At 43.4% G+C, this 72089-nt stretch overlaps 1 protein-coding gene across 1 annotated transcript; it reads right to left on the bottom strand.

Moving 5' to 3' along the window:
- Nucleotides 1-23126: 23126 nt before the first annotated feature.
- Nucleotides 23127-60025, bottom strand: MINDY4B (MINDY family member 4B; the record flags this gene model as incomplete). The annotated part of the gene is made up of 12 exons (XM_080801878.1): nt 23127-23269; nt 27164-27344; nt 38147-38308; nt 38895-38967; nt 40750-40820; nt 45776-45841; nt 46604-46769; nt 49474-49565; nt 50313-50432; nt 57881-58048; nt 59676-59703; nt 59919-60025. The coding sequence occupies 12 exons, from the start codon at nt 60023-60025 to the stop codon at nt 23127-23129; spliced, it is 1377 nt and encodes a 458-aa protein (XP_080658004.1).
- Nucleotides 60026-72089: the final 12064 nt, after the last annotated feature.

Below are 72089 nucleotides of genomic sequence, written 5' to 3' on the forward strand. Positions count from 1 at the left end.
CTGGATGAAAATTGTTTAGTTCTAGAATGAGACAAGGTTTATCATCAATTATTTCCTAGTTTTATTTTTATCAGTATAAGAAGTGAGAACATTCATTCACGTATATAAGTGGATGGGAGAGGAAGGAGTCTTGCGAGAGCAATGGCATTCCATTCGTTGAACTTGGCGTATTTTGAGAGGTATTATGACAACCGCTGAGCAATAACTTGTGAGCTAAATAATGAAAGCAGAGAGGTTATTGTTTAAATCACGAGGACCTGATAGAACTGACTTACCCACCCCACTTGGCAAGGAACCATGACTAACCAAGGAATTTGTTAAAGACAACTGGAACGTGAGAGGTAGGAAGTACAGCTCATGCCCAGTTACAAAAATCTAATACCTATGGGTAGAGCAGTCAGTTAAATATCCAACTCTTAGTTTCAGCTCAGTTCTGATCTCAGGGTCATGGAGTGAGCCCCCCCACCCCAACTGGCTCAATGCTGAGCACGGAATCTGCTTGGGTTTCTCTCTCCCTCCTCCTCTACCCCTCCCTACTGCATGCACACTTTCTCTCTGAAATAAATAAATAAATAAATCTTTAAAAAAAAAGAGAGAGAGAAAGAAATGAAATTTTACATTAAATAAATTAATTTTAATAAATTAAAATAAATATTTCATGGTATATAATAAAATATGTTTTAACTGGACTGTTAACAATATACACTGAATCTAAGAAAATGTTGTCTGGGAGTGCCTTGGTGGCACAGTTGGTTAGGCCTCCAATTCTTGGTTTCAGCTCAGGTCTGATCTCAGGGTGGTGAGATCGAGCCCCATGTGGGGCTTCATGCTCGGCACAGAGTCTGTTTAAGGCTTTCTCTCCCTCTACCCCCACCCCCTGCATGCTCTTTCTAAAATCAATCAATCTTAAAAAAAGAAGAAGAAAATGTTATCTAAAGGTTAATTCCAGTATGTCTTAAAAACCTGACTAAACTAGAAAATATTCTTGATTTATTAAAAAGAATAAGCACCACTAAACTTCACCACTTTGGCTGCTCACAGTTGCTTTTTTTTTTCCAGCTAATGACATGTTCTAGGGATGAGTATTGAGAATAGCAGAAAATATTTGCTTGTGTTTAAATACATGAGGAAAAGTTATTTTTAGCATCCAGAAGTTCTAATTGATGATCTCTTTGCTTTGCTTTCATGAAATTCTCCCTTAGATGATTCATTCCTTGAAAATAGACCGGCTCCTTTAAAAGAGGGGTGGGGGGAAGGACAAAAGATACAAAGAGTCCACAGAAAAAGAATTACAAATTGCCTATAATCTTAAGAAAAAAAGTGTTTCGCTTCATTCAAAACAAAAATGGAGATACAAGTAAAACCTGAGGGATGTGAAAATCTTGGAGAGGGGAGAGGCTGAGTCCTGGGGCTCAGCAGGTGATGAGAAGGGGTCCTGAATTCAGAACTGGGGTTCAGAGAAGAGAGAGGGGTGCCGGCTTCACAGTGGCTATGATGAATTAAGAGGACACACATGCCAAGTGCTAGTGGTGTGGGAGAGTGGTCACCCCTTGAGACAGATAGCTAAAAACAAAGCAGAGAGACAAGAAAAAATAATAATAATAACCGCTCTCCTGAGAAGTAAAACTGTAAAAAATCAAGTGTTGGACAGCTCCGTTGACAGGTCTCTGGGGAAACAAATTCTTTTTCATTGCTGAGGGGGAATGTGAAGTGGTTACAACCCCTATGGAGGGGATTTGACAAGATCTAGCAATATTCCATATGCCATTACCTACTATCCTTGTTCTCCTCCTTCTAGAAATCCATTTTAAAGATTTACTGGCAAAAATAAGAAATTACACACACACACACACACACACACACACACAAACACACAAAGATCCTTCATTGCGGCATTAAACTGTAAGTGTAAATGGAAAGAATGCACGTCAACAAATGTAGGGACTGGTTGATTAACTCTGGCACACGCTTACGAGGGAACACAACGTAGCTGTAAATATGAAAGAAATTCCATAGGATGAATGGTGCCTTTCTTTCAATAAATAAATGGCAGGGATGAAAAACAGGAAAGGGAAATTGTTATAGGTTAAATGAGATTTAATGCAAATACAATTTGTGGACTTTGTTTGGATGCCAATTCCAACAAACCAACTGGAAAAAAAAAGATATTTTTGAGACAATTAGGAAAATTTAAATATGATCTTTGGTGTGATAATGACATTATGAGTCTATTTATAGAAAGGCATAGAAAGATGTATCTGTTGAGCTCTGTGCAGAAATCATTATAGGCAAGATGATATATAAGGTATGGTATTTGCTTCAAAATATTTCTCCCACACTAACAAAAAAGTGTGTGTGCATGCCTCTGTGTACTGAGTGCAGGGAAACCGGTGAGACAAGGTTGGCAAGATGCTGGTTATTGTTGAAGCTGGGTGATGGGTGCCAGAGGGTTTGTTATGCTGTGCTCTCTATTTTTGAATCTGTTTGGAAATTTCCATAATAAGAAGTTGAACGTTTTAAAATTAAAACAGAAGTTCGGGCGCCTGGGTGGCTTAGATGGTTAAGCGTGGGACTCCTGCTTTCGGTGCAGGTCTTGATCTCGGGGTCATGAGGTTGAGTCCCATGTCAGGCTCTGCGCTCAGTGGGGGGTATGCTCAAGATTCTCTCCTCTACCTCCCACCCCACACTCTCTCTCTCTCAAAATAAAAATAAAATCAAACTTAAAAGAGATAGAGGCTTGTTATTTTATTATTTCCCATCCACTTTACCAGATATAGATTCCCCCCACCCCCCCATCTGAAAGTAGAGCATTCCAGTGAAACCTTTCCTAAGCTGAAATGGCATGAATTGAAGACCAATTACCATTAATTTATGTGGAAAATTTCTTGAGCATACCCAAACCCCCAAAATAAGCTCTCGGGCTTTTCTGATACCGTAGGACACACCTTGCTGACGGCTGCACAAAATCAATTGAGATAAAACACAGATGTTCAGAGATGCAGTTCAGAGCTATGGTGGCTTGATGCTGAGATGCTGAGTGTGGGTCCCAGGAAGGAGCTTGATGGGGCCACTCCCGCGGCTTGGGGTGCACACTGCCTCTGAGACCGCTTCCACTAAACAAACACTGAACGCAATTTTTAGCTTACTGCCTTTTTTTCGTAGAAGTGAAATCCAATTCAAATTTCTTTTTAGCGAACACAAGTACTAATGGGGGACCTTTCATAAAAGTGAAGTGGTGTAGTTCAAGCTTTTGAAAAGTGGGGAATACCTGTATTTTAATTTGTAGCATCTCAACACAAGCCAAAGTACCCAGCTCAACTTGAAAATTACAATTACATTGAACAGAATCCTTGAACCACTGGCTTTCTCTGTTCTGAATTTAGAACACCCAGCATCAGCCTGGTTTATTTCAGGATGAGCATCACCTTTAACAGAACGATGTACAAAACAGAGAGAGATGGGATGGGTTATAGGTTCCTAGCCGATTCATTAAAAAGACATCCCTTTGATATCAGTCTTCCAGGATTTTTATACCCTGGGGCAACACAACCACTCTATGTGGGATGGCCGAGGTGTAGCGTGAGAGAGAGTTGTGAGCGCAGCCCCTTTCCTTGGTGGATAGGTGTTCGCAGAGTACATAAGCCAGCCCAGGGCCTGGAAATCAGGGGCCTTAAATCGATCTGTGCCTGCTCTGTGCTTCTGGACAAGTCTTTGTTTCCCCGCAAAGGCTTACACACTCGGGCGAAGACTGCTCACCTACAGCTTGGCGTGGGCTCTCAGCATTTCCAGATAGATGTCCTGTGTCTTTGGCTGCTGCCACGATGATCTCTGGCCGGGGTGGCACTTTGTGCCCTGTACCAAGGGGCCAGAGGGCAGCAGGGGGCATTCCGTCTAGCCCCAGGCTCGCCAAAGCCTGGAGCCTGGCAGGGAAGGGGGCCTTCATGCAACTCAGCTGCTGGGTGGATTTCTGTGATTGGCACGGGATCCGTCGGTGCCAGTGGAGGTTCTGGCCCCTGGACGTCCTTACTTTAGATTTGTCTTCCCGTCTCATCACGTGACCAGTCAGGACGCTCGCTAGGCTTCTGTCAGTAGGAACCCAGAATCCTCTACAGTTTGGGGCTTTTGTAACTTTCTGTTGATTGTAGGAGTTGGTGAAGGGAGGTCTTCCTCATATAGTCTATCCGGTCATGTTAAGAAGGCAGCAAAATTTGGAGTCTCAGGGAGCCACGGAATGGAATGTATCTTCATCTGATTCTCCTTTCTCCTTTAAGCTCATATGCCCGTGCTGCAGACTTACACGCCTTCTGCATCTTGAAAATCATACATGGATCCAGTTAACACTTTAGATATATGATGTTTGTGACAGAAATATTTTTAGAATGAAATTTTTCTGATTACAAAAATAAAAGGTATTCTTTACACACATATACACACAAACCCACAAAACACAACACAACACCTTGGACATTTTGTGAATGAAAACAAAAAAATTCTACCACTCAGAATAAGTGTTGTTAACACTTTGGTGTTTTCTAACGATCTCGTTTTGATGCATAGTTCTCCATGTAGCCGTGTTTGCTAATATTAGGAACAACCAGCATTGGCAATCTGACATCTTGCTTTTGTCATTAAGTCTTTGAGCTCATTTTTGTTTGTTTTTAATAGTTGAAGAATGTAATAGGAAAGGCACTGTGCTGGGCCTTGAGGTACATAGTGTACGTGTGTTTGTGCACTTGTGTGTGTGTGTGAATTTCTGTATGCATGATTATATTTTTCAGCTTGTTTCTAAAAGTAAAGAAGCAATAGATGTTATCTCTGCCCTCCCAGCCTTTCCAGTCTAGTAGAAGAAATAATACATGTACATAATTAACTTCAATATAGTGGCAACGTATAATAAATCACGAACTCCTCTGAGATAACTTGGAAGAGGGATGAATCTCCATATGCATATTCTGGGCACTTTCCTGTTCTAGTAGCTGACATTGAAGAACTATAACAATAATCTTGAAGCTTCCCCCAATCTGTGAATGAACAATTTCTGCTTTCAAATGCAGAAATCATTGAAGGGTTCGGTAAGCCTGTGACAAAGGGATGTTGGAAGCAACCGAATTTGTGTCATTTTCTTTGTTCGCCACCTCTGAAAGGTCACACTGCCAATGCTTTGTTTTGTCAAAGGCAATTAGAGTCCTGGGTAGCTGTGCCACCTGTGTCTGGAATGTTTGGAGGGTGAGGAATAGATGAGACATGCGAAGAGTGAGAAGAGGTTTTGCTCCTCCCTTCTTGGTGTGCCATGGGAAAACACTAATTTAGAATAATTAAAGCCAAGTAATGGAGCAGTCATAATGGGACGTTAGCCATGCATGCGACACAACAGGAGACTGCCCCTGCTAATGGGGAGACAAGACCCGGTCTCTAGTCTTTCAGAGACTAACTGTGAATTCTTGTAGAAAAAAGTGAGTTTCAGATAGGAGGGGGCTGGGAGATCAGGAGTGAACCTACAAAGGATGAATGTGCCCTTCCAGAGGCGGAGAATTCCCAGGTTGTGTGTGCCTCCCCGTGTATTTCACATCACCTTGTGTATTTCACATCATTGCCTTCTTCTTTAGGGCCGGATCACGGATTTACACTATGTGTGAAATGCATCATCCAAAGACCAGAGGGTTGCCTGTGGAGCCGAGGCTCCTCAAGACTTACCTTATTCCCCTTCTAGAAAATGGAGGTGGTATTTAGGGTCTTTCCTGGGAAGCTTTCAGGATTTTGGTGAGTTTGCTGGTACTCCCTACCCATGGGAAAGCCTATTAAATCTTGATTCATGGGGATTTCATCTAGGGAAGAAACCACTTCCCCCACCATCCAGCAAGGATTTGCATGTGTTCTTTCTTCTCCCCTAGTGCAGATATGCAGATATGTTACAGGAAAGTGTACAGATCCTTATTTGGCATGCTTTATCTAAGGAAGAGTCACGATTTTATTAGTATTCACCATTTCTGAAGGGAGGAAAATCACGATATAACAGGGTCTGGGTGACCCAACACTAGGTAGAGACAGTTCAGGGAATTCCCCCAACAGGAGCTCTCTGCTCCCGGGGCTCTGCTCAATCCACTTGGGTCTTCCGAAGGATGTAAACAAATGGGCAAGTCCTGAGTATCTTTCTCATTTGCTTGCATGGAAAAATCAGACTCCTAAGTAAGTCAGATTTCATCTTAAGAAGAGCTTCTGTGAATTTACCCTTGAACATGAGGGAGTCTTCTGTAATGGCTTAATCCCATTCAGGTGGAAAATGATATTCTTGGTCATCTGACCATGGATATGTTTCTTAGCAAGACAGGTGGTGGGAATTTAGGCTGTTACAGAATAACAATGGCAAAAGCAGTAATAAGTTTTCCTTTTAAGCTGACACAAGGCAGTGAGCCCCCTTCAGACCGGGTTGTGAATTGTCATTACTGGGTAGGTAATCTGTCTTTACAACCCAGGCTGCCCGTTTTCACCATCTACAGTTCACAAAAATGTTTGTCTAGGGGGTGCACTGTGTGGAATAATGCTTTCCTTTGTGCAAAGTTGAGATTCACTTAGAAGGAAGGCTTGACCTGTTCTGACCTATGTGTCACTCTGCCGTCAAATTGAGCCTCAAAGGCAGAAAGCTATCTGAACAGGACAGCCTCCTACTTAAAATCCCTTGGGCTTCAGGATGAAATCCAAACTCTTTAATGGTCTGGTCACAAACTATCCCTCTAGCCTCCTCTCTGACTGTTCTTCATTTTGTCCTCTGGGTTCCAGTCATACCTAAGTACATTTTTCTTTTTTTTTTTAAGCTACTGTTTGCTGGGCCTGTTCCACACCATAAGTCAAATATTGTGCTATGGATTTTTACATGAGTAACCTCATTTAATCCTGATGGCAGCTCCAGGAGGCAGACACACAGAGGTTCAGTAATTCACCTAAGGTTATGTAGCTAATAGGTGCTAAACTAGAATTTGAACTCACCACAGACCCCATCCCCCAAGTGCTCGGACCCACTGCCGTCTTCCCGGATAGCACCAAGCTCTCTCTGGCCTTGCTGTCTCTGTTTATGCTGTTCCCTTCCTTCCTCAGAGCTTGTCAACTCCTTTATGTTGTTTAGAAGTCCTTACAGACAACACCTCTTTCAGGAAGCCCAGTACGTGACCTCCCACAGCACCTGCAGTTCTTGTCACACTTCATGTGTGTGTGTGTGTAATTTTTTTTATAGTCTCCCTCCTCACTAGGCTAACACCTCCTTTAAATTGGGATTACATCTCTTATTTCCATATCCCTACTCTGAGTTCCTCAAACTTAGGGAATCCTAAGTACATGGTAAGACAGTCAGTACAATTTTTTCTTGTAGGCAATGAAAACATGATATGGACATCTTTCTCACGGAAGAGTCTGGATGTAAGCTTTCAGGACTGGGATCGTGGTACCAGGGTGAAGGGTCCCAGGCTCCTTCTATCTTTTTCTTCTCCCATCCCAAAGGAGCTGCTCACAGTATCCATGTGGGCCTAGATGAACCACCACCACCAGGTTCATCCTCTTTCAAACGAGTGCAAAGAAAGAAACGAATAAGGCGCCCCCTCCCTCTTTCCTTTTAAGGACCCAACCTGGCATTTTTACTACTCTCTTCTGCTCACATTCCATTGGTCAGAACTGGGTGACACATGGTGGTTCCTTGCTGCCAGCGAGCCTGAGAAATGTATTCCGGGAGGCCACGTGCCCCTGTAAAAACTATTAGTCTTGCGATTTTCCCGGAGAAGAAAGGGAACGGATATTTGGGAATAACTATCCATTTCTGCCACGGTGAACAAGAATTTTAAAATCACTGTATCTTAGGTGTGTATTTATGCTGTGTTGAGTTAAATCACCATGTGGACTGTTGAATTTTAGTTCACTGAACAGTCCTTTATTTTTCTAGAATCTAAAGCCTTTAAATGAAGCGTTTCCTGGCTGGGATCATCTGTCAGTGTATGTATTATTAAGTGAATCGATTTGGCAGAGTGATGGAGGAGAGGCTTGTCAGAGAAGGGCTTCCTGGAGGAGGAGGAGGATCTGATGGATTCTTAAAACACACGTAGGAGTTAGCCAGCTCAAGGCAAGCCCATGTCTCCAGGTCCAGCGGCTGCCGTGGTGGCCCGCTCCGTGTGGACTCCTGTCCACTTCACACACTTGCCATATGACAGCACCCAGCCTCACGCCCGCACCTCAGACCTCCCGCCTTCTGTTTGGGGGCTTCCTTGTTAACGTCGAGGCATGGGAAGTTGTGGAAGCCCACTGGGTGCCCACCCTCGCACAGCCGAAAGTGCAGGGTCTTCAACCTGAGCTGAGAAGTGACGGGTAATTTTCCTGCCTTTCTTTCCCAGGTGAATGATCCTGAAGTGCATTTTAAATGACCTCACAGAGGGTCGTTGGAGTGAGGTCGAGCAGTCAGGTGCACTCCACGGGTTATATCCTCACGTGGCTCTCCCTCCTTCCTTGCTTTACCCCCACCCCTCATCCCTCACTCCTGCTCCACCGACTTGCCCCCCTTAATGAAGGAGGAATACAGAAGCCTTTGCTTCTCAGACTCTGCTTTCTGGAGAACCCCTTGTTCCTCTACGTTCTATTTCCCATTCCGTCAATGACATAAATCCATTCCCTTCTTTGTTATCTCTGAAAAGGGTAAGGTGCTTAGGAGCCAGCCACACAAGTACTTTCTTTCCTCCTTTCCCTGAAGGAGATTTTAACTCCTGCAAAGACTTAGAAGCTCGGGACATTTTCAGAAAGCCATTCAACCACACATTTCAATTTAGATCTCATTGATCCCATGTTAGCATGTAGAGAGAAAGTTATTAAAGTCTGTGGTTGAGTGGTTCCTGCCCTTGCCTCTGTCGCGGAGGAGCTTGTCATCAGCCTGGGGGAGCCAGGTCAGGAGGGGGAGGGGCAGATATCAGGCATCCCGGGGCCCTAGGGGAGTTGGAGACGCCTCTCTTGAGTCAAGTTGATCTTAGGAGAACGATCCCCCTTCCCCACCTCAGACCCACAAAAAACTTTCCCTCAGAGATTCAGTAGAGGAAAACAACACAAAAGTCTCATCTGGACTCTAGAGTTGCTACTTTAAATGACACTCAGAGGAAATCGTATTACCAATTGGCCAATCTTACTTTTGCCTTTTTTTTTTTTTAATACAAGAACATGACATGAAAGAAATTTAAGAAAAAGGATAAAAGAGAGCCACAGTCTCCCCTCACTTAACAGTGCCAGGCACTTGCTGGCAGCAGATGGGATAGGTGACCTTCATGGTGTTGCCTGGGTCTAGGAGTCTGGATCTTGGCTGTGACTGTACTTCTCTTCTCTGTCCTGCTGAGGCTGGTGACAGCCCATTACCTTTCCAAGCCCTACTGTCAGCCCCCAGCGGAGCCCCAGTGTTGCCATTCTCCCCTGTGTTTTGAGTGGTGTGGATCCTGGAATGGTCTAAACCAGAGGGTGCCACCTAGGCGATTCCAACATTAACCCTAAAAAGGCAACCTTATGGGTCTGGGAGCAACTTCCTGCCATGGGGGAACACGAATGTTTTTGATACAGTAACGAAATATGTGAGCTTAGGTTTCACTTTTCTTCAGTAACTGTAGAAAGTCAAGTGTAAAGAAGAAAATCATCAGCAATAATTGTCATATCTCATAATTGTCAGCAATCTCATAATTATCATTCTTCCTACTTGAATATATTTCCCTCTGTCTATACATATAAAATGTTCTCTGCTTACTATGTGATTGCCGGAGTACCCATACTGCCTCATTAGCGTGAAGCCCAGTCTCTTCCTCTTGAATTCTGTCCTATTGGAGCGCACCTCCCCCCCCCACCAACCACCACTTTTTGTTGAAAAGCTTCAAGAACTTCCTTAGGTAGAGTGGTTTAATCCTGCTTGCAGATGCCAGGCATGAGTAGCACCAAAACTGTGATCATTCCTCCGTCACTCAATGCATGACAGTCTTGTTCTTGAAGACCAGCCAATTCTGTGCTTTGGGACAGAAGACTTGGGTGCTCTTGAAAGTGTTACGGAGGTGATTCACATGTTAGCTTCAAGTTCACAGTCATGGGTTTTCAGAGCATGAAACAGCTGAGGAATGCCACAGTTGGGGAATCTATAGTCCCCCACCAAACCCTGAAGGCCTTTGTGTTGAGTCTGGACCAGATTTCAACTAGCCCCTTCCCTCAAAGTAATTTATATCATGCCCTTTGTCAGCTTCTGCCAATACTGGGGCTTGCTTGGGATCATGCCATGATTCTCCTAACAAATGCCCCTAACTTGAATTTCAATAAGCAAGGTGGGGCATCACAGTTCCTTCTCACCCAGAGGAGTTTGGACACTTTATGAATATGATCTCTGTGTCCCCACAACCCTCTGGTCTTACAGGGGTGGGGAGTCTTCACTAAGCTCTGCAGAGGATAAAGAGCAGTTACACCCTTTCTTCAGGAGCATGGAGGGTCACCACCCTGTGTTTCTGTTATTAAAAGGACCTCTCAAGCAGTGACACATTGACAAATGTTAAACCACTGGATCTCTGAAAAAAAAATTTTTTTTTGCCAATTTTTTTGTTTGTCAGTTTGTGTGATGTAAATACTCTTAGGATGGTCAATTTCAACCTACCCAGTGATGCCACTGGCCTTGGACCTGAGACCAGACGCCCACCGTCGGCTCCCTTTGCCCTTGGGTGTGTAGCTACCTCCAGGACTCCGCTGCCTCCAGTGACCAGCAAGACAGACGTCTGCTCTGAGGACACCTCGTTTCTGTTACGAGAGAACCGCTGGAGGCATTTTCTCAGTAAGTAAATAAATAAAGTACACTCTATTATATACTTAAAAACGGGGACTAAACCAGACAGTATAATCTCTAAACATGACGAAAATAAAGCTCCAGATACCCAGGTTTTCTGTACTTATCAAATCCCTTAAAGAATCAGGTTTATTTTTTGTGTCTTTCGTTACTAGGTTAAAACACGTTGTTCCCACACTTAAAGCACCTCCTTGCTAACCAGCACCGTGACCTCTGTCCTGTCTCCCTCCCTTTGTCCTTCTCTCCTTCCTTCCCACCTTCCTTTGCAACTGCTGGGGAAAACAGGACATCGAGAAGCCAAGTCTGCTGTGTAGGCAGCTCTGGACTCCATCCCTAGACCATGAAGACTCAGGATTTATATGTTATTTAAAGCTGTGTGATATTTCAATGAAGGGCCTCTTGTTAAGCACTGGGGCCAGAGGTTGTAATCAGTATCTGGTGACATCAGTTTCCTTTAGAGATCTCAACTTGTAAATTATGATATACATTTGTTTTAATATCAAACTTGAGAGTTTTGCCTCAAAAGAGTATCTAGGGATTGGGAAAAAAAAACAAACAAACAGAGAAATGTCAAGTTATACTATAATCAGCAGCTCCCCACTTTTCAGTGGTTATTTTGAAAAATGACTGTTGGTGCTAAGCTACAGTCTTCCCCCCCAGACCCCCAGACCCCGGCACAGAGGGCGCCCCCTTCTGGGGTAGCTTCCTCCCATCACGTTTCTCTTGTCTTCTGGGGACTTTTTGCCTATGGCCTTCAACATGTGTGCTGGTGAGATATAATTTAGTCAAAATAGGGGAAGCTTGTAGGTTCTGTGTTTTTATCCAACATATTTTTATTCTGAGCTTACAATGTGCACTGTATTAAGTACTGAGATTTATCAGTGAACAAAAGAGACAAAAATTCCCGTGCTCGTGGAGTTTACATCCTAGGGAGAAAGGGCAGACAATAAATGAGTGAGTGAGTGAATGAATGAGTGAGTGAATGAAGGAGTGAATGAATGAGGGAGTGAGGGAGTGAATGAGTGAGGGAGGGAGTGAGTGAATGAGTGAATGAGTGTGGCACAAACAAGGACCAATGGCCTGCGGGGGCAGCATTCACTTTTTGCTAGAGGAAGCAGAAGTGTCCTGAGTCTCACAGAAAGGCTCTGAAACTCAGATATCCTGCCACAGACTCCGGAAGGGCACAGTCTGGGTTTTCAGAGATGTCAGAGCAGTGCTCAGCTTTGATGTCACCCCCTCCTTTGCCCCTCAAGACTCCAGCTCGGAGGTCGGGAACATTGCCAGGCTCCCTGGTCCGAGGGCCCTTAGAAAAGGTGGCTGACCGCCCTTCCTCTCCCCCACCAAGCCGCCTATCTCCCATTAAGGCAGCGTACACAGGTGTCAGTGGAACAAAGAGGGGAAGGAGCCCCAGACAAAATCAGAAGGCCCAGCTTCGAGCCCTGGCCTTGCAACTTACTCAGCATAAGACTTCGAACAGCTTGCTCACCTTCTCTGAATCTCTTTCCTCACCTGGAAAACACCTACTAAATCCAATTTCAACCTGTACCAATAGCTGCTACAACACTATTTAAATACAATTTTTAAAAGATTATTTTGATTATGAGCTAAAACATAAAGTGAGGGAGGTGGGTCAGTCTGGAAATTTGTCGTGTGTTTCTCTCTCTTGCTATGTAAACAGCATTTCCAGTACAATATTAGACACTGAAGCTATTCCCAAGTGGGGATTTAAATCAAATATTAAAGAAGCATGTGTGACGGGGCGCCTGGGTGGCTCAGTGGGTTAAAGTCTCTGCCTTTGGCTCAGATCATGATCCCAGGGTCCTGGGATCGAGCCCCGCATCGGGCTCTCTTCTCAGCGGGGAGCCTGCTTCCTCCTCTCTCTCTGCCTGCCTCTCTGCCTACTTGTGATCTGTCTGTTGAATAAATAAATAAAATCTTTAAAAAAAAAAAAAAAAGAAGAAGAAGCATGTGTGATAGATAGCTGGTGGTAGGAAGGTGAGACTTCAGCCTGAGTGTGAATCTCTTCTGTTGTAGCAGAGGGCTCTTGGGGTTTGACCGAGGAGAAAGGTCACAGTGGGTGCTTCCTTGTGCCAGGTTGCTGAAAGGAATGAGAGGTTCCCAGGATGCTGTAGGGCTCAGGGGTAGGTGGGGTGGGCGGGTGACAGAATGGTCGGGTTCAGGAAGGAGCACTGGGGAAAAGACTGCTTTAGTCAATGTGGATAGTGGCCTTGTACAAGTCTGAACCTCCCTGCCATCTTGCATTAAATTCTGTTTTCTGGGGGCGCCTGGCTGACTCAGTCAGTGTGACATGTGACTCTCAATCTCAGGGTTGTGAGTTTGAGCTTCATGCTTGGTGTAGAGATTACTTAAAAAAATAAAATAAAATCTTAAATAATTCTGCCCTATGGAATTTTTTTTGAAGATTTTATTTATTTGAGAGAGAGGGAAACAGAACACAAGTGGGGGTAGAGGGGTGGTAGGGAGGGAGATGCAGACTCCTTGCGGAGCAGGGATCCTGATATGGGACTTGATCCCGGGACCCTGAGATCATGATCAGAGCCGAAGGCAGACGCTTAACCGGTTCAGCCAATCACGTGCCCCAACAACAACTATTTGAACAACTAGGAATATGATTTGAAGATTAAGGAAACATTACCTATTATGTTCTTTAGTACCATATCCTTAAAATGTTGTAGACACATTGTGTTTAAAAATTTATCCCCAGTTCTTACCTATTAAAGTTCACTAAAGTTTGAGTCATTTTTTTCTTTCCTTGTTTCACTACAGTCTGAAGGAGCCTAAAGTTGTTCATGGAATTCCTGTCTTCCTAATAGTTTTGGAAATAGTTTGTGGGTTGTAGTTATTTCAAAATGAGAAAACTGAGGGGTGCCTGGGTGGCTCAGTGTGTTGAACCTCTGCCTTCGGCTTGGGTCGTGATCTCAGGGTCCTGGGATGGAGCCCTGCGTCAGGCTCTGCTCAGCGGGGAGGCTGCTTCCCCCTCCCTCTCTGCCTACTTGTGATCTCTCTCTCTCTCTGTGTCAAATGGATAAATAAAATCTTTTTAAAAAACGAGAAAACTGAAGCTTGGGGCAGGAATACAGTTTCCTTCTGAAACAAAATGACAAGCCAAACTTAACACAAGGAGTCAGCTATTCTGACTGAACGGGTATCTGTTACAGCTTTACTATGAAACGTATACAATTACTAGGCTGTACTGTTTTCTGTCCTCTCTGAGAAGCTTGCCCCTTATCAGTCTGTCTTGAGGTACCCTGGAGGGTCCTTCTGTCCTCCCTCGTATTGTCATCCTCCTCTTCTCCTCCCTCCCTTCTTCCCCCCTCCCCACTCCCATCAGCATCACCCCTGCTTTGTTCTCTATCCTTTCTCATAAAAAACGGGAGCTGTTTGAGTAGATAACCAAAAGATACCTTTCCGTCAACACCAAAGGACCGATTAAATCTATTTTTCTAAGGCAAAAGATGACTCACAGGCAAGTTTGTGTAAAGAAGGTGCAGAGAAAAATGGAAGGGACTGGATTTTATGATTTTAAGAGTTGTTTACTTAGTAACAGACTCCATGTAAACAAAACTGTCCAAAAGCTCCCTGATGATTTCTGGGGAGAAGAAGCTAGAAAAAAACAACCCAGATGTGGCCTGTTGGTTGGAACATACATTTCCTTGGTGGGTCCTGGAAAGGGGTACCACACTGAGGGCAGAACAAGGAGATCCATCATACTTTATGTCCTGGGATCTGTTAAATTCTTGGATAACGATTTCATCCTTTTCCATACGCTAGCAGCCTCAACCTGAGTGTGCAGGGCAAAGTGACCCAGACCATGATAAGGAGCAAAGTGTTTTCTGTGCTACCATTCCTGTTTCAAAATAGGAAATCTCATTCTGTGGACGAAATTTCAAATTGGCTTTTCATTTTACATGCCGGTAGCTTCGGGCAGCTGTAACTAACTTCGAGCCGTGATTACAGCCTTGTGCATGTAACAACGTTCTGCATTTTGATTAAATTTATTAAATTCGGGCTCTGGAGTCTCTTATGGATGATGTTATTCTGAACCGGATTCAGTTAGGAAATGACTCCGTGTACACGTGCGCACACACCTCGTCATGAGCTTGGCATTGCCTGCTGCGTTCTGAGCGTCCCATGAACCGACGGCAACTATGTCCAGTCATGGTGATGGTTGGGTTCACTTCGCCAGCTCATTTGCACACCTCTTCCCCCCACGCCCCCATCCCTGTGGTTTTAAATTGCTTAGTTAGTGCATCTGTCTTACTTTTAAGTAGCGGCCAAGCAGGTTGCTCACCTGCCACTTTTGTTTTGCCCATCAGGGCTCCCCTGTCTTTCTGCCTGGTCAAGTCTGATTAACTCCTACAGTGCGATTAACTTGGGTGTCCCTGGGACTCCCCGAGGGAGAGGAAGGAGCCAGCTGTCTCCCTCTTGCGGGGTTATAATCGCATGCAAAAGAAAAGATAATTCAAGGTCAAAGGACTTAATTGGGTTGGGGAAGAGTCTGAGTTCAGGGTATGAAACAAATCAAATGCCAGTGTCTTTGTAGGGAGCTGTGTTGGTTATGTTGGGGGTGGGGGATGGTGATGAAACATTTACCACTTCCCAACCCCAGAAACAGTTACGCCTCTCAAAACATGCTGGTTAGAGGCAGAGATGTTTTGTCTCTGCAGACCTGTCAGATCCTTATTATTTTACTATGGTCCCTTTCACCAGAATGGTTTTAGTTCCCCTTATATAATATATAATTTATATTCTGATATATATATATAATTTATATTCTGATATATTCTGATATATAATTTATATTCCATAAAGTTTACTTGTTTAAATGTTCTTTATTATATGTACAGAGTGTGTAACCATCACCATAATCTCATTTTAGAACACTTCTTCATCCCCCAAAAGGAACCTAGTACCCCTTAGCAGTCGCTATCCATCCCCACTCCCCACCTACCCACTTCTCCTCCTTCCCCCATCCCCCACCTTAGACAACCATTAATCTACTTTATGCCTCTATAGATTTGACTGTTCTGGTCACTTTATATAAATGGAAACATACAATAAGTGGTCTTTTGTGACTAACTTCTTTCCCTTAGCATAATTTTTTGAAATTCACCTATGTAATAGTCAACTATGATATAGTTGTCTATTCTTTTTATGGCTGAGTAATATCCCATTATAGCAATATACGATTTTTTGTTTATTCATTTATCAGGTGATGGACCTTTGAGCTGTTTCTACTTTTTTGACTACTATAAATCATGCTGATATAAACATTTGTGTGCAAGTTTTTTATGTGGACATATGTTTTTGTTTTTCTGGTGGTACATACCTGGGAATAGAATTGCTAGGTAATAGGGTAACTTTTTATTTAACATTTTGAGGAACTGCCAAACTGTTTTCTAATGTGGCTGCACTATTTTATATTTCCACCAGTAATGTATGAGTGTTCTAACTTCTTAGTATACTCAGCAACACTTGTCTTTTTTATTATAACCATCCTAGTGAGTGTAAAGTGATATCTCATTATTCTAATAGCTAATAATGTTGAAAATCATTTTGCGTGCCTATTGAGTCATTTGTAGATCTTCTTTAGAAAAATGTCTATTCAAATCACTTGCATGTTTAAAACTGAGTTGTCTTATTAGTGAATTATGCAAGTTCTTTATATATTCTGGATACAAGTCTCTTATCAGACACATGATTTATAAATATTTTCTCCCAATCTGTGGATTGCCTTTCCATGATGGTTGTCCTTTGGAGTACAAAAGTTTTAATGAGAAAGTCCAGGTTATCAATCTTGTCTTTTGTTGCTTATGTTTTTGGTATTGCACCTAAGATATCACTACCTAAAACAAAATCACAAGGATTTCTTCCTATGCTTTCTTCTAAAAGTGGTATATTTTTAGATTTTACGCTTAAATCTATGGCCCACTTTGAATTAAATTTTTGTATATGGTGTGAGGTTGGGGTCCAAAAGCATTTATTGCATGTGGATAACCAGTTGTCCCAGCGTTTGTTGAAAAGACCATTCTTTCTCCCATTGAATTGTCTTGGCCTCTTTGTAAAAAATCAATTAACTATGAAATTTAGGGCTCATTTCTGGGTTCATAACTCCATTCCATTGATCTATATGTCTATCCTCAAATATCTTCTTTGGAAAAATCTTTTTATTAACTATAACATATACAGAAAAAAGCCTAAATTTAAGTGCATATTTTTGAAAAAATTTCACAAGTGAATGCAACTGTGTAGCCAGCACCCAGACTTAGAAATAAAACGTTATTACTTCCCCACTAAACTCCTTACTCCTCTTTAGTCACTGCCCCCCAAAGGTATGTACTCTCCTGACCTTTATCACCACAGATCAGTTTTATCTGTTTTTGAACTACATATAAATGGATCCTTATAGAACGGGCTATTTCCCGTTTGGTTTTTTTCCCTTCATCGTTATGTTTGTGAGCTCCATCCGTGTTTTTTCATGTACAAGTATTTCATTAGTAACTAATGTGATTTTTGGATATTGTATTATAAAATGTCATTTAAGGATATTTGCAATTCAAGAAACCAGTACTTTCTCTTTTTAAAAAAAGATGTATTTACTTATTTGAGAGAGAGAGAGAGAGTGAGCAAGTGAATGCTCATGCCGGTGGAGAGACAGAATCCCAAGTAGACTCCCTGTTGAACATGGAGCTCAAGGTTGGGCTCAGTCTTATGATCTTGAGATCAAGACCTGAAATCAAGAGTCAGAGGCACAACTGACTGAGCCACTTGGGTGCCCCTACAAACCAATATTTTTCAAATGACAAATGCATGAGAAAGATCCACTTATGGTGCAATATACACGAATGGATTTTGATGTAACAGCGTTTGAAGAATTCATTGATATGATTCCAGTTTCTACGCTGTAACTAATGTTTAAAACATGACCACTTGTAGAGTTTTGGTGTAGTATCAAAGGAGAATAGCCACAAGCTGTTAAATTTCTCCTTCCTTTTCCTGTTATATGTCATGCATTTTAACTTAAAAACATATCACAACAAATTAAATGCAGAGACAAATGTGAGACTATAACTATCTTCTATTAAGTTGGCCATTAAACAGATTTACAGAAATGTAAAATAATGACACTCTTTTCACTATTTTTTTCTTTGGAAAATATTGTTGTTTTTCATAAAATACTGTCTTGGGTTAATATGTGAGAAGTTTCACCACTGCTATCTTAAGTGAATTAATATTTAAATAATTTTTAGTTTTGATTTCTAATAGGACAAGTATTAATTGATATTACTCAGATAAACAAAACTCTTTGGGGGGGGGTCACTGATAATTTATAAAAGCATAGAAGTGTACTGAGACCAAAAAGCTTAAGAACCACTGGTCTAGGGGCAGCTAGGCATTTAACACATAAGCTTACAAATAAGCATGTCGTTGTAAATCATGGCAAGTGGTATAAAGATTAGGATGCTAAGAGAAATGAACCAGGGGAGCTATTGGAAGGAGGGTGACATCAGAGAAGGAACCTCTGAAGAAGTGGTTTTCAGCAGAGATCTGAGGACCAAGAGTGAAGATCGTTGTGGGCAGAGGGAACAGTACAGGCAAAGCCCCTGAAGTGGGGGTGAGTGTGGCTTAGGTGTAGTACGGTGATGAGAAGGAAAGTGGCGTGAGATGAATCAGGAGCTGAATCCTACAGGCTCTTGTAGATCATGTTAAGATTTTGGTATTTTGTCCTCACTACATGACAATGAATTCATAACATAGCAATATGAATTGTTATAATATGGTCAGATTCCAGTATTAGAAAGAGGACTAATTGCTGTGTTGAAAAAGGACAGGAAGGGGATAAGAGAGAAATAAGGGGAACACTTGGGTGGCTATGGTAATAGTCCAGCAGAGAGCCAGGGGGTGCCCACACCAGGAAGGGGGTGGTGCATGTGGGGCTATTTTGAAGTTAACATTTATAGTTCTTGCTGCCCCCAATAGAGCAGGAGAGAGAGGAAGATTCCTAGGTTAGAATACTTCCTCTCACCATGCTTAGAGATAGCAGTTCCAAGTATCACAAAGATTGAATAACCCTTACAACAATTTTATAATTATTTACTGGGTTTTTGTGTGTGTGACTGAATCACCCATGTTCACTTGATAATTAGGTTTGATCATGGGATTGAAAAAAGTCCCTCTCATAGCACCACCTTGTGGACAGTAGTGAGAAGTTTTCTCATGAGCTTCAGTAACAGAAAAAAGACACAAAGTTCTGGAAAAGGCTGACCAGTTGTCAGCCATTCTAAGTCCTTCTGGGAAGGAGATTGGGTATGATTACATTCTACAGAATTAAAGTTAAACTGCTATCCTGAAAATAACTGTCCAGATTTATTCAGACTTGATCCCCTCTGGTTGACTTTAACATTAAGAGTCATTGACTGAAAATACCTTTTATTTAGGTATCACCGGCTGGCTGCCTCTTGTACCTGTCCGCTCCTTCTCTGCTTCTTTCCCAGGCTCATCACACCTGACTTGACTGCTGACCCTGGAATTCCTCAGGGCTCAGTTGGAGCCCCAGCCCTCTTCTTGTTTCCTACTCTCCTTTAGGCACCTTTATTCCAGACCCTCATGCTCCTTCCCATCAAGACTCCCAGATGTAGTTCTCTGGTCCAAGCCTCTCCTCTGAGTGCCAGGTCCCCCTTTCTAGTCCCCTGTTCCTCCTCTCCACGTGAGTGTTCCATCCAAGACTGAATTCGGGATTTCCTCATCTCTACATCTGCCATTCTTTTAGTGTTTCCAAATTCAGTGGAGGCCCAAACTTCCACCTGTTTTCAAATCAGAAACTTGGAAGTCATGCTTGAGTCCTCCCTCCTCCTCCCCTCCTCCCTTCCCCTACCCTTGAGCCTTCCCTCCCCAAGCAATCTCTTGGTCTTTTCTGTTTTACTGATAAGTAGCTCCCTAGTGGTCCACTTTGGTCTGCTTTTATTGCCACTGCTTTTTCTGGCCATCTCTTCCCTGTACCACAGCTATAGTCTCCTAACTTGTCTCTACATCCCCTCCAGGCTCTCTATAGCCCATTCTCCACACTGAGGCTTTTTTTTTTCAAAATGCAAATCTTACCAGGTCACTTAAAACCTTCCAAGGTTGTCCTATGGTCGGTCCTTCCCTCCCCCCCACCACAAGCTGCTTCCCAGCCCCTCTCTACCTTGCCCTCTGCACCTCAGCCCCACTGGCTTCTCTGGTCCCTAAGCACTGTCACCGCAGGGCTCTGCCCCTGCTCATCCCTCTATCACCCTCCTGGTTTTTCTACCTCAGCTTCCTACCTCAGCTTAACCATCTGTTTGCAGAGAAACCTTTTCCTGGACTTCCAGGCCTTTATTCTAAGATACTATGCATCGGAAATCCCTTCCCTCTGACTGCTTATCTCAGTTTTCAAGTTTTTATTCATTAAAGTGGTGTTCCGATTAATGTCATCTCCTCAGAAGAGCCTAAGCTCCGTGAGAGAAGAGGGCCCACAGCTGACTGTACTCAGCATACTTCTCCAGCACCCAGCGGAGCGCCTGGCACATAGGGAACGTTAGAAAGGTCCCCTGAGTGAACAAACGAACAGTTGTGTCTCCAAGGCGCTGAAAAGGCGATTACAACAGTCAACAGTTTGTGTTACTTATTTGTAAATAAAATCAGGTCCAGGTATGACTGCAGGTTGCACAGATCTGGTGAACCCAATGTCAAATCCAGCCAGTGTGGGCGAAGGGACTCTCAGGCTGCCTGCCCCAGGCCAGCTCCCACCTCATCTTGCCACTGTGGTGAACATGTACTCAAAAAAGTCATACGCGCGTCTTCTCTAAGAACAGAATAATTTTGAGGGACATAGATTCCAAGTCAATATTGAGGAGAAAAAAGTATTTACCATCTCCTCAAGGACACTGTCCCACTATGGATACAGTTAGTTTACATAACTATTCAGAAAAATTACTCATTTCTGTATTCAAGCAAGTAACTTTTTCCTGACTGATTAAGAAGCTGACAGGACATGGTGCACCTGGGTGGCGCAGTCAGTTAAGTTTGGTTTTGGCTCAGGCTGTGATCTCAGGGTCGTGAGATCCAGCCCTGCACTGGGCTCCACGCTCAGCAGGGTGTCTGCTTGAGATTCTCTCTCTCTCCCTCTGCCCCTCCCCCCTTGTGCTCTTTCTCTCTCTAAAATAAATAAATATACCTAAAATTAAAAAGAAGAAGAAGAAGAAGAAGAAGAAGAAGAAGAAGAAGAAGAAGAAGAAGAAGAAGAAAAAGAAGCAGCAGCTGACCGGACAATTGAAGTCATTTTTCTCAGAACACAGAAAGTTCAAAGGTGATCTGATTATCCCAGGACATTTCTAGCTCCTTTTAAATAACATGTTTCCACCTTTCAAAAAAAGTTACTGGCTGCCCTGCTAATAAGACAAAATAAAAACTCATTTTCCAACATTGACATGAAAAGCGATTAATACCTTTACATATATCAAAATTATTATACCTTTATATATAAAACATAGGTTCTTAATCTTTCCTCTATTATTTTACTTACTTATAGATTTGTTCCAGGAGTAATTTAAGACAAGTCACAACACATAAAATATGGCAAAGTAACACAAATTATAAATAAATTAGAAATTCAAAGGAAAAATAGGGTAGGGACCAAAAATAGACTCAGAAATGAGGCCAATTAAAAATGCCTTTTGTCAGGATGACAGGTCAGTTGTCTACACAACAGTCATCTCAACCTTCTTCCCTCTGCAGAACCCCGATTTTGTTCTGGTAACAAGTGTCCTGCTCTCAGCCCTAGGAAATGAATCACGATTGACCTAAGAGAGTCATGGATCCCTTGTTGGACCATTCTTGTTGGAAAAGCACGTCCTTATTGATTGAGACATTTTGAGTGAAATCTCTTAATTGTGGCTGGGAACGTCCTCTCTGAAGCTCGTGCTGTTGTCTCTCATTGTCCCTACACTTTCCAGCAGTCCACTCCAACAGGCACATTTGGTTAGAAATGACTCAGTATCCATAAAACAAAAAACAGGCCTGCACCTCAGGAAAAGCACCATATTGCTAAGACTAAGACCAAATAAAACAAGGGTCAAGAAGGATCTGCGTATTTATCCAATGGCTTTCAAATCCTGCATGAGAACATCAAAGTAATAAAGATACTGTAATCAGCAATCCAAGCAATGTGGCTTTCTTTTTTGACATAATTTATTATTCACCTTGAAGTTTCATTTTCTACATGCTCCTTAAGTTAAAACATTATTCTTTGAGCCAAATGAAAATGCATTTCACAAATTAATTTGGACAATGGGCTCGGAAAAGGTGTTCTTTGCGATCTAACCTTTGGCTTGTGAATACAGAGCCCTAAGTCTGTGAGTTGGCAGACCAGTGGAGTGGGTTTGGAAAAAGGTCTAAATGGTCTCCATGTACTTTTTAAAGAAAGAATAGGTGTCTTACTCTGTGTACTTCTTCAGAAAAAGTGTAGGCATTCAATAGGACTGGGAAAGATCACATTCTAAAAAGGATTGTTTCCCTTTAAATAATGACATAAGAAGAGAATCTATTGTTATATATAATCTTATTTTACCTAGGAATAAGACTTCTTTCTCAGTTTATCTGTTTGTCTGTCTATATATTTATATTCAGCTTATAAAGACAAGAAACAAACATAGCACTGGTAGAAGGAATGTCTCCTCCTGTGTGCTCGCCTTGACTTGAACCCATAAGCCGACGACTATCGCTGCCACACTACCAGGAATAGTCCCTGCCCCAAGCCCAAAGAAGCCCATTTACTATTTTAATGACCAGAACCTGCTAATGTGGGCATGTGAAATGTAACCTTGGAAAGGAATGCTCTCCATACCGGGAAGTCTTTGAGAAGGCTTGAGTTCTTGCCATAACTAAAAATCTGATGATGCATCACTGATGACTTCATCCCCAAATGAAAGCTAGCTGCCTGCGTCCATCATCCTCAGGGAGAATCACACCAAGAAAAGACTGATCGAAAATAACATTTGCTCTATTGAATAAAAGGAAGGAATACACTTTGCGGCCCCTGCTGGAAGGGACTATGTTTCTTCAACAGCACCGATAACAACTGCAGAGGGCTTCACAAAGACCAAAAAAAAGGTGGGGGGGTGCAAAAAGAAAAAGTGACTATTGGAGTTTTTCATTGGGGTTCACGAATGAGGAATGTAGAAGTAAAGGGTCTACCCCCATATGTGGCTTTGCGCCGAGCAGCTCCACACTTCAGAAATCGCTGCACATCCTGGCTCTCTCTTTAGAGGAAGGGAACGGTTCCATGCCAGTTGATGGTGGCTTCTCTCCACTTGGTTCTGATTGCCATCTCCACTGGAGAAAACCGTCTTCCTGGTACATGTTCGTCTTCATGTTGGTTCCTTTCCCAGTGATGGGAGTGAGTATCTGAGTGAGGAACAGCCAGCATTTTTTAAAAAAGATTTTATTTATTTGTTTGAGAGAGAGAGAGAGAGTGAGCAAGAGAGAGCTGGGGGAGGGGCAGAGGGGGAGAGAGAAACAGGCTCCCCGCTGAGCAAGGAGCCGACCTGGGGCTTCATCTCAGGACCCTGGTTTCAGAACCTGAGTCAAAGTCAGATGCCTAACTGACAGCCTCCCAGGCACCCCAAACGGCCAGCATTTAGGCCCTTGCCTATATATACCATTCCAGAGGGAGCCAGGAAGGAAGAAAAACATGATGGGTGGGCAGGAATTGGGCTCGGTGAGCTGTGTTCCTAGAATTGGTTAAGCAGAGGGGGATTCCAGTAGATGGTGTGTAGAAATGCCCTATACAGAACAAGTCTGTGGTAGCATGGGTGCTTGTGTATTTTGAAATATGAATATTGATATATCATGTGATACACATTCCAGCACCATGATGTGACACGTAGAGCCAAGTGTAGGCTACAGGAAGTTATCAGGAAAACCAGGAGGAAGGAGAGCTCATCACTTCTCAGTGCATCTAAGAGTACATTTACATTTTTGTGTGAAGTGTGAGGTAGTTTAGTGAGGTGCTCAAGAACAGGGTTCAAGAATGAGCTTTGTCTTAGGGCACCCGGCTGGCTCAGTTGGTTAAGCGTCTGCCTTCAGCTCAGGTCATGATCCTGGAGTTGTGGGATCGAGCCCCACATTGGGCTCCCTGCACAGGGGGGCATCTGCTTTTACCTCTGCGCCTCATCTTGCTTGTGTTCTCTCTCTGTCTCTTTCAAATAAAATCTTTTAAAAAAGAGAGAAAGAGAGAACCAGCTTTGTCTCATATGCCATTTGAGAAGGTACTTAACATCTCTGAGCCTCGTTTATTCAGCTAGCAACTGTTTATTGGTTACCTCAGTGTCTTCTATGTGAAAATAGATATCATAGTATCTACCTCATAGGATTGCTGGGAGAATTTACTGGGATTATGTGTACAGCTTCCAATACAGTGCCCAGAACAGAATTCTTGCAATGCCTATGAGTTAATACAAACATGTTTTCTGGGGCACCTGGATGGCTCAGTTCGTTAACCATCCGACTCAGTTTTGGCTCAGGCCATGATCTCAGGGTCTCAGGATTGAGCTCTATATCGGGCTCTGTGCTAAGCTCAGAGTCTGCTTGGGATTCTCTCTCTCCTTCTCCCTCTGCCTCTCCCCCCATGCTTGAGCATGTGTGTGCATGCTCTCTTTGTCTCTCTCTCTCAAATAAATAAGTAAATAAATAAATAAATAAAATCTTTTAAAAAATGATGCTTTCCTCAAAGAAGAGAGTAAAGTGGGAACAATATTTTAAGGAACATATTGCCAATGTCCCCCTAAATTAAATGAGCTAATATATATCTTCCATAATTAAAGAAGAATTAGGACCTGCACAGATAAAAGAGTCATTAAGATAATTTTCCAGATTCAGTCATTATCATGAAAAGTTGTTGAACACCAGGCCTGTGATGCTAAAGGCCAAGTCAAACATCAAGCCTCCACCAGTAAGACCAAGATACCCACGACAGACGCCCAGTCTCATCGTGTTTATTCCCTTGTCCAAAAGGCCAGTGCTTAAAGACATTACAAGTTTAGAGACAGTTAAAATTTAGCCTTTTTCCCTTTTGGGTTTAAATGAATATGGTTGTAACTGAAATAAAATGACCTGTGTGGTTGTCTGGTTCTCCCAGTGGACCGGAACCTCTTACATTTTGCTGGGACTATGCCTTGTTATCATGGCTTTCGCAGCGTCTAGCTCAGTGCCTGGCCCTTAGCAGGCCCTCTAATATCTGAAGAGAAATACACTCTCAGTGTGCTGAATTAGGTCACTGGATGGTCATCTGATCAGCTGTAGGATGGAATTGACCGATTGGAACACTCCCTGCCCCGGTCCGTCCATTCTTCCAGTTCTTCCCCTCAGGCATTACATGCCCCGTGCTCACAAGTAAAAGGTCCTGGAGAGGGCTTTTTGCGGATGGGATTCTTTCTCTTTTGTTGTTTCTCCTACCTAGAAGTTGTTTGTTCCTCTGGAAAACTATAAACTCCCAAAATTGAACCAGGAAGAAATTGACAACCTGAATAGACCGATATCTAGTAACGAGATTGAAGCAGTGATCAAAAACCTCCCAAAAAACAAGAGCCCAGGACCTGACAGATTCCCTGGGGAATTCTATCAAACTTTCAAAGAAGAAATAACACCTAATCTCCTGAAGCTGTTTCAAAAAATTGAAGCAGAAGGAAAACTTTCAGACTCTTTTTATGAAGCCAGCATTACCCTGATCCCCAAACCAGGCAAAGACCCTACCAAAAAGAATTTCAGACCAATATCACTGATGAATATGGATGCTAAGATTCTCAACAAGATCCTAGCAAACAGGATCCAACAGCACATTAAAAAGATTATCCACCATGACCAGGTGGGATTCATCCCTGGGTTACAAGGGTGGTTCAACATTCGCAAATCAATCAATGTGATAGAACAAATCAATAAGAGAAGAGAGAAGAACCACATGATCCTCTCAATTGATGCAGAAAAAGCATTTGACAAAATCCAGCATCCGTTCCTGATTAAAACGCTTCAAAGTATAGGGATAGAGGGAACATTCCTGAACTTCATCAAATCTATCTATGAAAGACCCACAGCAAATATCATCCTCAATGGGAAAAAGCTTGCAGCCTTCCCATTAAGATCAGGAACACGACAAGGATGCCCACTCTCACCACTCTTGTTCAACATAGTATTAGAAGTCCTAGCAACAGCAATCAGACAACAAAGAGAAATAAAAGGTATCCAAATTGGCAAGGAAGAAGTCAAACTCTCTCTCTTCGCAGATGACATGATTCTTTATATGGAAAACCCAAAAGACTCCACCCCCAAACTTCTAGAACTCATACAGCAATTCAGTAATGTGGCAGGATACAAAGTCAATGTACAGAAATCAGTGGCTTTCTTATACACTAACAATGAAAATACAGAAAGGCAAATTAGAGAATCGATTCCATTTACTATAGCACCAAGAACCATAAGATACCTCGGAATAAACCTAACCAAAGAGGTTAAGGATCTGTACTCGAGGAACTACAGAACACTCCTAAAATAAATTGAAGAAGACACAAAAAGATGGAAGACCATTCCATGCTCTTGGATCGGAAGAATAAACATTGTTAAAATGTCTATACTGCCCAGAGCAATCTATACTTTTAATGCCATTCCAATCAAAATTCCACCAGTATTTTTCAAAGAGCTGGAGCAAATAATCCTAAAATTTGTATGGAATCAGAAGAGACCCCGAATTGCTAAGGAAATGTTGAAAAATGTTGAAATGTTGAAAAAATGTTGAAAATGTTGAAAAACAAAAATAAAACTGGCGGCATCATGTTACCTGATTTCAAGCTTTACTACAAAGCTGTGATCACCAAGACAGCATGGTACTGGCATAAAAACAGACATATAGGCCAGTGGAACAGAGTAGAGAGCCCAGATATGGACCCTCAACTCTATGGTCAAATAATCTTCGACAAAACAGGAAAAAATATCCAGTGGAAAAAAGACAGTCTCTTCAATAAATGGTGCTGGGAAAACTGGACAGCTATATGCAGAAGAATGAAACTCGACCATTCTCCTCTGTGCTACTTCTAAACCCGCCGCTCTTATTTAAGGCAGCTGCAGACTATCCAGGTTACAATCCTTGGGTTTAGACCCATGGGACTCGTGCGTGGGTTTCATTTCAGAACTCAAGGCCGAGCGTCTTCCTGCAAGGCGAGCATGGACACCCACACAGCGGCGAAACACTGGCACCGTGTCTTTCTGAGCGCCCTAAAGGGCTCAGCACTTAGAGTCTGAAATGCTCACCTACTGTGAGATGCACGGGCTTCTTCTGGGGGTGCCGGCCACCGTACAGGTACAGATCAAAGCGACGCTCCACTCTCCAGTCTGATAAGAGCTGTTTGTTTGTGCCGAAAAGGACACTGGGGTTTCCATTGATGTTGCACAGCCAAATAGGTAATTTGGGGGTCTTCAGCATGCTGCCCACCTGGAAGGGAAGAGGCAAATGCAGATGAACATACAGATTTGGCTGCATCACGGCAGATGCTGATACGTCATCGTAATCAAAAAGCAGCTCGGAGGCTTCTCGTTGCAGGTGCAGGTGCGTGGGCCGCTCTGCGTGCCGTGAGATCTGAAGCAAAGGCTTTGTGGTGAGCAAGTTTACATGCACAAGTGCTGTGGTGTCACCGGGACGCTGCAGAGTGGGCACAGCCTCATGGGAGACATGGAGGCACTCCACGTTTGGAGTTGGCCTTGGAAGTAAAGTAAAGAATAATAGATAAACTGAGACGTAAGTGTAGGGCTGGAATAAGAGAACTTCAACTTGTCTTCATCATTGACTGGTATATTTACTTCTGTGCCCACGATAGGACAGTACTTCATTCAGCAGGTGGTCAGACTTCTGGAAACACCATTTAGAATATAGGAAAAAGAGAATATTTAGAATATAGAAATGGAGAATATTTTGAATGGAGGAAAGAGCTTCCAGGAAGTGAGGGGAAAACATAGACATACATATAAACATTCATACATAGACACATACCAGCATGTTAACACGCACATCAGATGTGAAGATGTACCAAGAGCTGAGCATCCTAGGTTAGCATTACAATAATAATATTAAATTTGCACCTTTAACTAGTTTATCTAGCTTTTGCATGCAACTATCAATTCGGCCTTGAATTCTCATAGCTAGTGAATTAGACGGACAAGAGTACCACTCTGAGAGGCACCTTCTGTAGCCCAGAGAACCTGATATCAAAGTGCATTTCCATATATGATAGCTACCATTTTGTTTAAAGAGACAAGAAAGCACATATTTCTTAAAAGATTGTCATCAAAACTTGTTAATGTTAAAAACTACTTTTTTCTATGTAAAGAAATAAGCATGAACTACCCAGAAAACAACAACAACAACATCATTTTCACGTGATGCCAGGGAGAGCTGTTGGACCCTCAGCCTTGGCGTGTCTGCCTGTAGCCGAAGGGTCCAATTCTGCTTCTTTTCTCCGTTCAGTCCTTAGAGTTGTCCTGTATGTTCAAGAACAAATTCTGTTTTATGGAAAATCCAGCTTTGAAAAATTATCACATTTCATAAACCCACGTATTAAAGGCTAATAACTTGACATTTGGATTTCTCAATAGTTCTATTCAAATCTCTTCCTTTTGCTTTAGTTTAAATTCTTCAGTTGTGGGTGAGGGGGTGATTCGGAAATGCTTTTGTCTTTAAGATCTTCACTTTTCAGCTACCATAGGAAAAACACTGTATTTGAAAGACACAAACTCTGTTTTAGTTAGTAGTTTAAAAAAGCAGTCCAAGCCTAGTGCCTTAATTTGGACATGTTCATAGTGGTTGCAGGATTTGCTTATCTCCTCACAGGAGAATTAGCCCCTCTGCGCTGAGTATAATATGAGCATCTCACATACCAAACGGGCAAGTTGCCCACCAGCTACGTCGGAAATAAAACACAGAGGACGTGCCATGGAAGCCATAGAATGTGTTTACATTCCAAGAATCCACCCACAAGTTCCAAATAACATTGTAACCATTCATTAGCTATAAAACAAGCACTTTCTTTCTTATGCCTTCTTGCGTTGGCACCTTGTGTACTCAGGTTAGACGTAACCAAAATAAGATCTGCAGGACATGGAATTATTAAAGTTGGAAAACTCGGATAAACTAATGAGGAAATTTAGGGCTGTTTGCAAGAAAATGTCACTTCTTTTGCAACCCAAAAGAATTGAATTTGGGCTGATTTTCCACCAATGAAATTCCCTGTAAATTACATCTGGATGGATGTAATAGAATACAGACATGTATGATATTGTTTCTCGGAGTTTTTATAACGTAGGCAAAATTCAGCTGGCACTTGGGTAACTCTCTGGGAGGTGCTGACACCACACTGTTGTTACTTTCGGCAACAATGCAATAGTTTTCTCTTCTGAACCCAAAGCTATTCAAGATTTTATTAGAGTAGGAGGAAGACGTAGCAGTTATAATACAACAATCTCTCACGCCCAAAGTAACCATACAGAGACTGCACACTGGGCAGGCAGAGCCTCGCCTGCCTTCAGAGATTCTAGTAGAAGAGAAAATGGCATGTATGACTGCCAGAGTAGTTTGGCTATTAACTCTAAGAGGCAAGCCTTAAGATTACAGCTGAGAATACACCTGGTTTAAAGTGAGCCCGGAAAAAACAAAATGAAGTCCCTCCCACCTGAATGCAGCCAAATGTTATCTCGCCTTCTTTTCTTAGTAGACCCCATCATGTATTTGACTGGAACTTCCAGTTAAGACTTTGTATTGCTGGGGCGCCTGGGTGGCTCAGTGGGTTAAAGCCTCTGCTTTCCGGGTCATGATCCCAGGGTCCTGGGATCAAGACCCACATCGGGTTCTCTGCTTGGCAGATAGCCTGCTTCCCTCTCTCTCTCTGCCTGCCTCTCTGCCTACTTGTGATCTCTGTCTGTAAAATAAATAAATAAAATCTTAAAAAAAAAAAAAAAGACTTTGTTTTGCTTTTGGGTAGACAGTGCATCAGCTAACCTCCACCCCCAAAAGCCACGTTCTAAATATGTTTTATTGGTGAAATTCCGCCAATGCAGAATTTGTGTGTGTCGCCTCGCGTTGCCATGGTAAAAAAGGAAATTAACTGGTGATACAGTAGTGCTATAAATAAAATACCTTTCTCCTTAAGTTCACTCATTGTGTAATAAGGCCAGTGTTCCATGCAGCAATCAAGCCTCTCATGACATGTATCCTTTAAGCCAGTGTAAAACTATAAGTACAGGATGATGGATGGACAAATTCTAAACACCACAGGGCAAGGATTGAGTCCATGTAATTCTTTTTTTTTTTTTTTTTTTGGCCATCTAGAACAATGGCGCTTAGAATGTTTGCATAATGAGCTTAATATTTCAAGTTTCAAGGGCCCGGTTTGGTAATGGGAATGGGAGAAAGGTGTTGGAGATTTGTGCTTTCTTCCCTGATTCCTGGTGATGATTCGCGTGTGTGACTGTGGAGGGTCTGGCTCTCCTCTCTGCACCTGGAGCACAGAGTGGCTGTAACTCCCCTGGACAAGTTTGCAGGTATGTTGTCTTGTTGGCCGGGTGCTACCTAAGCAACTGGGGGGCGGGGTGCCGGCAGGAGCGCCGTAGGCGGAGCTTCACAGGGTACTTTTCTGGTTGGATTTCTTCCTACTAGTCTCTTGCAAGGGAATTTAAAGTGGGAAGAGGGTATGGCCGGGATGGTGGTGTGCTCCACCAGGGCTGCCAGGGGAGTCGTTTCAGCAAGACCTAAATGACTTCAGTCCCTTCTAAAAATCAGAGTTGCTTTTTCTTCTCCATGGCAGGTGCGAAGATAATGTGAACCTCCTAAGGCTTTCCAGATGGTGTTAGACTCAAACTGCTTTATGTTCTCACTTAGGTATTGGAACCTCACACTCAAACCTGTACCTTCAAATAGAAAAGTGACGGGAGGCTTCAAAATAGTGCCTCAGCTTGTGGGTAGCTGGCTGTGTTCCGAGGGAACTGTCAGTCTGGTGGGCTCTGGGGGGCTTGCCGTGGCATCTAATGAGAACTCCATTTCTTTTTTTTTTTAAATCTCACCCACTGGGCTGTGACATTGCGATTGAAAGACGTGTGTTTTTGCAGTCTCTGCGATTTTATCCCAGAGTAAGAAGAGATTTACTTTAGGAAGACAGATGTAGCCTCATAAGATGGGTTTCACCTGGACAGCGGGATCTTTTAGCATGTTGGGGTTTATTTTTGAACTCCGAAACCTTTCTTATATTCGATTTTTATTATCAGTGGATACATGTAATCTTCCGATTTGTAGCCTCACCCCAGGCAGGAGCTGCTATATACCCATACAGCACTTAAGTACCTGTTTGGCACGTTCAGGAATCCTGGGTGGAGGAGTGACCCTGCTCAGAGCAAAAAGGAAGGGGTTTGACCGTGGGGGTCTTCCATCCAGTGATACAGAGAGCACCGTTCTGGAACCCCATCTAGGTCTTTCTGAGCAGACTTCTGCTGTGTAAGGTATTTCAGTTCTACGATAGAATATTCTGAAGTATGAGGCTTCGGATGCACTGAGGTCACATGTGTCTTCTGTTAGCACCTCTCAGTGCCACCAAGCACGTCCTTCGGTAGTATACCTGAAAGACACGGTGTGACAAACCAGCAGGCGAAGGGGGGCGGATACTTTTCAGAGGGTGTGCCCCAAGTACGTGTTGTTCACAGTCACCTCCAACTCACAAGGGTTTTCACCTAAAAGTCAATGTATAAATTTCTAGCTTTTGGAGTCATGCTTTCCAAAACCTAGCCATGGTATTGCCACCATCTAAATGTTAGAGTCTAGGGTGCCTGCAGGGCTCAGTTGCTTGAGCATCCAACTCTTGATTCTGGCCTGGGTCACAATCTCAGGGTGCTGGGATCAAGCCCCGCTTTGGGCTCTGAGTTTGGGGGAGAATCTGATGGAGGATTCTCTTTCCTTCTGCCCCTCCCCCTACCCGCACAAGTGTTCTCTCTCTCTCAAATAAAAATAAATAAATCTTAAAAAAAATAAATATTAGAGGGGTGCCTGAGTGGCTGAGTCAGTTCAGCATCTGCATTCAGCTCAGGTCATGATCCCAGAGTCCTGGGATCGAGTCCCGCATTGGGCTCCTTGTTCAGTGAGGAACCTGCTTCTCCTTCTCCCTCTGCCTTCCCCACCACCCCCACTCATGCTTGTTCGCTCGCTCTCTCAAATAAATAAATTAAATCTTTAAAAATAAATAAATAAATAAATAAATGTATGTTAGAATCTAACATCAGTGTACTTACAACAGATTATAGATGACATGATACAAATCTATATCTATATGTAAATATGAAGATATGATAGATTATAAAAGCACTCATGATAGAGTATAATCCCCAAACTGGCATTTTGTATTGATGACTTTACCAGAAGACAAGAAAAGATGGTAATGACAGACAGCACAGCCCAGTGGGCAGAGCCTCGGCTCTGATGTGGGTGGAGCAGGCATCCTAACCCTGGCTCTGACACCGCACTGGGGGCCAAGGGCAAGTGCCTACACCTTGCTCTGTCTGGGTTTTCTCAGGTCTAAAATCAATGGTCAAACCACGGACACTGGACTGAAACTAGCACTTCCACCTTTGCGTGGAAGTAGGGATTAGATGAAATAAGGAATTCTTGAGAACGAATGGCTCAGAGAGAGCCTAGCACACAGGGCATGCTCTGTACAAGAGGCTGTTAACACTAAAATGAACAAATAAGCTTCATATAGACTTCCTTTAATCACCATCTCCAGGGATAGTGAAAAAATATCTCAAATTATACCTATATATATAAAACATAATTATAGATATAATTATTTGAGTAATATAGATGAGTTATGGATTGCTTTTTACCCCCAGATAATGAGCGGATATAAAAAGAATAAAAAAGCCCCTTCCGATAAAACTTTATATGTATACATGTATATGTCTAATGTATTCATATAGCTCAGCAGCTCAAGTAAGAAAACTAGCCGCCAGCCAGCATTTGCTCTTTAATACATTTGTTCTGAAACCAAACTCCAAGTGCATGACAGAGACAACATAATAAACATCCTTGGGGTTTTAAGCCATTAGTGCACAATTGCAGGCAATTTTCACTGAGGGAAGGACTCATAGGAGTCTCCCTGGAGAGAGAACACAGAGTCCAAGAAGGAAGGCTGAAAAGTCACATGAGTCCCTTTTTGAAAGGACAGAAGCATTGTAGATATGACTTCTATGGAGATTTTAAAGTGAACGCGAGCAGTTTCCGTGCTGTGCCCTACTTCCGATTTATGAGTGAGCATTTACACGTTGGTCCTGTTGTCTGGTCCATTTTGCCACATTAGTCACTTTCTCAGTAGGAAAGCTCTTACTTGTTACCTCATGCCTTGGCCTTTTGGCTTACTTTAAGGTCCCGACAAACATCCGCTTTATTACTGGAGGGTACTTTGGGCTCTGCAGGTAATTTTCTGTGAAGCATGATTTAGCAGCTCTACTGGGCTGAGCTGACTTGTGCAGAAAGAAATGTGCTCCGGAGAAAATGGTAGTGCTGGATCTCTGTGAATTCTTGACTCTTTGAGGCATGCGCTCTCTTTCTCTCAGTCTCTCACTCTCTCTCTCCCTTTCTCTAGCATCTCCTTTGACATGGTCCCTTTTCTCAGAGCCACTTAGTAGCTCTTTAGCAGACACCTACTTAATTTTAATTTAAGATAAGGTCGGAGACTGGTCCCTAAAGCCTTGCAAGTGTTTACAGGAGCAGAAGGCTGTCACCACTTGAAAGAAGATAGTCTTTCCTGTGATGTTAGTTGCAATAGCTAGTTTTCCAATTCTGCATACGTGGATTTAGTCAGTTAGGTCTAAGGAGAGTTTTTGTCCTTCCTTTAAAGCATTAGCTTGACCAAGGCAATTCTGTCCCCCCATAGAATGTTTGGTAGGGTCTGAAGACATTGTTGGTTGTCACATCGAGGGGCGGAGCTAGAGGCATCTAGTGGGTGGAGGCCAGGAATTCTGCTAGACACCCCACAATGCACAGGAGAGCTCCCACCCACAAGCACATTCTCCAGTCTGAAATGTCGGTCATGCTGAGGTTGGGCAGTTCTGATCTAGAACAGAAGTTTCTAAACCTGGCTGCCCATAAGAATCTCTTATGGGTTTTAAAATCCTAATGCTCAGATGCTCTCTAGACCAAATGGAATAGGGTCATTGGCTAGGACTGGCTACGCAATTGTAGCCCAGTGCAAAATGAAAATGTGGAGACCCTCATTCAAAAATTAGTAAGAATTTAAAGGGATGACAGGAGAGCATTAGACTGAGGGCAGGGTCTTCTGAGTGTGGGGCCCTGTGTGCCCACTCTGGTCCTTCACACATGAACCTGATGGTGTTCTGCGGGATGACCTGGGCATTGGTAGTTTTAAAAGCTCTCAAAGTGGGCCAATGACTTCAACAGACCCCCCCATGAAATGAAATATACAGATTGCAAATGAGCATATGCAAAGATGTTCCACATCCCATATTATCCGGGAAATGAGAATGAAAACAGCAATGAGATACCATGATAACCCTCTGAGAATGGCCAAAATCCAGAACACTGACAACACCAAATGCTGGTGAAGATGTGCAGTGAGGAAGTCTCACTTGGTGCTGGTGGGGATGCAAGAATGAACAGCCACGTTGGAAGACAGCTGGGCAGTTTCTTATGAAACTAAACACTCGGGGTGCCTGGGTGGCTCAGTGGGTTAAAGCCTCTGCCTTTGGCTCAGGTCATGATCCCAGGGTCCTGGGATCGAGCCCCACATCGGGCTCTCTGCTCAGCAGGGAGCCTACTTCCCCCCCTCTCTCTGCCTGCCTCTCTGCCTACCTGTGATCTCTCTCTCTCTCTCTCTGCCAGATAAATAAATAAAATCTTAAAAAAAAAGAAAGAAAATTAAAAAAACAAAACAAAACAAAACCTGAACACTTTTGTCATATATCCGGCAGTCATGCTCCCTGGTGTCTGTCTAAGGATGGTAAAACCCTAAGTCCACATAAAAACCTACACACAGATGTTTATAGCAGCTTCATTCATATTTGCCAAAACCTGGAAGCAACCAAGATGTCTTTCGTAGGTGAATGGAAAAATACACCTTGGTACATCAATGGAGTATTACTTAGGTAATGGAATGTTATTCAGCACTCTAAAGAAATGAGCAATTGAGCTGTGAAAAGACAGGGAAGAACCTTGAACTTATATATTACTAAGTGAAAGAAGCCAATCTGAAAAGGCTACGTACTCGATCATTCCACCATGTGACATTCTGGAAAAGGTAGAACCATAGATGATGGTAGAAAGATGAGTTTGTTGCTTCGGATTGGGGGAGGGAGGGATGACAAGTTAGAGCATGGAGGATTTTAGGGCAGTGAAACTACTCTGTATCATGCTGTAATGGTGGACACATGTCATTACACATTTGTCCAAATCCATACGGTACACCACACCGAGTTGGTAATGTAAACTGTGGACTTTGGATAATCACGATGTGTCACCATGGGCTCACCAACGTAACAAACATGCCAATTCTGGTGGGGGATGTTGATAATGGGGAAGGCTATGCATGTGTGGGGGCAGGGAATATATGGGAAATCTCTGTACCTTACTCTTAATTTTGTTGAGGAAAAAAAACTGCTCTGAAATATAAGTTGATTAGAAAACCAAACTCTCCAGGTGATTTCAGTGCGCAGCCAGTGCTGAGAGCACTGTTCTCCATCATTTACTGTCTAGCTCCTTCCCCAGACGGTCAGTGTCTGTGTTAAGTACTGGCCCATGTGTGACTCATCCTTTGTATCTGGACACAGAGCCTCACAATTGGGAGATGATCAATGAGCACGGCCTTTATCATCATTATACGCTTATATGTGTCCAGGTCACTCTGCTTTCCAACAGGCTTTGGCATTCATGATCTAGTTTGCTCTTCACATCTGTCGCGTGGTTGCAGAACAGGTGTTAGGACACTAGCCTGAGATGAGGAAACCACTGTAGAGAGGGTGAGTGACCGGCCCAAGTCACACCCCGTGAGGGGCAGAAGGGCAGAACCTCCAGGTTTTCCGGTCAGGGCCGCTTCCTGCACGTTACGATACCCCCTTCACTATATTCCGGGTTTCCAAAGCACGGCACAAGTGCCATTTGGTGGCCTGTGGCAGGAAGCCAGTGGCCCAGGGGTAAGCTTTAAAACAAAATCTGTTTATTTACTTCTTTGAAGCATCAGGGGGGAAAAAAATAATGAGCATGTCAAGTCTGTGGCTTGTATTACTGCTGCAGAAATGGTTATATTCAAATTTTTAAAGTGAGTTGATTTAAAGAAAAATATTAATCAAATAATGGCAGAGCGTGCAGCAGGTGTGGAGCTGTGACAAAGCCACGAATTACCTATGCCAATGACTGAAATGCAAGAAACGCTGCTTTAAATCTCAGTAGTTTATAGTGAGAATTGAGTGAAATCGTGTGAAAGAGCTTTGTAATCATAGACAAAACAGTCAAATTACAACTGTTGCTTTTGTGACCCCTGCTCCTTGAAACTTGCCCCTCGTGTGTCTGGCCATTTTTCTCCAAACTTAAGTCTTGGCCTGTTACTGGGCTGGGAGAGGTGAGGAGTGCTTGACTGTGACTGCCAAGTGACCGTGTGTGGTTGGAAAAAAAAAAAGAGAGAAAAATAGGTAAAGTGAAATCTATAGTTCTCTTCTTTGTGGCTTAGTTTTCCTGTTTATTCTAGATCTATCAAATCCTAAAATGAGTTCCCAGATTATCTAAAACCAAGTGATTAGGAATTTTATAACAATAACAAATCCCTTCTCTGTCCAGGGTATATTCCAAGCATGGTCTCTCACACCTGTGCCGTGGAACTCTTTGCATCCTTTAAATATGACGAAGGACATACATTTGTTGGCACATACAGATATCTGTGTTAGATGATAGAAATCAGGTTTCCATAGAGTAAGCAGAGGATATATTTATATAAGAAAGAAAAAGAAAAGGAAGCTTTGCTGAAAGGATTGACCCCCCTGGGTGATGGGAATGGGTTCTTTTTTTTTTAACTTGTAACTTCTCTGTCACTTTTTGTTTTTCTGTGAGGGTCCTAGATTCCAAACTCAAGGAATAATAAGCAAACTTTGGACATGCTTGTATGCAAAATGTACTTAATTCTGCTATGGTCAAGCTCTACTTCTCTGGTGCCCTCAGCTACATGGTTTGTAGGTATAACGGGATGTGGATTTCATGAATAAGGCATTGTGGCTGAAGCCAACAGCAGGAGGGGAGACAAGTGAAGCTCCGGGTATAAAGGGATCTTTTAAAGCCTGACGTCTCGTGCTCGAAAAGGATTTTGAGCTGAACTGGGAGGGTGAAGGACAGAACAGGCACTGAGCAGCAAGGCTCTCCTTTGGTGCTGGTGGCTGGGAGAGGTCAGGGCGGGTGAAGGGCTTGGGGGGAGGGGTAATTCCTATTGAATTACATCCCAGCTAATTTCCTGGCCACTCCAGAGAAGAGTGGCTTTTCACTGAACCCACCTTGCCTTCCCTGGGTTTTAGGATGGAGATCTTTGTGAAAATATCACAGAAGCATCTTTGATTTGCGGTTTGGGGTGGGTCTGTTTGCTTTCTCACCCTCTCTCCTGTTTGTTTCTGCGGAATCACATCTTACTTAATTCTCTGGTTATTTTTTTCAATGGCACATTCTACTTTCTGCTTGTTAGAGGTTGTAAATCTCCTGGGCTGGAAATCTTTTTGAGAGGAATTTAAGGGAGGAGTGGGGCAGAAGGCTTTTTTCCCCAGTGATTTTTTTTTTAAACTTTAAGCAATGGATAGAAAATATGTATCATTTGCATAAACAAAGATTTGGGAAGATAGCCATGGGCTGCTGAGAATATTGATTTCTGAGAAGGAGGCCTGTAGCTGGATAGGGAGAGAGGAGGCTTGCCTTTCATCTGTATATTTCAAATATTTTTTTTCCAAAAAAGTTATTTGCCTGTTACTTATATTACCTGTACTCTAGATAAAAATGCATATGATAAAATATGGAGCAAGCACAGTAGACTTGGATATTTACATTGAAACTCTGAAAGTCTCTCTGTTTGTATGCGTGTATGTCGTGGGTGGGAGGTAGGCAGGAATATAGTAAAGGAAAAAGTTAGCTCAGATTTTCATTGCCTTAATATAGAGACTGAAAAAAATACCAAAACATTGACACTCTGGTTGTGTGCTTGAGAACCCAAACACACTCACCTGCGAAAGTCTATCATCCTCTGAGACATCCTTACACCACCGCAAATACCCAACCTCACTTCGGGTCAGGACTCCATGTAATACTTCTTGCGACTCTCCCCTCTGATAGCCATTGAAGACATTTGGGCTGGCTCTTCCGGTCAGAATCATGTTCAAAACTGCCTAGATGATATAGTTTACAAATGTTTACATTTTAGGTAGTGACGACAGAAGGACTGAATTTCTTTTTTCTTTTAATAATCACTGCAAAATTTTACCAGTTTTACTTAAAAGAATGAAATGACATAATATCTAATTCGGGAAAAACACATCGCAGACATTAGTGACTTTGTTTCTTCAGCCACACCCCAGAGATCCTCACGCGCCCCACTCAGATCTCTTTGCCCCCCTTCCCTTTCCATTTCTTTTAGACTCTGCTTTCCATAGTTGTGATTTAAGAAGCAGTACATGAAGCTGTTGTTATAGTACTTTTCTTTCCATTACTAGGGATTCCTGGTGGGCTTTGTCAAGGTATTTTCTAACAGGTCTGTAGAATCTCAGTGATGTGGGGCTCTCAGAGGTAAACTGGGAAGACCGTGGTGGAAATTAGAAGGTAGACTCTGATAACAAACTCAGGGGAGCATCTTCTTAGTCTTTCAAAGATAACTCGGTTACTCATCACTTCAGGAGAGAATATGCTTAATTGGAAAAAAAAAAAAAAAAGCCTATTTCAGATTCTACAAGAGAAAGGCAACACCTCCCCACCTACCTGCCTGCACAGGAAACTCCCAGCACTTGGTTGTAGCAGATGAGTGGTGGAAGCATCCAGGTCCTTCTGAAGCCTGCGGAATGCGAGGCGCCATCAGCCTTCGGTCAGAGACAAGGACCGCAGCAGCACCCTGCAGCCTCTCCTTCCTCCACCTCCCAGCACAAAGCAGCGGTTGAGTGAGTCTGCCTGGTCACTGTCCCTCCCGTGTGCCTCGCACCTTCTCGTCTCTCACCGGAAAAGCCTCTGGGATGGAGGCGGCAGAGGCGATGGGGAAAAGCTAGGGATGCAGCTGGGGGAAGGGGGAAGGCCGAAGTGACAGATTCCTATGTGTGTGTGCTCTCTGTGGGTGCTGGATGCGGTGGAGAGACTGTTTGCTCTGAGTGACAAGGCACGCTTGGCTTAGGACAGTGACACACGACCACTCCAGAGGGTGCTGGCCCAAACTGAGTTGAACAGACTGTTAAGTGAAAAATACCGGTTTGGGGGTGAAGCCCGTTTCCTGACTGTATCACCGGAGAGCAGGGGTGGCAGTCCTGCCCTGGACCGTGTGAAGCCAAGGTGGAATGGGGCTCCAGTTCTCTCCCAGGGAGAGGTGCTGAGGACTGGCGTGTGAACTGTAATGTGTTCTTGAAGGAAACTATTCACAGGACAGGAGGTCATACGTTTCTGTGAATGGAACTAAAAACTTCGGTCAAGCACCATGAGTGCCTTGGTGCCATCAGATATAATTCAGGGCAGCATTGCCCAAAGTGTGGCATGATTTAAAAAATAAATGAATATATATATTTAGTAATGTGCTTAATACATTTTTCTTTTGTACAGCAAATACATGATTAAAAGGATATGGGGGGGCCTGGGTGGCTCAGTGGGTTAAGCCTCTGCCTTCGGCTCAGGTCATGATCTCAGGGTCCTGGGATCGAGCCCTGCATGGGGCTCTCTGCTAAGCAGGGAGCCTGCTCCCCGCCCCCTCCCCTGCCTGCCTCTCTGCCTCCTTGTGATCTCTCTCTCTGTGTCAAAAAAATAAAAATAAAAAAATAAAAGGATATGGATGTTTAGGAAGAAGTTAATATCTAAATATGTCATTTAAAGTAAGCTGTTAAGCAAATAATAATACAGAACACAAAAATATGATGACATCGTGCAAAAGGCAAGTGTTAGGAATGCTGCTTTCGGGCTTGTAACTCTTCCTCCCAGGAGGCTCTCTATCTCTCTTTGACTCTCAAGAGGTTACCTTCCTTTCAGAGCCCAGAAGAAAGTACACTTCTTCTAAGAAGCCTTCCTTGACTAGTCTGTCAGCTGGGGACCCTTCCTCCTCTAGAACCCCTACTACTCCTTGTCTTTACGCCTCACTGGGTACACGAATTACCACCTGTGCCATGCTCAGTATCTCTGTGTATATGTCCTGTCTTTCCCAGAGCAGATCCTGCAGGTCAGGCCATCTCTTTTTTTATTTGTTATTTCCCATGGTGCCAAGAACAGGGCTTTGCATATCACAGAGACGAAATAAATATCTGTGAATATATTTTCTTGTGTCTATAAGTCATAAAATAGTTTTATCATGACAATTATGCAAATATGCTTTGGAGTTATCTGTCCATCTTTATAACCACCAGAAGAAGGAAGCCACCACTGTCCTAGAAAAGCAGAATCAAATCTTCCTGATGACATCTACTCACTCGTTATTATGGCCAAACCGACTATAGAAAAGGACGAAGCAGCAGAAGAGCATCGACTAGAAAAAAAACTGTACTCATGTTTCCAACAGGGCATGAAAATATTTTCCAATGCGAGAGGACATCACTTACGTGATCGCAGAGCAATAGGAAATGCCCGGGCAGATATTCATTGAATTTACCTTTCAAATGTTCTGGAGAAGATGAGGCTGTAAAGAAACAAGATGACACCATGGCTTCCTTCCCCTTTGAACTGTTTGGGGGGGACAAAAAGAAAAAAAAAAAGCATGTTTGGCTAAAAGCAATGCAGCTATGTATATCTCTAAGCATATATTCAAGGATTTATACCCAAGAAGCTAGAAAAGCTGCTAATAGAACAGTTTCCCTGGGTCATCTTCACTCTTGAACGCATCCTTCCTCGTTTCAGGCACTGTCGTTCTCTTGCTTTTCGACCTCTTTTTCTTTCCTCCATATCTATCACATGGCTGTCTTTGAATTCTGGCTCAGGTGTAGTATATCTTTCCTCTCCATTTTTCCGGCGTCCATCCTTAGCCCAGGCCCTCTGTGTGCTCTTGGCTGGCGCCCTTCCCAGCCTCTCCCTGGCTGGGGCATCCCTCCCTCCTTGTTGCCCCAGGGGAGCAGAGATGCTTTATAGAAATAGCTTTGGAGTTACACAGATCTACGTTCAAAACAGTTCTACTCTCACTCCCAGTTACTGACATGCTTGAGTTTCACTTTCCTCATCTACAGTTGCAGATAAAGTACAGATTTGTTGCAAAAGTTAAATGGCATCTTGCACAGTACCCGCCTTCGTGCTTGGAACATGCAAGAACCAAGCAAAATTAGTATCCGTCCCTCTTTAAGGCACTTCTCCCCTGTCTCTTCTCTGGCCCAGGTTATTTTTTCTGCTCACGAGTTTCCAAAGGTGCCCTGTGATCTCCAGGCTCAAATCCAAATTGCCCAAGCCACATTCAGGTAGTAGGCCTTAGCTTTATGTCAATTCTCTGCCTGCTGAAAACTAGCGCCTTGGCTGCCTTTCAAGGTTCCCAGGGTTAAAACCTCTCCTTTAAAGGCACTGTATCAGGAAGGCTTCCACTAAAATGCAGGTGCTTTCCCTTTTATGGATTAATTTGTCCCCTTCACGCTCTGTGAACTGGCAGAGGCAGGACCCTCAGGTGGAACAAATTCCAGTGCCATAGGAGCCAGACAGGAACCCAAATGGGTGTCCTGCAGAGTGTGAGAGAAATGGGGGGAGGTGAGCCCTGAGGCAAACCGGGATGCTGGCCTTTCAGTTTCCTATTACTTCCTATTACTGCCATAACAAATCACCACAGACTTGGTGGCGCAAAACAACCCAAATTCATTGTCTTATGGTCTCATAGTCTGGGAAGTTCAACATGAGTGTCACTTCTTGAGTTTGATTCAAACTGCTGGCCAGCCTGGGTTTCTTCTGCAGGCTTTATGGGCCATGCTGTTCACTTCCTTTTCCAGCTTCTTCTTCTTCTTCTTTTTTTTTTTTTTTAGATTTTTATTTATTTATTTGAGAGAGAGAGAAAGAGAACCTGAGTGGGGAGGAGAAGCAGAGGGAGAAGGAGAGTCCCTGGTGAGCAGGGAGTGACGCCAGGCCTGATTCCAGGACTCCAGGGTCACGACCTATGCTGAAGGCGGAGGCTTAACCAACTGAGCCACCAGGCGCCCCCTTTCTCCAGTTTCTCGAAGCTGTCCTTATCCATGGCTCATGATCCCACATTGTGACCAAAGATGGTATTCCTCTTCTCCCTCTGCTTCTCCCCTCACACCTCTTTCTTTCTCCTGACATCTATTTTCCCTATAAGCCTCTTCTTATTAATTGGGCCCACCAGGAAAATTCAGGATAATCCCCCTATTTTAAGATCTTCAACTTAGGGGCACCTGGGTGGCTCAGTGGGTTAGGGCCTCTGCCTTCAGCTTGGATCGTGGTCCCGGAGTCCTGGGATCGAGCCCTGCATCGGGCTCTCTGCTCAGCGGGGAGCCTGCTCCCCCGCCCCCCCCCCCGCCTGCCTCTGCCTACTTGTGATCTCTGTCAAATAAATAAATAAAATCTTTTAAAAAAAAATGATCTTCAACTTAATCACATCTGCAAAGCCCTTTGACCTGGTAGGTGGCATCAACAAGCTTTTCACAACTTGTCCAAGGGGAGTCGGGCCCCCATGTCAGCTAATTTGAGGACATGCTAGAAGATAGGGCTAATGCAGCCAGATTTTCTGATTTGGGGGGAAAAGCTAAAAAATCTGGGTTTTTATGTGGAATTTCCTGATTGTTTTTGACAGTTGCTAAGTCAAATTTTTATTTATTTTTTATTTTTTATTTTATTTTATTTTATTTTATTTTTTTCAAATTTTTAAAAATACAACACGGTGTGGGCTACTGCTGCCGATCGCATATGATGGGTATATTCGTTTCCTAGGACTGCTATAACAAATTGCCAGAAATCTGAAGGGCTTTAAACAATAGGAATTTATTCTGGCACAGTTACGAAAGCTGGACATCTGAAATCTAGGTGTCAGAGCACGGCCATGCTCTCGCTGAGGGCCATAGGGAAGGATCCTTCCTGGCATCTTGGAGTTTCTGGTGGCTTCTGGAAAGCCCTGGAATGCGGTGGCTTGTCGGCTGCACCACTCCCGTCCGTCTGCCTGCTTTATCCCAGGGTGTTCTCCCTGCCTGTCTGCGTCTGTATCCACATTGCCCTTTTCTTCTTCTAAAGATACCAGTCCCTGGAGTGGAGCCGAGCCTAATCCAGCATGCCTCCTTCTTTACTTGATTACATTTGCAAAGACCTCCTTTCTGAATAAGATCACCTCCACAAGTACTGGGGGTTAGGACTTGCCCATATCTTCTTGGGGGATGAAATTCAGCCCATTACAATAGGTCTTGCTATCCACACATTGCTCTCAGAGCTCCATCTTGAGATTTCTGTCTCAAGGTGTGATGCAGGAACGGGACATGGGACTGGTGCATCCTGAATGGGCTTTGGTAATGGTCTAGTGTGGGGGTTCATTGTAATGGGCAGTCCCTGGTTGGGGATGCCCTTGAGAGAAGCATCAAGCGTGGGGCCAACGCTGCCCTGGGGAGGCTGTGGTGACAGTCAGCACGGGTCTGTCTGACCCAAGAAGCCCTGCTGTGCCACGCTCGCCCATGCCAGGCGGTCTGCCCCTGCTTTGGGGCCATATTGCTGATCCCCGCTTGACTCTCAGTCTTTAGTGTGCACAGTCGCAGCTCTGACCCTCTGATTCTCCACTCTGGCTGCACTGAGGAAGCCCTTGCCGATGTGGGGACCCTTCCTAGTGAATCAGACTACCCCAGGCCTAAGTGCAACACACACAAGACAAAGAAGAAAGGGCTTCCCTCTCTTTGCTGGAAGGCACCTTTCTTACATGGTCCGCTCTCTCTGAGTCACCCTGTCAAACCTCTCCTGCCCACAACAGAGTCCCTAAGCCGGCTTCTAATTTAATATTCCATGTCAGTATTAAAATCTATCATCTATCCTGTGGGTTTCTTAGTTTCTTAGTTTTTATATTGAGGCCAGAAATAACCGTAAATTTAGTAGTTTAAATAATACAAATTTTGAAACTCCTATAACACTGTATGTTAACTATGCTGGAATTAAAATTAAACACTTAGGGCGCCTGGGTGGCTCAGTGGGTTAAGCCGCTGCCTTCGGCTCAGGTCATGATCTCAGGGTCCTGGGATCGAGTCCCGCATCGGGCTCTCTGCTCAGTGGGGAGCCTGCTTCTCTCTCTCTCTCTCTCTCTGCCTGCCTCTCTGCCTACTTGTGATCTCTCTCTGTCAAATAAATAAATAAAATCTTTAAACACTTAATAAAATATAATACAAACTTATTGTCTTACAATTCTGGAGGTCAACAGTCCAAAATGGGTCTAGCTGAGCCAAAATTGAGATGTCAGCAGGCCTGCTAGGGGCTCAGGGAGAGAATCTGTTTCCATGTCTCTTACAGCTTCTGGTGGCCCTGTCCCCCCACCCCCCATTTGCAGCTTCAAAGGCAGCAAGGGCAGGTGACACTGCTCTTCCATCACACCCTCTGACTTCTGCTTCTGTCTTCTTCCGTATTTCAGGGCCCTTGTGATTACATCAGGCCCACCTGGGTAATCCAGAGAACCCACCCTATTTTAAAGCATTGCGTCATGGCGCAGAATTGTTGAGTCACGGTGTTGTGCACCTGAAGCTAATATAACGTGGAATTATCACCTACACTTAGATAACATAAATTTTAAAAAATGAAAAAATTAAGTCATCTGATTAGCCACCTTAATCCCCCTTTTCTCTGAAGGTTCCAAGGGGTAGGGTATGGACATCTTTGTGCGGCGTGGGGGAGGGGGACTTTCTTCTGCCGGCCACACAGACCTATGAGATGGCGGGGGAGGTAGGCCTCAGGTAACCAGGCTAATCAAGATCGTATGGCCAATGTGTGGCTGAGAACTCAAGCTGGAGCTTTCTGCCTTTATTGCCTTTGGAAGGAACAGAGCGGTGAGTTTCATGGAACACATTTCCCCCTTCTGTATGATCCATACTTGCATGGCTTCATGGTAACCCTGCTAACTGTCCTCTTTTACCCCTGAGGGTTCTGATTCTTTAGATACGCAGCATTCATTCCTTTCCCTGCAAAGGAATCTTAAAAGAGCACCTTAGATTTTCCACCAACACTGTCCTGTTCTGGGAAGTGGGCAGGAGCCATGGACAGAAGGACAGAAGGACACTGTGCTGGTAGAACAGATGAAATGGAGCCACCTCTCTCAGACCAGAACTCCTTTCCTTGGAGTCAGGGTGAATGGTCATTTTGGCACCTTAGACTAGGTAGGGCCTTCGTTGTCGAGCGTTTTTATGTTTTATCCGTTAGATGAGGCAAGACTGCTTTGACATACTCTTTCCACAAAAGAAATCTTGGCATATGCCCTCTATAGTATTATTCTCTGGGTTTGATTAGTCAGGGACAAAGAGGCAATTGTGAGTGGCCTGTGTGTGAGCTGGCCTCTTTTTAGGTTGCCGGGAGGGAGAGGCGGGCTTCTCTTTCTCTCATTCAGCCCTTTCTTAGCTTTCAAAATGACCTGGTTTTCTTAATAAGCATCATTAGAAATACACTTTGTAAAAGAAAGAAGATTCCTGTAAGATCAGTTCAACATAAAGGAATTATCTCAACACTTAAGCACTTACACATTGTAAATGATCATAGATGAATCTCTCAGTGGCTTCTTTCTCTGAAAGTTCAAACAGCTGGAGCTATAAATCAGGAATAGAAGATAAAAATGAAAAGGAAGATGAAAGCTACATCTATATGATGTCAACTTACTGTTATTTCCTCAAGGGAGCTTTTTGTTTCATTGCAAGAGTCACACGGCTAAAACTAGTCATATTATCTTATACAAGGCCATGTAAAACAGACATAGTGAGAGTGGATGGCCTGGCCTCATTTTCCATTCCTTAGTTTTAAACCAATATGACATCTTGAGCCATAAGACCATAAACACATTCTTTTCCTAATAGGTAGAACTCAGCAAAGTTTAAGACAGTGGTTACGGAAATGCCGTCTGTAATGATTTCAGGCATGGGATTTTTTTAAAAATATTTTATTTATTTATTTGACAGAGATCACAAGTAGGCCGAGAGGCAGGCAGAGAGAGAGGAAGAAGCAGGCTTCCCGCTGAGCAGAGAGCCTATGTGGGGCTCAATCCCAGGACCCTGAGATCATGACCTGAGCCGGAGGCAGAGGCTTTAAACCACTGAGCCACCCAGGCACTCCAGGCATGGGATATTTTTGATCGTGGTGAATTCTGGAAGGAAAAATTCACAGCAGGATTCTCTCCTAAGGCTGCCTGAATCACTTACATGCCTTGGTCCCTACCTCCTTTGGAAGACGCCTTTGACCACATTGGACTCTTCGAGGAGCATCGATGAGACTCGTCTTCATTTCCATGTTGAATCTAGTACCCTCTTAGGCTTCATTGGCCCTTTATTTGGCAGAAAGTGCGGGGGTGCACTTACCCGCTCTGTGAAATCATCTCCCGAGTAGTCAGGAGTCGAGAGGACGTAAGTGTCCTCAGTGACAAGACAGACGGTGGCCTTCCCAGCAGCTCCCGCCATCCACAGGATGCCAGCCAGTGCTGTAGCCAGGCCTTGGTCCTGCTCCCGTTTGCTTACTGCACATAAACTACAACACAGGAATTTGGGTAGGAAAACAGGAGCATGAACAGTCACCAAGCCGAATGCGAGGTGCCCCCACCTTGAACCAAGGTGGGTCTGTTTGGTTCCTTCCTCAACCTACCCCGTGAGAATGTCACGGAGGACCTGTTTTTACTGTATCACGGGAACTGGCATCCTCACATATTATTTCTCTTCGTGATCTTAGCCAGTGCCGCCCTGTGAGTCATCACCCCTCTTGAGTTCCCACCAACATCCCCTCCCCTGAACTCCAGCAGAGACTGAGCCAAACTTCTTACCCCAATAACAGGCCCTTTGCGAGGGTGACCCTAAACAATCCTCGCAGTGTTACTTCCCAGCGTTATTTTGCAAACCTCCTGGCCCACAGGACCAGAGCCCTGAACATACTTCCTACATTCCACCTCCGTGCCTTTGCATGCCCTGGTGCACCTTTAATGGGCCAGTCTTGTCTGTCCTGCCCAAGACTCGCTGGAGACTCACCTTATGTCACCCTCACTGACTTGTAGCTTAGGCTCACCTGCCACTCACTCCCCCCAGCATTATTCTAAGCGTTTCACACATGTCACCTCATTTCATCCTCACTTCAACCTTGTGAAGTAGTTACTACTGTTCCTCGCATTTTAGAGGAGAAGAAAGAAAAAGAGGTTGAATAATTGGCCCCTGGTCTTTCGCCCTGAAAGTGGCAGAGCAGTGACCTGAAATCAGGCAGCCTTGCTCCCAATCCCTGCTCTTCACCACGGCAGTCTAGGGAGCCATCCCAGGCTGTCAGCCTTTCCCGGGAAATGAGAGCCAGTCTTTATGTTTAACACAGACAACTGTTAGAGAAACATGTGACAGGGGTTCACGAATGAACTCAGCCATGGTATCCACCGTTCTTCTAGCCCTGTGGCGATACAGAAACGAGTTCCAAGGAGTTTCATACTCCAAAACTCTAGTCTGAGGAAGTGGATGAGAATAAAACAAAGTGCTATGACCGTGCAGGAGAAGGAGACAGGACTTGTGACCAAGAAGGTCCAGGAAGTCTTCGTGGAGCAGGTCTATGAGACGGTTCCTCGTTACCACATAGTTAATATTTGCTGCACGCTGGGTCCTGTGCTAAGTGCTTTATGTGTGTAGCAAGTGTGTGTGTGTTTCATCTAGATGCCTTGAGGTCCCTATCACTTAGTTGGTAGACAACTTCCTCAGCTGCTTTGGGGGACTGCTACTCGTGGCTCCTACTTTTCAGCTTTCTCTGAAGAGTTGGAGCCACCTTGCCCAGGAGTGATTACGAGTTTGGCCTGCCTTTTGAGGCATGGGTCAAAGCCAATGGCTGACGAGGTGGGAAGCACAAAGGCCCCACTTCCTTCTTTGAAGATGGGGCAGCTGAGGTTGCAGAGCTCCCATGGGATCAGACTGAGGCTGGGTATCGCTGGAGACCACATTCTTCTGCTTCTCCTTCCCTTTCCTGCTTCCCTCTTACAGGTTCCTCCTGAGGGCCGAAGGGGAGCGATTCTTGCCACTCCAACATATGCCTCTTTGGCATACTGATTATTTTAAACTGGTTATTTAAAAAGAAAAACAAAAACAAACTACAGACTCAAGGGAAGGTCTGAAATTCAGAAGCTAGCTTTTTGTAAAAGACATTTTAAGGGAAATCTCCATTTGTAAGGGTGTTTCCCTCACTAGAGGAGAGGGATGCCTCTAAATCTCTAGAAATTCCTATCAGTAGAGAATGCACAGATGTAAATCTACAAAACAACTTTACCCTTGTTTACTGTGCTTTTCCTGGTAACCTCCCATAACAGAATCCCCACCCCCAACACCTTCTTTGGTCTTTCACTAAAGATGGTATTTAAGGCGATGCCTTTGGTATTTAAGGTGATGCCTTTGGTTACTCAATTTTCTTGGGTTTCTCCTAGGTATACAGGATATATACATGTTATTAAACTTGTGTTTGTTTTTCTCCTGTTAATCTCTCTAATGTCAGGTCAATTATTAGACCAGCCAAAGAAGCTAGAAGGGTAAAAGAATTTCTTTCCTCTCCAACAGGACATTCCCTTCATAAATCACTTGTATAAAGAATTTCCACCTCTTGCTCTGTCAGGAAACTGCATTTCATGATCTTAGAAAAATTATACATTTAGTTCCTGTTTTGGGGGATAACTTATCCTGCTGAGGGTAGATATATACCTTTTACTTGTTTATATTTCTTCTAATATCAAGCATAGAGCTTTGCACATGATGGGGTTTGTTGACTTCTAAGTAAAACCATTTGAACTGATTTTCTTAAATAGGCAACTACCAAAAACTGTACTTTGCCAGCCTGGTGAAATAGGAGAATTAATCCTTCATTTATCAGGGTTTTTTAGAAAGCAGCCCTTTTGTTCCTCCTTGAAATTGTTAGTTTGGGGTTTCCCACATCAAATATTGTCAAGTAAGCCCACCTGAGACCAGGTGCACCGCTTTACTTGACAAGAGGATCTGCCACAGAGCATAAGAACTGTCAATGTTATCCTGGCAGCCATCGAGAGTGGCTCCAGGAGAGTCCTCCCCAGCCACCAAATCCAGTCCCTCTGGGAGAACCAGAGCACTTTTGGTTTCATGAGATAAGTTCCCTTCCCGAGGCCACCCAGGGGATTTTCCATAGTGACTATTTGGCACACAAAGGTTCTCATGAGATGGTTAATTCTCTCAAGTATTTCTAGGCCCCTTACCTGTGAAGGTTACAGTCTTTTTCCTTCCTTGTAAACAACAAGTATTTGATGATGGATCCTTGTACAGCCATCTGAATGCTTCGGGCACCTCCCTGAAATGGGGAAGATGAATAGTGAGGCATGTGAGGGTTGGGAGCAGGGCTTAACAATTGTGCTGGAACCCCATGGGGCCAACATGACAAAGGAGAACTCTCAGAAATGGATGCCATCTATTCCTTGCAGCCCTTTTCCTCCTGGTATACAGCATCCCTCAGCTGAGCAAAGAGACACCGTACTATGTATGCGGGCTCTGGTCAAATGCCATGGCTGGACCAGAATCTGCAACAACCACCTTCTTTGTGGAACCCTGTAGACTGGCACCTGGGGCCATGTGTCCTCCTCCACCCTACCTCTGCCATGCTCCCACTTCCTATCCAGCTTTTAGACTTGGAGGATGTCAGGAATTTTTGGCTAGTCCTTGAAATTCTGTGTGACTGGTAATTGATGACATGAATCACTGAGATTTTAAACAAGCCAGGAAGGAGCTCCTGGATCTCCTGCCTTCACATCCTCAGAGATACATAGAACTTGGAGAGAAGAGCCAGGAAAACTAGAACTGGGGAGCGCAGGGTGTATGGGGGTGAGGCATGGAGGGAAGGAGGTCGAGACTTTGCTATATCCTGACACTGAGCTATAATTTTAAACAGCCTCTTATCATTTAAGGTTAAATTTTAAATTATATGAAACATGTTTCTACAAATGATTATAATGAAAACATACATTCTTATGGATGAGAATAGAAGGAAATATGGATAGGGAATATGGGATTAGAATATTTAAAAATTTTTGCCTATTATTACCTTTCCTACTTCCAAAGCAAAAGCCAGGTCAGAAAAAGGATCATGGAAACGGAAATAGGCCTTTTTCCAGTCATAGCTGAAGACTTGCGTGGCATTTCCAAAGATGGTCTGCCGTAACTTCTGAGAAGAGGGGAAATAAAGGATTCAAACAAAGATAATTCTTCTTAGACACATTGCTTATCAAACAGTCTTAAGTAAGGTGGTAAACCTGTGGAGGTAGGCCTGTCCCTTTCCTACATTCTGGTTTACATTTGATCTTATTCCCTGTCTTAACTGTAGAGTCTTGTGCAAAAGAGTCACACTAGGTTCACTTAGACTATTTTTTAAAAGAGTTTATTTATTTACTTGAGAGAGAGAGAACAGTGGGGAGAGGAGCCGAGGGAGAGGGAAAAGCAGACTCCCTGCTGGGCGGGAAGCGCAATGGGGGGCTCCATCCCAGGACCCTGAGATTAGAACCCTGAGATTATGGGCCCACTTAACTGACTGGGCCACCCAGGCACTCCTAGACGCTTTCATCCTGAAGGCTCAGTGTGTCACCTTTGCACCTTGTTGTCCCCATCTGTCTCACCCTCGATTGCCAGCCATCTCTCCTTTATGCCTTGCAGTCCACCATGGGCTGCTGCTCTGCCTCTGTGCCTCCTGTCCCTATCTACAGCCTTGACTCTGCAGCCCCTACCTCTCCCAACTTTGAGTCTTTCTCTCTTGCTCTAGGAATAAGAAACAGACAGGACTCCGTGTTTCTAGCCTGAGTACAATATTGATTTAAATGATACTAAGCAAGCATTCTCTGTTCTTATGCCCCCAAATCTTTAAGGTTTTCCTGGACACTCTATAGCATGTTGAGATTGGAGAGGGTCTTCTAGAGCTTTCCGGAAAAAAATAAGCCTTTATAAGCCAAACCACATGAAAAAAAAAAAGGGGGGAATGCATTCATAATCAGGGCCATGTTCATTATTTAGCATCTGATTGGTCCTATGTGGGATATAGATATGTAAAAAGTCTAATATCCCACAACTATGTACAAGATAGAATGTGTGAAGTTCTGTAGGTACAAAGTAGCTTGAGAGAACAGAAGAAGGAGAACTTCCGACTGGAGCACTCAAGAAGGCTTCCTGGAAGAGGTGGTATTTGAACTCGGCCAGCAAATGGCATCTAGCACTTATTGAGCATTTTCTATGCATTAGGCACTGGCCCGAGTGCTTTATGTTCATTATGTTTGTTTAATTCTTTGAGGTAAGTACTCTTATTATCCCCCTTTAACCAAGAAGTATTTGACTAAGTCACCCAGCTGGTAGAAACAGCTGGGCTTTGAGTCCATTCCAACATCACTACTCTGCCTCCCCGGCTTTGAGTGGGTATCATCCTATGATTGCTCTCCTTTTTGGTTGCCAATCATTATTAAATTGATATCTTTAATTCGCTTGACCTACTCTTTTATAACTTGGAAAATATCTATTTAATAAGGACACTTCATATCACATCTTTAAGTGGGAATCAAAATCATTTGCCATATAAAAAAAATAATGGAAATAAAACAATGTTATTGACTTAGGCTAGAAACGGTTGCCTCTGAAATGCCGGAGCTCACATTCTTTTTAATTAAAAAAGGAAGTCGGAAGTGTTAAAGAGGTGCCAACATGTGTACCCCTTACAGAGTCTTTCTCCGGGGTCTGCCGGAGTGAAGAAGGAGCTGATTTTCCCACAAGGTGACTCAGTCTATTTAATGTGTTACTTAATGACACATCCCTAAAAGCACTCATGCTCCAGCAGAGGCACATATCCCACACTTTGGGACAGACCACACAGTGGTCTATTGCTTATAATGGAGGGGAGGCTAGGCGGAGAAGATCTGCAAACGCGCACACACACACACACACACACACACACAGTACCCAGAGCATCCAGGGAGAGGAGACGTTGTGACGTGTGCACGTATATGGATGTATGTGTGTGTTCCAGAACCATGGGGCAGGAAGTCTATGCAAGTTGAGACTGGAAAGTACCACAGGGTGGATCCTGGAAGCCTTGAATATCACATTCATGCATTCACAGCCAGCTGAAGAGTGTGGACAAAAAGAACAGGCAGCCATTAGGTCCAGAGCCCAATGGTTTCTAAGAGGACGGATGCAGGAGAGGAATGGTTTTCCCCTTGTTGGACCACGATCTGGTTCTGGAGCTGGAGTTTATTTCCTGGCCATCACTGCTCCCACCATCAAAAGAAAAGACCGTCTCTACAAAGAAATAGAGGCAGGTGCATTTCGGGGTGAGCAAGGGCCCAGGAGTGCACTTGAAGAAAAGTGCTGTTGCCCTGGTGTCTCAGGGCAACAGCAAGTCAAGGAAAGGGAGCCAAAGGGCATAGAGGCTGCTCTTGGAAAACACAGACTCAGTGTGCCCCATGGCCAATGAGCCACCAACCCAGGACATCCCCAGGAGAGGCCTGAAAATGAATCCAAGTTCTTCCCTCACATCAGGGCATCACAGACAGAAGGAAGACTGAGCCCTCCTGACTCCAGGCTTGAGAGCCCATTTCCACCGCTCACTGACCATGTGCACTTGGACAGACTGCCCATCCTTGCTAAGATTTTCTTTGCTTATTCTGAAATGCAGATAATCCTTGCTCAGTCCACACTATGACTATTATTGATATGGACAAAGGCTTTAGGAACCACCGTGAGTGCTGAGTAAATGCAGGGTGTTACTCTCTCTGTGAACACACAGCCTGTCTCCATTGGAACGCTGTAGGGAAGAAAGTTCCCTCACAGATGAGAAAAGAGCTGAGCCTGGCAGGAGGAGGAGAGGGGAAGCCGTGGATAAATGTGAGAGATGAAGACTGTTGGCACTAAGAAGGCTTAGAACTCAAATTCAGTTACTAAAACTCTGCGAACCAAACCAAACCAAATCCTTGTTTCTGTTGCTGGGTACGACTTCCAGCGTGGGGACTGTGCCTGTCCAGATAGACCTCGGGCAGGCCTCGAACAGAGGAGCCGTGGGCCACTCAGGCCAGACCCACTGGCCCTCGTCACAGTAAAGGTGACTCATCTTACCTCTATAACATTTCCCTTCATAGCAAATCGAACTTATCACAAGATTAACCTGGTGTATTCAATGACAGGCTTATGTCATTGTGCTGCCTGGTAAGTAGACACAAATGGCAAATGGTCCTAATAAATGACTCTAGTGATCGTTACTATTTAACACAATCGAGCACAGTTTACAGTTTCTCTCTTTTCCCTTTGTGAGTTTTCGAGGATTTGTAATGAGTACCTCTCTCTCCTGATTGCTGTGATGATGATAATGATGAGGATCATTATCTTGCATGCTCACACACACTCACACACATATACACGTTCACACATATACACACACCGGAAAACACAGAGGTCCTGATCATTCTTCCCAATACATTTAATTTCCTTGCCCTGACTGCCTTGATTCTGGTCCCTGGGCTTAGATTTTTCCTGCGGCAACCTTGACCATGCAGATGGGAGCATGTCCACACTGGCCCCTGCCCCCAACGTGAGTTAAAATAACTCTTTTTGAAGCTTCTTTTCTAAATCTTTTCTTGCCTTAGAAACTGCCAGCTCATCACAGAATCAGAGATTTTAAAATTAGTGAGTCCTAAGAAACATCTTTCTCCTAGCCTGTCAAACAGAGTAGTAGAGTAGACTCTTGGCTTGATCATGTCCACCATGGATCCCTCAGCATCTGGTACAAAAACTGGTACATAACAGGTTCACAATAAGCATTTGCTGAATTTTTTTTTTAAAATCTAATTTGGCCCTTCCATTCTACAATTAAAAAGTTTGGGGTACACAGCAGCTATGTATGTGCCCAAGGTCAGGTATTTTGTAAATGGCAACTCCGGGACCCCAGTGCAAGCCTTCTAACTTGTACCAGTAAGAATCCCAGCAGGGAACAGATGGCGTGCTTAAGTCAGGATAATTAACTTGAGGAAAGTTGAAGACCGGGACTGTCTACAAAGATGTGGGCTGCGTGTGGGGAAAACAAAGCAACTAACGCAGCGTCCCACCGCTAGCAACACTATCTGCCCTAGACCTGAAGAGTGTCGGGAGCTGGGGAGAGTGACCTGAACCAGGAAGGAGAAAGTCCTGGGGCAAGAACCACCACAAGAGGAGAGGGATTCAGTGGGCTACACAGAGCCTGGTTTCTCTCTCCCTTTCCTTCCTCCAGGCTTCCTCTGAGGGGCTCCCATTGGTCAAACTCGGTAGGAAGTCAGAGGAGGAGGGAGCCGTGTGGATGGAGTCCCTCCAAGTCAGTTTTGGCAGAAAGCAAGGTAGAGAAGGGTAGAGAGGGCACCTGAGGGGCACACGGATGATACTCGCTGCCCCATATGGAGATGCCTCTGTGGGAAATTGCCCAGAGCAGTGAATTAATCAAGCAAACATCCCCTGAGTCTCATCTATTGACCAGACTTTATGCTAGGGCACCAGGCTGTGCTTCCCACTTCCAAAAAGCCACCCCCTTGCCTGTTATCCTACATGGAAGCTTCATTCGTCTGGGTCTCCACCAGAATATGTTGATCTCCCAGTGTTACATTTTTAATACGATCGTGCTGGGTGGTATTGCAAACACACCAGGGGTTGGTTTATTGGCTGCTGACAAAAGAGGCTACAAGAACGTCTCCCAGGCTGGGTTCTGGAGAAGGGCCTGGTTGTGGAGGAGGATGGGAAAGTGCCCTGGAGCGAAGCAGTTTTGGGGGGAGGGGCAGTTTTGGGAGGAGGGACAGAGAGGTGCTGGTGGAAGAGCACAAGGAAGGATGCTCATGTTCTCTATAATCCTACCTGGGCCGGCTGCCTGGGCCATCAGTCCTTACACCTCATGTACTGTGAGATGTTTGGTTGGGGGAAGGAAGAAAGCTGTCGTGTTGGAAATGGGTCAACAAAAGGTGAGAAACAGGAGAGCTGGGGAGAGAGAAGGTTCACCTCCACTCCTTTCTTAGCAGATTCCCAGCAAAGAGTGTGTGCTAAAGTCAGGAAGTCCCAGGCAACCCCACCCCCAAACAGGGAAGGGAAAAGAGAGAGAATGGCAACAAAAGGCACTCTCCAGTGAGTATTAGGATTCAATAGCTCTGATAATTTGCCAGGCGGCTGCACCGCCGAAACGTCGATTAGAATTGGTCAAGCTTCCAAACCACCTCCCTAGAACACACGTATTCAGAATCCCAAGGCTCAGCATCTCGAAATCCCAGGGTGTGTTTAATTAATGCTATTGCTATTTAAAGGACACACTATCATCTGGCCCGCATAATGGGAATAAGTCCAAAAAAATTGTTTTTCAAGAAAAAAATCAATTATCTCCACTTCTGGGACTTCCTTAACACTCCATCAACTCCGGTTCAGGCTAGAGTGGTCTGATTCTTTTGTCCCCCAGGCTTTTCCAAAAGGGGGAGAATTACCTTGGAAAAGTCATGGGGGGAGGTGTGCAATCACACCATGTTTGTGTTTGGTAGATAAGTGGGGGAATTCAGACTCAGCCTCTCTTGCTTCCACAATATAAAGAGAGACTAGAAGACTTTGGAAACATCTGCGAATCCTTTTTTTTTTTTCTGTTTTTAAAATTTCTATGTGTGTTTTTAAAAATAGATTACACATTCACATGGTTCCAAATCCAGAGAGTACAAAAAGGTACACTGAGAGAAGACTCCCTCCCACCTGCATCTCCTGCCGCACTCTTTCCCTCCACTGTTACATTCTTTGAAGGCTTCTGGAATTTCTGTAAGCATATACGGGCCAATACTGATATAGATCCCTGGTCTTTCTCTTTTTTCATAGAAAAGGTAGTCTAATTTCCAGATGCTTGTAAATTCAAAAATGACGGTCTCCATAGAAATTCATTACAGAGCCAGGAATACATTCTAATTAAAGATGGTTTGTCAAAAACATTATCTTTTCTGGTAAAATACAGATAGGTGCTCTAACTTCTGGTTCTATGGCACAGCATAGGCAGAATAATCACTAACGCTGGAGATTTGGACAGGATCCCACGTTCATTGCCTGTCTTCATTCCCTGAAAGGCGAGCCACTCACTAGATACGTAAGACATGAGCTAAGGCACCATCTGGGGCTGTGAGGTCCATAAGCAGGTGCAGCATCTCATGAGGGCCTGGCTGATCTATCTTCCTGTGACATCTGGTCTTCGAACAGCAGAGGGAAGGTGGATTAAGGCAGAAAGGTTTTTGATAATGAGAAAGAACGGTGGGCCTCCCAGTCCATTTGTACTGAAAATATGACAGGAGAGAGAGTTGCTCTGTGAAGCCGGTGAGGGTATGCATGATGAAAAGGACTGTGGGGGCTTGGTCCCTATACGTGATGATGTTGTATCTGAGGACCATAAGGAAAGGCTGTATCCACGGTTGGAAATACTGCAGTCAGGGCCAACTCAAAAAGCAGGTGGAGACTGTGTGGTTTGCTCAGCAGAGGTTCCAAGCCCCACTCATCCCTCTCAGCTGGGACCCTGTGTGCAGTGCACGGGCTGTGGAACTGTATGTACATGGCAGGCCTGCTACAACCAGCAAGTGTTACTAGTTTTTGCCCAGGTGACCAGGTGACCAGGCTCGTCCTTGGTGCTTTCTGCAAGCTTGCCCAGGTATAGGGCAGGATGTCCTCAGGAAGAAGTGCTTCTTCCAGTTCTTGTTTTTAGGGCCCCCAGGAAAAGTCTCTGCCCGAGTCTTTAGGATACAGCGTGCAAGTTCAAGGGTCAGGGTGAAGGTCCTGAGAAGAAATTGTCCCGAGTCTCACTATGGTTGAGAGAACTATCTTGGAGGCAATCCAGTCAAAGGGATCCCTCACTCTAGCTGGTCCTTTCCCCCTGGCTTGACCCAGGGCTTAGCCTCCCCAGTTCCCAGTCATGCCTCTTTGACCTTGACACTTGAGCCTTCGGACCATTGCCAAGGTGTTGGCTCCAGCTCTGGCCTGTTTGACCCAATGAGATACTGCTAGTTCACCTCTTAGCTGGGTCTCTGTCTCGGCCCTCTGCCCCCACCCATCAAGTGTGGAATGGAGCAAATGGTCCCCGGGACCAGGAGCTTCCAGATCCACTTGAATAACCTCAGTGTCAGGTTCTTTTCACATCTGCCTGCTCGTTGGCAGCCCCAGAAAACATTTCCTGAGATCAGCTCCTTGCCCCAGGACCAGGCCTGGCCCAGGTGCCCTGCCTCTCCCTGCCCCTGCCAGCGAGGACAGAGCCTGCCTCACACAGCGACATGGCTTCCTGCGCAGTTGTTGGCAGCACTCGTCACCTGCCCTATCTTACCTTATATAGTGATTTATTTGAACTTAACTCCCTCACTCCCTCAAAGTTAATTGGCAGACCAAGGACGTGAATAGAGACACTCTCTGAGTTCGGGAGGGAAAGATTGTAACATCACCGACGTCCTTGAAAAATAGCATAAATAAGTCATTTTAATTATAGTCTCCTTTTACCAATAACCACCGTCTGTAGTCTTATCTTCGATAATACTCTCTCATGACAGCAGATAAGATTCCCCAGCCTTGTTGTTTGGAGAGGATTACGTTTCCTTTCATGTTTAATTGACAAGCTATACTTACCGTGGCCATTGCTAGGGAGATGGGAAAGCCGCCTGATTTTGAAGAGATGATAGGGGGTTTGGGGATAGAACAAAGGCTACTTGATGGCAAATATCCTTGTCCTTTGGGCTGAGGTATTCCCGTTTCAGCTTCAGTTTCATCAGCAGGTGGATGGTTGCCTTCATGATTCTGTGTAAAATACCACCACCGAAAAACAAACCAAACAGAGCTGGTGATGTGCTCTCCCCCTCTTCTCTCTTTCTCTCTGATACAGCGGTGTTCAGAAAATATTGTCTCCCTTTTACAGACATCAGAAAATAGTGATAAATAGCAGTAAAAGAGGCAGAAAAACCCTACCGTCTGTGTCAAAGGGGTTTCTCGTAAGTTCTATGTGACTGGGAGAGGTTAAATGTAACTATGGAAACATAATTAATGCTATCAAGACATTGACTTGAAATTATGTTTAGAGAAGAATGTAAATGTCACTGTCTCTTGTTATGAGAAGACAACAATTTATAAACAATGAATCCTTCCAGTCTATACGAGGTGGTCCTCCCCGTGTTGTTCACTGGCCAGTAAATAAAGTCAGATTACCTCCTTTTAATTCTCTCGGATTCCTGCTCCCTAATTAAGTGAGTTATAATATTTTTTTTCTTTAAAAAATCCATCTCCTACCTATAAGGGAAAGAAAATATTTTTGGCTTTTCTTGACTGATTCTTATGGCCTTTTAAATATGTTAGCATCAGGTCTACTTTCAATAATGTCGTGAAACAAATCTGCCCTATCGGTAGCTGAAACATGAAGGAAACGGCCTTCTTTTCTGGATTCCTAGAGGCTAAGATGCTTTCTTATCTCAGAAACACAGCATCCAAATTGCAGACGACTGTTGGGATATGAGACATTCTGTAAATCAAATGGAAAATCTTTGCATTTGTAGTGATGGGTTTCCCTCTCCTTGTATAAAGCGTAGCTTGACATTTATTTTTTTTTTCCTTTCAAAGATTGTTTTATCTTTTGAATATTCTAGTCACCCAAATGGTAGCTATTTCCACTTAATACTTCCAGGACTAAAATGGAAGCATTATCTCCCTGATTCTAATTTAGACTATGGTTACGAAAGTTTTAGCACAAATAAGGCTTCTGATGACAGGTTACTTGGAGGTAGTTGCTTTAGCGTTACGGTTAAAATATTAATAATTCAGTTGTTTGATCATATCATATATTGGTGCCAGGAAAATCCCCTTCCTATTGTGTGCTGTGTTTGTTCAGAGATTGAATTAATATCTGAAATACCAAGTTCGTTACCTTGTAACCTTTCCAGGTTACAGGAGATAAAAAAACATCTTTCATCTTCTATCGTATAACAGATTTTAAAATACCTAGTAACACCTGAATTCAGTCACCTTTGCCTTATTTGAAAATGATGAAGGAAAACAGTTTTTCAGAAGCTGAATAAAGACGATAGCGACTTTCAAAATTACTTATCTTCAGCAACACTGAAACACTTGGATGTCAGAATCTAGTGTTATTTCACAAGTGTAAGAACCTTAGATTCTAATATTACTTTTTTCTAAAATAATAACCATATGGTGCTCTTAATGATGAAAAGTACTTAAAAGTAGGAAGAGATTTTTATGAAAAAGGAAAGCACAAGACAAGATTTCAACGAGCTTTCTAGTTTTACGTGTTCACACTTTGAATGCTGGGTGCCTGAGTAACATTATGTGCATAGAATAAATGCAGATTATGCCGTTAATGTGATTGTTGGAAGAAGCAACTAGAAGAAAACACATTGGCTTCAAGAAAAGTAATTACCTGAAGAGTTGTATTATTGGTTCCCAACCTATAAATGAAAGAGAAAACATCAAGTAAATGACTTACTCTATCCAACCCTCAAACCTCCTCAAACCCAATCTTGCTAGCAAAGACTCTCGCCACAAATGGTTATTCCTGAAGCATCTTAAATGTCAGCCTATAATGGGGACTTCTCATGTAGTGAGCATAAAACACCCGAAATCCCTCCGGTTCTAGAGAAACGAGAAAACAAGGACATCATACCTGTGACAACTGAAGATTTGCCGCCATTTGTCAAGAAATGAGATTTTCCCAGTTATCTCTTCCAAATCCAGCTCCCAGGAGCATTGCTCCTGGTCCGAGACTTGCATAGTCCTTTGGGGAATATGGGGAAATTAAGAAGGGAGTTGTTAGGTTGGGAGAGAGAGGTCGGGTGGTGGGGAAGCGAGACGCTGGCTCTGTGGGCTTGGCCAGCTGGAGGGCCGCCCCGACTTGTGACCAACGAGGAGAGGAGACCACACCGTCACTGCTCTGGGCTCTCTGTAAGCCCCTGCTATCAGATCATGACTCAACTTTCATCAAAGGTGGAATACTTTGTGTATTATTTTTCCCTTTATAGATATCATGAATGTTTAATCCAAGATGCAGATTTATAAACAAAGGATTGCAATTACTTCTCTGTATCAGAACAATTGAGATAATTTAATTGACGAAGGATACCATCCCGGTGGAATGTGATAGTACTTTAAGCTGTCATGCCTCTGTGGAAATGTCTGTGGTACAGAAAGACTTAGCCAAAGGGGGTAGGGGCAGGGGTAAACACCATCCTGTTGATATCTAAAAACTGTGTCAACTACTGTTGGATCATATGAAGGCCAAGGAAGAAACTGGCCAACAGATGTCTGACACAGAGTTTAGTACACAGAAATCTTGCACACAGTTTGAAGGACTGATTTGATTTTGTTTCGGGGAGAGGCCCCAAATTATGTCATGTCCTATTGGCTGAAGGAAATGTAGCCACAATAGCTGGCATAATAAAGAATATTCATTGCTGTAATGGTTAATTTCATGTGTCTTCTTGTGAGGTTACAGAAACCAGTTTTGGGTCAAACACCAATCCCAATGTTGCTGTGAAGGGTTTTTTGTTTTTTGGTTTTTTGGATGTGATTAACATTTAAATGGTAGGTTTTGAGGAAAGTGGTTATACTCCAAAATGTGGTTGGACCTCAACAAATCACCTGACGGCCTTAAGGGAAGAGACTCAGGTCTCCCGAGGAAGAAGGACTCTGCCTCTAATCGGCCTTCGTATTCAAGAGTGCAGTGTTAACTCTTCTCTGAGTCTCTCAGCAAGGGAAGTGCCCTGCACATTTCAGACTTGTCCACCTTCACAATCACGTGAGCCAGTTCCTTACAATAAAGATCTCTCTCTCTCTTTCTCTCTGGAGAGCCTTGAGTAATACAATAGTGTTTAACAAAAACAAATACTGGCTACCAGTAAAAGTTTTCTTGTCTCTTCGGATTTGGTTGAATATCAGAATTGACCCTTAGGAGGTCATTTTTCTCTTTGAACATTTCTGATCAAGAGTTTTGTAAAATTCTGAGAATGCTGAGAAGTCAAGGCAAAGAGGTCACCTGGATTTGTTATGACTAGTGTGCTTGGGACTGAGGGGATTGGTTTTATGTAATACGGCAGAGACCCCGAAACACAGCAAGTCACTAAATAGACCACAGGTGGATTTAGGTGTCCATGGTTTTGCTTTGGACTTCTCCATCTCCAGTTTCTTAAATGAACTTCTGGTGACTGTAGAACCATTTCATATTCACAAGCTTCACATATTCACAAACTTCCATCAGATTTCATATTTTTATTGTAAACGTAATGGGCACAAATAATTCCTTTCTTATTTCCCTTCTCTAACCATAAATCCTCTTTTTTAAAGCCTTATTGTCCCCTTTTATAATTTTATAGTTGTAATAGTGGCATCAGTATTTAATATCTACTGGGCACTCCCAGTATAGGAAAAAAAATTATGTGATCCTTGCTCTCAAATAATATAATGATGAGAAATGTCTTGGATTTTGCTATTTAGAAAGTCATGTTAAAAAATAAGTTCTGTATCTGCTATTTAAATTGTTTAACAGCTGCAAACCAAGAAAGGAGAATAGCTAAGAAAACCTTTTTCTTTATCTTTTTTGCTTAAATTTAAATTCAATTAATTAGCATATAATGTATTATTGGGTTTCAGGGGTACAGGTCTGTGATTCATCAGCCTTATATAATACCCAGTGCTCATTACTACACATGTCTTCCCCAAAGTCCATCACCCAGTTACCCCCTTCCTCCACCCCCTCCCCGCCAGCAGCCCTCAGTTTGTTTCCTATGATTCAGAGTCTCTTATGGTTTGTCTCCTTCTCTGCTTTTGTCTTGTTTCATTTTTTCCTCTCTTCCCCTATGAGCCTCTGCCTTGTTTCTTAAATGTCACATATCAGTGAGATCATAAGAAAGCCCTTTCTTTAAGAATCATTAAATCTGCGGGTTTTTTTGCTTGTGTCTCTGTCCTTCTTCTCAGACAATTCTATAAAGGTAGAAGCATAAATCCCAGTGAACAGACAACTTAACCAGTAAACTGTTCTGTTGGGTTTAATAAACACATTTTGAGCATTTCCTGTGTCCCAGGCACTTGGAAGAGCCAAGGTGAGTAAGATGAGGTTCCTGCTCTCTCTAGTGGTGTAAACAGACACACAGAGAGAGGAAAATGCTGTGTACACAGGCTTAGTGAGCTTTGGGTGCCTAAGACATAGGCAGGAAAGCCGACTGGGTAACAATGTGGCCTTTGGGCCTAGACGGCTTAGTTTTAAAGCATGGCTTCACCTCTTGGAACTGTATGGCTTTTGGACAAGTTATTTAACCTCTCCGTGCCTCAGTTTATTCATCTGTGAAGTGGGGATACTTTCATATTTTTACCATATGGAGACTTCTAATCTCTGAGAACAGTATGCCACTCCACTTGTTTAGACCTGACTTATCTTCCCGTTGTTTGATCCCCTGAAGTGGAATGACTGAATCCAACGGTATGGTCATTTCAAAGACTTCTGATACATATTCCAAACTTTCCTAATTGTTGGTGAGCATCCCTTGCTCAGGCCCTCTTACTCCTTTCACTCTCAAGTTGGAATTCATGGTTCTGCTCTTTTATTTATTTATTTATTTTTTTTTTTTTTTAAAGATTTTATTTATTTATTTGACAGATCACAAGTAGGCAGAGAGGCAGGTGGAGAGAGAAGTGAGGAAGCAGGCTCCCTGCCGAGCAGAGAGCCCGATGCGGGGCTCGATCCCAGGACGCTGGGATCATGACCTGAGCCGAAGGCAGCGGCTTTAACCCACTGAGCCACCCAGGCGCCCCTCTGCTCTTTTAAATAAAGCACTGCCTTTATTTCCTCACCATTCTCTCCCTTTTCGGTTGGATATGGATAAGGGCTCTATGGATGGAAAGGGCTGGCCTTTGGAATACACCGAGAGTCAAGAATGTGATTCAGCCACATCCAGAGGAAATCATGCCGCCTCATAGGCCATTTTGTCAAGACTCAGAGCAGGAGGCCTGAGTGTAGGAAGTGGGGTAGAAAGGAAAGATGGGATGGGGGATCCTGGGCCAGGTTGGAAGAACAGGGCAGGAGAAATATGTGGAATTGGGGATTGTCCTTTTCTAAATTCTTAGGCTCTTGGTCCTACCTCATGGCATGTGAAGTCACCTAAAGCTCTTGCTCCCAGGCCGTCCCTGCTGAGGCAAAGGATTGGGGCTGATTATGGAGTCTTGGGCAGCAGTAGGTCTGCAGCCGCTCAAGGCAAGAGCAAGAACAGAGCAGGGACAGTGGGGGAGGGGGAAGATTTTATAGCCATGTAGTGGTGGGCAGTGGGTGATGGTAGAGGGTCCGAAATCATTCACCCATGAAGGAAGTGTACTAAGTAAGTGCAGAAACCTGTGTCTTAATCCATTTGCTTTCTTTGTTGATAAATTTGAAAAATAATACCAGTGATTTCATGAGAAAAGCTAAGATCTATTCCAAACTTGGAAATTAGTATATAAAAATGCAATGTGATTAACATTTGCTGTAGTTTCCCAGAAAGCTATGATTGATCTTTACAATCCTTTACTCAATCAGCATTAAGAGTCAAATTTGAAAACCTTGGGCTTGCAAGCTTTTTGACCAGCTTGCAAAATGATCCCCAACCTTTCTCGTTGCTGTTCTCTTATGATGATATTTCATAAACAGAAATCCAGAAGTAAAATTTTAGAAACTTTTGACTTTTTTTAAAACAGAATCTCGTTAGTGTTTAATTAACCTTACCCTTGGAGAGCTCTTCCTTAGGATTAAGTTAAATCCTTTGTGCTTTGATTACCATTCATTTTCTTCAGTTCTACTTTCTGTGGAGATGGAAATTTCCTGATGACATTCCTTACTGAAAGAATTCTGCCAATCCCCTGGAAACTAGAAGATGGCTGATATCTTCTCTTTTTGTTCTTTGGTGATGAGATGAGGAGGAGAAAGAGGGTGTTAGGCCCAGTGTCAAATGCCAGGGCCTTCCCGGTGACTTGGTAACCTTGGAAAAGTTAGTCTCTCTGAACTTCATTTGCTGTGGCTCTTTGGCTTAATTCATAGAACCATAATGAATATGACTTACGTGAAAATTCCTAATCTTTAACCAATGTTTTCTTGCCTCCTGTATGTTAAAAACTCTCCTGTAAACATTTTATCTTTTCATGGCTTTATGTATTTTGAGAGTCACATCATGAGCCTCACGGAGCCAGAAGTCCAAGTCCTAAAGTGAGAAAATGCAGATGTTGGTCCCAACCAGTCCCTCAGTCCATGTGGGCTTTGGTTTGTCACTTAGTCACTCATGTGGGGCCCAGTCCTCATCTGGAAGACCTTAAAGACCCGTGTGGTATAATGGGAAATACATATTTGGTTGTTGTCCCTGGTTACTGGAACAGAGCTCTTAAAAATCCTTGGAATTTCCGAAGTGACAAAGAGCGATGGGACCTCGGGGACTTTCAGCGCCAGCCCCCCACCTACAGGGAGGGGATATGGGCCAGAGAGCAATTGATCACCAATAGCCAGTGACTTGATCAATCATGCCTGTGTAATGAAACCTCCATAAAGCCCCTAACCATCTGGGGGCCAGTAGGGTGACACACCCCAACTCCACTGGGGACAGAGATTCCTGCACTTGAGACCTTCTGGACCCCCATGTACCTCTTCACCTGGATATTCATTTATATTCTTTATAATAAACTAGTTGATATAAGGAAAGTCCTTCCTGAGTCCTGTGAGTTGTTCTAGCAAATTACTGATCAACAAGGGGGTCGTGAGAATCCCCTATTCTAGCCAGTTGGTCAGAATGATCTGATACTTGTGACTGGAGTCTGAAGTGGAAACAGTCTTGTGGAACTGAGCCCTTCAACCAATGGATTCTAACTCTAGGTAGTTAGTGCCAGAACTGAGTTAATTGTGGGACACCTAGTTCACCTAGTCGGAGAATCAGTGAACCGGATGGTGGGGGCAGGGCATGGGGGAACTTCTTACTTAGTGTCAAAAACAACCGGGCACCCAGCTTTTTAAGCATAAGTCAGGCTACTTGGGCAAGAGTTTTTACTCCTTTACTCTATCAGTGATCTATTACTGACAAACAGATTAGGACAGATTTAGCAGATTAAAGCAACGTCCCTTTGTTCTCTTTCATAGTTTCTATGCATCAGGAGCCCAGCCATGGCTTTAAGTGGGTTCTCTGCTCAGGGTCTCACAAAACTGCAGTCAAGGTGTTAGCCAGCCCTTCAGCTCCCCTTGAGGTTCAGGGTCCTCTCCGGAGCTCACATAGTTGTTGGTAGAATCTCTCCCTCGCAATTATAGAACTAGTGTCTTCAAGACTAACAGAAAAGGTTTCTGCAGCTTCAAGTCCCTCTGATTTCGGGGAAAGCCCCAGCTCCCTTATAAAGAATTCACTTGATCAGGTTAGGCCCCCCCAGAATAATCACCCTTTTGATTAGCTCAAAGTTCAAACTGATTAGGGACATTAATTACACCTGCAAAAGTCCTTCACCTTTGCTGGATAAGGTAGCATAATCGTGGGAGCAATATCCCCTCACCTTTGCGATATTCTGTTGGCTTTTTAGATTGTCTCTTCTTGTGGGTTTTGGCAGATTGTATCTTTCAAGGAATTGGTCCATTTCATCTAGGTTATCAAATTTGTGAGCATAGGGTTGTTTATAGAGTTCCTTTATCATCCTCTTAATGTCCGTGGAATCTGTGGTAATGTCCTCTCTTTTATTTCTGATATTAGCCATTGTGTCCTCTCTCTTTCTTCGCCTGGCTAAACGCATACTGTTTTTTGTGGGGTTTTTTTTGTTTTTTTGTTTTTTTAAAGATTCATTTATTTATTTCAGCGAGGGGGTGGCTAGGGGAAGAGGGAGAGTGAGGAAGAGTCTTTTTTTTTTTTTTCCTAAGATTTTATTTGCTTATTTGACACAGAGAGAGAGCACAACAGGGCGAGTGGGAGAGGGAGAAGCAGGCTCTCCACTGAGCAGGGAGCCTGATTCCAGGCTTCATCCCAGGAGCCTGGGATCATGACCTGGGCCAAAGGTAGGCACTTAACCGACTAAGTGACTAAGCGACTTAGTTGCCATGGGAGGGAGAGTCTTAAGCAGACTATGCTGAGTTCAAAGCCTGAGGTGAGGCAGGGCTTGATCTCCAGACCCTGAGGCAACGACCTGAACCAAAACCAAGAGTCCAACCATGCTTAACTGACTGTGCCACCCAGGTGCCCTGAGGGTAGAGACTTAGTGCTTGCAGTGATCTTTTCAAAGAACCAGCTTTTGGTTTCATTGGTTGTTTTTTCCTATTGGGTTCCTATTTTCAATTGCTCTAATTTTTATTTATCTTCTTCTCCTTACTTTGGATTTAATTTGCTCTTCTTTTTCCAATTTCCTAAAGTGGAAACTTAGATTACTGATTTTGGATCTTTCTTCTTTTCTAATATACACATTCAAAGCTATAGATTTCCCTCCAAACACGGCTTTTGCCGCATCCCACAGGTTTTGGTAGGTTGTGTTTCATTTTCATTTTGCTCAAAATATTTTTTATTTCTCTTGAGATTTTTTCTTTGATCCATATGTTATTTTAAAGTTGTTTAATCTCTATGTATATGGGGATTTTCCAGTTATCTTTCTGATACTGATTTCTAGTTTAATTCTATTGTAGTCTGCGAGCAGACATTACATAATTTTTATTCTTCTAAATTTGTTAAGTTTTAAAACAACTGTAAGAGGTCAACCGGTTAACTGGCCAGGTGTGTTTATTGCCCAGAATGTGGTCTAACTTGGTGAGTGTTCCATATTGTATGAAGCAGTCTATATAGGTTAATTATATCCAGTTAATTGATGGTGCTGTTGAGTTCAACTATGTCCTCGCTGATTTTTATGCCTGCTAGATCTTTCCATTTCCGAGAGAGAGATGTTGAAGTTTCCAACTATGATAGTGGATTCATCTATTTCTCCTTGCAGTTCTATTAGTTTTTCCTTTGCATAGTTTGACACTCTGTTGTTAGGTGCTTACACATTAAGAACCATCATGTCGGGACGCCTGGGTGGCTCAGTTGGTTAAGCGGCTGCCTTCAGCTCAGGTCATGATCCCAGTGTCCTGGGATCGAGTCCCACATCGGGCTCCTTGCTAGGCAGGGAGCCTGCTTCTCCCTCTGCCTCTGCCTACCACTCTGTCTGCCTGTGCTCACTCTCTCTCTCTCTCTAACAAATAAATAAATAAAATATTAAAAAAAAAAAAAGAACCATCATGTCTTCTTGGAGAATTGGCTCCTGTATCATTATGTAATGGCTTTTTAAAATCCCATATTCTGTTGATAAGCAAGTCACAGTTCCCACCAACACTCAAGGGGAGGATATTACATTTGTCGGGGGTGGGGAGATCACCCTAGGTTATATCCACCACAGGTACATGCTGGCAGTGATCTTGGGTCAGTCATTTCACCTATGCGCCTCAGTTTCTACTCTTGTAAAATGGGTATAATAATATTAACCATCTTATTGATTCACTGTGAGGATTCAAAAATACCTAAGAAGCATTTAGAACAGTGCCACATAGCAAGTGTTCAATGACTTTTAGCTATTTGTCTTCAAAATAGGGACAATTGCTGCCAATTTTGGTACTTCTGACCACCTGACTAGGGTTGTTACAGAACTCAGGGGGATGAGACCTCTCTGTTAACTGAAAAACATCACAGAGATGAGATGAGTTATTGTTTTAGGGCTTGTCTTCCTCATTCTTTAACGAATAGAGCTTTTCATTTCTTTCCTCTGATTGTGCAATGACACATAATTGTCTCTTTATATTTGTGGACAGAGGGAAGTAGAGGTTCTGTATTGATTTATCTTGTTGGTGTTTTACATCTGCCTGCCCTGAGATATTTTCTGTCTTGTTTTAGAGGCTGCTCATGTGTCAAAAAGGTCATGGGGCAGCGAGGAATGAGATATGAGTTCACTGAATCTGCTGTGTGATCGTATGCAAGTCACTAACCCTCTCTGGGGCTGAGAAGGTAAAATAAGACGTTGGACAACACTATATAATTGCCCAATAACCCCTTCAGTGGTTACCTTCCCTGATCTGGGCCTCATTTGTGCATTCTGCCTAACTCCACCTGGAATCTCTTGACTCAGGCCCATGAGCCTTCTTCATTTACAGGCTGTTTGTGGTTTTGTAATACTTTGTACCCTCTCATTTGACTTCAGATTGCTCAGTTTTCTATGGAACCAAGAAAGCCCCTTCAGAGACAGCAGAATTCATTCTCAGGAATGTAATTCTAGGAACCAGAAGCAAAGTAATGCTAACAACATCAAAATCCAGGCAAAATTAACAGATGCTCCAAGTAATGAACAAGGTGCAGAAAGGTTTTTCATAATGACTGCCTCCGTAGAGTATAAATAGGAATGCATCCCTTCCCTCCCCGTCTCCCCTCACACCATCTGTTATTTGTGTCAGGCAGTCAGTAATTGCTATATGTGACCCTTGTTGTTGGTAACGGGGACAACACTGTGCATTGCAGTTTTCTTTGCTTTCACCCATCTCCTGGCAGCTGTGGCTATAAGGTTTGTGTCTATCAGAAGATGGTAGATCAGGATTTCCTTGGCCCTTGTAACTAAATATAAACAAATCACTCACCCTCCCTATTGGGAAATAAGTTATAAATAACAAGTCAGAGCAATCTTTCATCAGAGAGGCTGTGGTTACTAGGAGACGGCCCTGCAGTCAGGCTTTCTGTTGTCATTACGTATCCATATGGCATTGAATATAAGCTCAGGCTCTCTGTCTTTGGCCTTTTCCAATGGTTCTTAAGTAGACTGTTCTTGCAAATTACTCAACTCTTTTGGGCATTTTGAGAGATGAAGACTTGGGTTCTAATTTGGCCTCTGTCATCAGCATGCTGTGTGACTTTGGGCGAATTAATTCATTTCTCTGGTCTTAAGTTTAATTCTCAGTAAAAGACACGAGAAAGTTGGCTGGATCTGGGGTTGGCGGATTATGGCCCATAGGCCAACAAATCTGGTCTGCTGTCTGTTTCGGTATGGCTTCTAAGCTGATAATGGTTTTCACGTTTTTAAATGGTTGAAAACAAATGAAAAGAATAATAATATTTCATGACACAAAATATCATACTACATCATAGTATACTATAAACAATGTATAGTTATAAGATATAACATGCAATAATATATAATAATATGTCATGAAAATTATGATTTTCAAATTTACATCCACAAATAAAGTTTTATCTGAGCACAACCACACTCATTGGTTTACTTGTCCCCTGTGATTGCTTTCACACTCTAGCAGAGTTGAATGGTTGCAACAGAGACTGTTAAGGCCTGCAAAGCCTAAAAGAATTGCAATCTGGCTCTTTACAGAAAAAGTTTGCTGATCCCTGAGCTAGATTGTCTCTTACGCCCCTGCAACTCCTTTTACAAATTGACTGATTCTTTGCACAGCTCCCTCTCACCCGGAAAGAAATTCCAGGCTTCAGGTGAATCACGCCTGTTCTTATAGGAACAGGGCTGTTCTTATAGGAAATCCGGTACTTTCCATGAGTCCTGCTTGCTACCCTGGGGTGGCCTGAAAAAAACAGACATGTCTGGGCCCAAGATGAGATGGGGTTCCCCAGGCATAGAGACCAGGGTCATGAGCCACAGGTTTGCCCTCAGATTGGGGACAGGTAGTGGTTCTAGATGGAGGATCCTACAGACCTAGTAAAGGGATGGGATGTTCGGATGTCCCTGCTGTGACAGAGAATCCGAATAGTAGCTGCTTCAACAAACCAGAAGGTCACTGGGCTTTTCCATCAAAGTCCAGGTAACCGATACATTAAAGACACCGACTAATTGCAATCCATAGAATTTATTTGGATCCTGCAAAAAAAAAGTATGAGATAATTAGGGAAATTTAAGCTCTGTATGTCTGATGATCATTAAGAATTATTGATCATTTTTAGGTGTCATAATGGTACAGTGATCATGTTTTTTGTTTTTTTAAAAAAGTCCTTATTTTGAGGTCCATACTAAAATGTTAATGCATGAAAGGGTGTGATGTCTGAAATTTGCCTCAGAATAAACCAGTTGGGGAGGGTTGAAAGTGGGTGAAATATAGATTCAAAAAAAAAAAATGGTCAGGAGTCGGTAGCTGAAAATGTGTAATAGGTTCAGAAGGGTTCCTTATATTACTTTCTCTAATCATAGATATATTTGAAGCTTTCCATAATAAAAGTTGAAAATACTTCATGTTCATAACCAGTGATTAAAAATTTGTACTTAAAAGGAATTTGGTCCATGAAAAATTTCACACAACTGCCAAAAGTGTATAATTACAGCCATTGTAGATGTGTTTATAATAGAAATACTTAGAAATAAGTTTTCCTATGACAAAAAAAAATTCCTTGGGGAAAAATGGTTGTACTAAAAGTTCCTAGCATTTAAAAATTTCAATTGATGGAATACATTATATTAATAAAATTTTTATTGATTAAACATCATTTGAAAGTTTAAAGTAGATAAATAAAGAAGACATAGAAATTATCCCTAATTCTCTAGTCAACTTTTTTTTTAGTTTTTAGCATATGCATCAATCATGGAAACATTTACCATTTGTTGGGTGCCTACTATGATACTGTGCATGATACATGGAACTTTATTATTTCTTCACTATAACTGTCATAAAACTATTTCTTGGACTTGAAAGTAAACCTGGGTTCCCAGTGATTAGTATAGTGGCTTCTTAATCATCAGGCATCAGGGCTTCAGGCCACAGACATCTCAATTTTTTGGCCCTACCATCCTCATGCTTGGCTTTCATCTCATAGTCCAACATGGCTGCCTCACCTCCTGCCATTAACTCTGTGTTCCAGAGTGCAGGAGAGAGAAAAAAAGCTAAAGGACATGTTTAAGGGCATGGTACAGAATTTGCACATGTCACTTCTGCTTCTCTTCCACAGGCCAGAATTGTGTGGCTACTAATTGGAAGAGAGGTTAGAGGTGTAGTCCTTAGCTGGGCAACCATTCAGTGTCTTGGGAATATTTTAAGTACACAGTAAGGAGAGAGTAGCTGTTGGGGCACATGGATGTATATATTTATGTTTACATTATGTTTGTACGCAAACTCCAGGAGTCTCCCTCTTTATCTGAGTTTATTTTTTTGCTTTCCCTCTCCTCCATCAGTAATTTGACCCCTCCTCCCCTTTTCCTTACCTTCTTGTAAACAAGCTTGGTGTGGGAACCCATGTGACCACATTCCTTCAGGTCTGGTGGTTCTGATCCAGACACCCACTCACCTATTGTGCCTGCGTTCCTGTCCATGCAGTCACCCAGCCCCTCCTACACCCACACCCGCCATCACATATTTGGTTTTGTAGTTCAGCATGCATGGGTTTGTAGCCTCTCTGCCTTCTTTTAGCCCGTATGTAACCTGGGGCAGGTCAGCTAAGCTTTATAAGCCTCATCTTCTTCACACGGAAGAAAGCATCACTGCCTCACAGGAAAGAGCCCTTGCTTAGCCTACCTTATGTGATAAGTGAGGATGTGAAGAGTCAGAAGGAAGTGACTGGGCTTTTGAAAGAAAAAGCCACATTACTGTTAAGTAATGTGTGGAGGGAACCCTGACGCTCTGTATTGTTCCTGAATATAATCATGCTAACCTCGCAGAGGGAGCCCCTAGGAGCCAGCTGTCTGCATGGGACCACATCCCAGTCATAACTGGATGATTCCAACAGAGAATATTGTCCCAAATTGGCTTGATCGTTTGTTTCAGAAACATGCCTTTGGCCTCAAGGATCAGCTGATCATGACGGAGGCCTCTTAGTAGCCAAGGTCTGTAGGTACTTTTCAA

The sequence above is a fragment of the Martes martes genome (assembly GCF_963455335.1).
Source record: "Martes martes genome assembly, chromosome: 1".
Taxonomy (NCBI): domain Eukaryota; kingdom Metazoa; phylum Chordata; class Mammalia; order Carnivora; family Mustelidae; genus Martes; species Martes martes.